The 72089-nt window shown below is 36.0% G+C and overlaps 1 protein-coding gene and 1 long non-coding RNA gene across 31 annotated transcripts; one reads left to right on the top strand and one right to left on the bottom strand.

Annotated features, from left to right (window-relative positions):
• The first annotated feature begins 18417 nt into the window (after positions 1-18417).
• Positions 18418-26144, top strand: LOC132623177 (uncharacterized). Of its 2 annotated transcripts, XR_009576113.1 has the most exons (6): positions 18418-18584; positions 19038-19235; positions 21295-21329; positions 21618-21678; positions 25186-25305; positions 25916-26144. It is a non-coding gene; the product is annotated as an uncharacterized LOC132623177 (long non-coding RNA). The 2 variants fall into 2 exon arrangements; XR_009576114.1 differs by lacking the exon at positions 25186-25305 and having other exon boundaries at positions 18434-18584; positions 25916-26133.
• A 15675-nt stretch (positions 26145-41819) lies between these two features.
• LOC132621622 (uncharacterized) lies at positions 41820-52349 on the bottom strand. 29 transcript variants are annotated; one of them, XR_009575606.1, is made up of 13 exons: positions 51986-52349; positions 51840-51907; positions 50552-51777; positions 50148-50217; positions 44482-47721; positions 44222-44404; positions 44002-44081; positions 43780-43841; positions 43417-43626; positions 42818-42999; positions 42679-42741; positions 42354-42585; positions 41820-42105 (listed from the first exon to the last, which is right to left on the bottom strand). XR_009575606.1 is itself a non-coding variant. In XM_060335959.1 (3 exons), the coding sequence occupies exons 1-3, from the start codon at positions 52074-52076 to the stop codon at positions 50956-50958; spliced, it is 981 nt and encodes a 326-aa protein (XP_060191942.1). In that variant the 5' UTR covers positions 52077-52349; the 3' UTR covers positions 50276-50955. The 29 variants fall into 29 exon arrangements, 1 of the variants encoding a protein (XP_060191942.1); XR_009575601.1 differs by having other exon boundaries at positions 44222-44682; positions 46944-47721; XR_009575595.1 differs by having other exon boundaries at positions 44222-44673; positions 46944-47721.
• Positions 52350-72089: the final 19740 nt, after the last annotated feature.

Raw genomic sequence — 72089 nt, 5'->3', positions numbered from 1 at the left:
GGTGAGAAGGTTACGTACCAAAAACTCGACTTCTATTAAGGTATTGTGACGAAACAATAACAGAGAGAAGATGACCTAGGAAGCCGAGGATGAGGTGAAGAAGAAGCATCCCTATTTATTTCCTATGTCTACAGGTAATCTAAATTTCTAAAGCGGATATGCTGATTCATGAATGAACTGTATGTGATAGCTATAAAAGAGATCCCCCCGAAGTGTTATAAAACCCTGTGAGACTAAAGAGGGGGGGGGGGGGGGGGGGGGGAGGATGTTATACCCCGCATTTTCAGAGCCTGAGCGTGACACGTGCTCCCTCAAACATTGACAATCACGCTGATAGTATTATATTTCGTATTCTTGCACGTCGGTTATTCGTAAGCGGAGGTGGGGCCCACACATCGAGATTTTTTTTTAAACACGTGACAATTTATATGAATCACATATGTGAAGTTAAACACAACTCAAGAAGGACCCTTGAGCCAAATCAAAGTGGGAGCCCTCCAAACAAATATTTTTAAGTTACGTTTTTGGGTGATCTGACTTCGGGAGGCCATAACCCCATCAGTGTTTGGGAATTTGGGAAAACTCCCAGAATGAAAGTTGTATAGAATTGAATTATATTTCCAACCATAGGTCGTGGGCCCATAGGTGATATCGGGATAAGGAGATACGGACGTTTTAAGGCAGAAAGGTCAGTGGGGTAAGCCCAATCCGGGCCCAACCGGGTTAGGCTCATGACCCATGTCTATTTAAGTGAAATATCAGCCCTTTTCTCCTCAATTTTCATACCAAAACACCAGAAAATTCTGGAGAGAGAGAGAGAAGAGCCTTGGAGAGAATAAAAACCAATTCTGATCAAAATCTGAGTCCCGAATCCCGAAGCCCATGAAGAGAAAAGTGTTGTACACTGCGTTGTCTTCAATCTGAGCTAAAAATCAACCAAGGAGAAGAGTTATAACGTGGTGGCTGCATGCTTAAGGTATGATTAAGGTTCCTTTTCATTGTTAACGAGTTTATTTAGAGTTTTAACGGATTAGCACGGAGAGAATAGCCCGATAAATTCGTTTGTTGGCGTTGTAAATCATGGAACGAGATCTGAAGGTAATTTTGGATGAAAATAAATGTATTTAACTTGTAAAATGTGGAGGATGTTGTTATTGATGTTGTTAGTGTTAATTCTGGCTTCTTTACGGAAATAAAATTATTAAACAGCTATATCGCAAATTTGGTAGGTTGAGAAATCTAGAAAGCAGTGTGCGGGCTATTTTATGGCAGACGTTGGTGTTGGAAATGGTATTACTACTATTGGCATTGTTGTTGACGTTGTTGCCTATTGAATTGGAATCTCGGGCTAGGCATATAAACAGGGGAAATGCTGCCCGAATTTTGGTAGAATTTAAAAGGGTTTTAATTAAAGTTTCGAGACGAACGTACGACGATGATCCTAATGATATTATGAATAATTCCATATGTAGATTACGAGGCTACGAATAATTCTTAATCGAGTTGCAAGACGGGAAGTAAGTCGAAAGTCGAGAATCATCTTCCAGGTATGTAAGGCTTACCCTTTCTTTCTTGTGGCATGTCCTAGAGCTGAGTAAGTATGATATGTACCTTGGGGTAATTCTATTCCTAAATTTCGAGCTTATTTATGATTCTTATCCACTTCTTGTCATAAGCATGCTTAGTATGGTCAAGTTTAGTGTATGATGGAATAACGAACAAGGCACAAAGAGATTCTGTTCCTAAGAGGATTCTATAAGGATTAATGTACTTAACTTTCATCGTCGGTCTCGGATTGTTTGAAACGTTCATAGAAGTTTCTATGATGAATATTGTCCATAACTTTCATACGCTCACTTGGATTGCTTTGAACGTTCATAAAGGTTTCTGTAATGAATAGCGTCCATGACTTTCTGATGCTAACTCGGATTGACTCGAAACGTGTTTATGACCCTTCAAGTGTCGATTAGTGTACTTATCTATCGAGTCTTGAAAATTGATTTTATGCATATAGTCTCTCACTACTCTGCTCGTGCATGCCTCAATATGTCTTTCACTGAGTCCCGGACCAGGACATGTTCTCGTGCGCACTCCACTGCATTGTTCACCGAGTCCCTCACTAAAGGGCCGGGACACGTTATATGTATATGTATATGTATATGATGACATGATGATATGATGATATGGGGATGGAGGCCAGGATGGCATATGATGATTCTCTTCACCGAGTCCCTCACTAGAGGGCCGAGACACGTTATATGTATATGATATATGATGGTGACATGCATGACTTTATCCATCGAGTCCCTCACTAGAGGGCCGGGACACGTTATATGTATATGATATATGATGATTACATGCATGACTTTATCCACCGAGTCCCTCATTACAGGGCCGGGACACGTTATATGTATATATGATGTATGATGTGGATATACATGATTTCCAGTTCATAAGGCAAATGTACTGAAGTTTCAACAGTGATACTGGATTCTGGTAAAGCTCCATTTTAGATATGATCCTGTTTACTGTATTCCATGCCTTACATGCTCAGTACATATTCCGTACTGACCCCCCTTTCTTCGGGGGGCTGCGTTTCATGCCACGCAGGTGCACACAGATGATTAGAGGATATTGCTAGGAGATGTATCAGCTGGATTGGCGAGCTCCATTTCCTTCCGGAGTGTTGCCGAGTCAGAGTATCCATGTTATGGTAACTTGATTGATGTTAGAGACTTTGCAGACAGAGTCACGTATGTGGGTCGTCAGTCTTGTAAGCGGCTCTGCAAGCCGATGTACCATTCTGCGTTATGTTACAAATTCCATATGATTACAGATTTTACTTGACTTGAGAACGACGAAAAGAATGTTTCTGAAAGCCTTTACTATGAATTTCATTTTTATTTGATTTAAGAGTCCAAAGAGATTATGTGTGTAATAAGAGTCAGCGGGTTCGCTCGGCCCTAAATAAGAGTCGGGTGCCCATCATGCCCTATCAAGGTTAGGGTGTGACAGGTATGCTGTTGTTGTTGTTGTTGTTTTTGCTATGTTTTTTGTGTAATCCACATTTTTTTAATGTAATGTGTATTTTGTATTGTTTGAAAACTTGTTATCTTTATGTTTAAATATTATATTTGAATGTACAAATATAAATATATTATTTAACAATAACTCATCCAATACGAGAGGTTTATACTAATTCAAAAATAATTCCCTGAAATTATCATGGGTGGTGTGTTGTCAAATCAACACTTACATTGCGCGTTAAAATGGTGCACAATACAAGTTAGAGTCATATTAAAATGGTCAACTATTGAAGTACTATATATAACATGATTGATAATTTCGGGAAGCATTCACATTAAAACGAGTTATCATGTCATTCCACACCCAATTTGGTAATCTTGATTATACTACATGTTTTACCCCAGGAAACATATTCGAAGCAATGGGTAGGACATGAGAACTTGATGATGATTTTCAATACTCAAATAACCCTAACAATAGATTCAATTGAGAACAATAATAAAATGAGAGAGGAGTGAGATTGACGTGTTAGGGAGGCTGCAGCACTGGAGCAAAAGTTAGTATCAATAGGGCTTAAACGCCTAAAAAAGTGCTATGTCAATGTCTTGTCTCCACAAGAGTTTAATTTTTCTCTTAACTGTTTTCGCGAAAACAAGAATCGGATGCAAATACGTTACCTTAGGGTAGAATTGGTGTACATAGTAGCATAAGATTTAGATTTAAGTGGGATTCGAACTGTGAGATGTCTGATGAAGATTAATATTTTTTTATATAAAGTAAGTAGGTAGGATCATAAAGACCCCCCCCCCCCCCCCCCCCCCCCGCCTTTCCCTCCTCCCAACTAGGGGTACATGGGAGTTCGCAAACTATATAAGTAGCCATTTCATTTGTTATTAGACTACAACATATTCAATGTCGAGTAGTAGAAACACAACTTGGTCTTTACTCCTTCCAAAAGACCCAAATAGCAGTGATGATGAGAGTCCAAATCATAGCAGTTTTTTGAGTGATAACAGTGATTTCAAATTAGACAAGCTAAATCCCCCTTCTTATAGAGCATAATGATGATTTCTGCAGTGTGAAATATTCAGATCGACGAGAATATTATTGTGGTTTACTCCGAGAATGGTCACATCGGCTTGCCGAATTAGAATATCTTGTTCGTGACTTGAAAAATTTTAACGCTCCAATCCCAACAAGATACTCAATTACCATGCCCCGGGTAGGTGTAGAAACATGTAAGCTTGCCATACAAAGGATTGGAAAAGAAAACAACAGAATGCTGGCAAAACATTGTAGATTTTACATGCTAAAGTTGGCCGAAGAATAAGCATCATCAACCGGTAGAGAACTAACATCTACTGAAAAAAGATGTGTCTTAAGTAACTGCCAATATTTTTCCGAGGACGATATTGAGGGCTTCTATTCTGATGAATATTAGGGGTTATTTAAGTTCTGTTAAATTTCTGACTCATGCGGTTAATTAGTATTGTTAATTTATGATAAAGTCATCAATAAGAAAAAGATTAATAAGTTTTTAATTTGCTTTGATTGTTTAATTCTATTATTAATTTATAGAGTTAATAATAACTGCATTCACAAACATTGGTTTTTATAGCAAAGTTTGAGGTTTGGGGGCTTTGAGACATGTTTTTGAGGGTGCACAAGTGTGTTGAAGGGATGAAAATGGAGGGGGTTTTTATGGAGCCCTATTATGCATGAATTTTGTGCGCGAAACGACTTAAGTGTAAAGCTACACTTTGGTCCTATCGCGCACACAATCTGTGCGCGAAGCTTACTTATGTATTTATTTTTTTTGTGTTAGTTTTTTTTTTTTTTTGAACTAAAACATTCGCAGGCTCCATATATTCTGTATCACTTTATCTGACACGGGATTTTTCCTTCTTAGAAAAGTTTTTCTAACATCTCAAATTCTTAGCAGGGATTAGAGGTGATGTGACAACAAGTAGAATAGTCTGGGTTGATGTGAATAGTTGGTTTTAAATTGCAGCAGAAAACATATACTTTTGGTCCAATGATAGAAATTATAGCCTTTGCTGGGCTGGTACTTACTAGTCTATCTATATCTTTGTATATTTTATATTATTTTGAAACACTTCATGATGAATGGATATGTGAATCTTGAAACTTTTTACGTTTCAATGAGCTTGGTGTGATTAAAAGAGAAGATAAAGTTGTTTTATATTATCTGTTAGACAGAGTTGTTTTATATTATCTGTTAGTTATTAACAATCAAAAAGAATATATGTTGGTTATTTAAAAAATGCTTATAATTGTCCTGATTCAATTAGTGCTTTTTTCTTCTTGGAATGATAATGCAAAACATTATTTTTCCTTTTAGATGAGTTTTCGCTTTTAATAGCTTATGTATATACCAATGAGCCATTTCATATGTGATTTCTGTGGCACTAATTCGTATAGTAGATATTGTCGACTAAAAGGTACAGAAGAAAAAGAAGAAAAAGGCATAAGAAGAATGATTAACCCAAAATAGAATTAGACTGACTCAAAATTCTATTAGCACTGTGAGATGAGTGCTATTGGAAGGAGTAGGTGGTTTTTGTGGTTTCAGGGATATTTGTGGCTAGCATCCCACAGTGAGTTAAGGCTTGATTTTTCGAAACTGAGTATTTCCATGTTCAACTTAAAGTTTATCTGGAAGATAAGGTTGTGATACTCATTAATCTTTACTTCTACGCTTGATTTTTCTTTTTCTAATGCGAAATATATTCTGTTGAGAAGATATGCATAATTAGAAACCTGAAGCTTTGGTGGAATGGAGAAATGCCCAACTTTGATGGGATGGAAAAGGAATAAGCGGAGTGGAATTTCTAGCTTTATGGAATGAGGCTTTGACTTCTCAGTTGTCAATTAAATTCCATGTTCTTTGTTGGTAAAAAGGCATATACCATTCAAGATTAACTGTATGCCATGGGAGGGAATGATGATTGTCCTGCTATTACTGCTTTTGCTGCTTTTGGGCTATACTCCACACTGCCAATATGCTAAAAGCTCTAGAGCTATGACCTACAGTCGAGGTGAAAGCAAAGCAGTTACAAAAACGAGATACAGGGACCGAGTGGAAGAGTTAAAATCTATAGGCCTGTCCGACAACATCTATGTAGTTGAAGTGCAGGTACCACCAAGCTTAATTTTATTTTTTCTTCAATATAGCTTTAATTAGCCATGTGACTAGGAGGTCACGAATTCGAGCCGTGAAAATAGCCTCTTGCAGAAATGCAAGGTAAGGCTGCGTACAATAGACCCTTGTGATCTGGCCTTTTTCCGGACCCTGCGCATAGCGCGAGCTTATCGCACCGGGCTGCCCCCATTTTTTTTTAAATAGCTTTAAGTAGCCGGCATTTACTGTGTTTTAGAATATTATTATCACTTAATTTTATGTTTCATTCTGCCAAACGAGTAAGCTCTACGTAAACAACGATCCATGTACATTCTTATGATAATGCTTTATATGACATCTAATTGCAATAGGAATATATAATCTGGGAAGAAAAGTATTTATAATCTCCAGGTCATTATTAGTAGATGAATAAGGATGAGTAAGATGGAATAAGATTCATCAAACATTCCAACTAGAAATAAATGCCAATCAACTTTACAATGATGGAACCATCTACTCACATATATGTGTCCTATAAAATATGGTGTAGACTAGAGAGAGGATCACGACTAAAAGAATTTGATCTCATAATTGGTATCTGCTTATTAATTTATCCATGAAAAGCCCTGTGAAATTGAAATGAGGAATACACTTTTTTTGTAAATTGTGGTACACTGTAGCAACATGGCTTTCTCCATCAAGGAGTTATATACATGAAGGTGTTCTTAGGAGCCTTTAGAAACTAATTGGTCCTGTATGATACCATTGACAGACATAATTTAAGTAAAGAGGATTCTAAAGACTCAAACCATTTAAATATGACTTGTGTGGACTGAGTCAACAGTGGTAAATAAGCCTGCAATATTGAAAGTTCATGAAAGCAAAAGAAAGACATAATTACTCTGAGCTGGAAATGATTTACTTTTGGAACGATTTTGCTCGATATTAATTGGCAGTTGAAGTTTATCGATGGAAGTCGGATGTGCCGGAGACATTAGCATGGAGGATAGCGCAATATGCACTGGACAATTCCAAGAGCACAGAGCATTACACCCTTTCTAGAGTGTTCACAATGGTGGAAAGTATGATCATATTACTGTCAATTGTAGCCAATAATTGGCATTTATAGTGCTGTGCTTTTTTATGTCAGATAACTTACTGCGAGAAATTAGAATTTAACAATTCTTAGTAGTTGTAAACAATGATCTTCATAGGTTAGATATTAGTTGAGAAACAAGCAACAAATATGTATGTAATTTGATTCTTTATGTTTGGTCTTGTTTGATCATTCATACATTATGAAGCTATATTGTTTTCCCTTTCTGTTCTTTTATCTTTAGTCGTTTCTGCTTTCTTGATTTGGCCAGTGTTTGGCCTTTGTAATGCCCTGCTTTTATTGTCTTTTCTGAAATCCATGAAGAAATTAACATGTACCAATTGTTGATAGTTGTAAAAAATTAGTTCTTTGGTTATAAAGTTTCTATGGTTACTTAAGGTTGCTTATGAAGATTTTGGAATGTAAGTATAGACAATTGACATTAACAGCAACATAAATATGACGCCTACACAGTGTAATCAACATAACTTTGAAATTACGCTGGATATGTTATTGTAGTAGTAGTATCAACATAAGTATATTTAACAGTGATGTATCAACTGTATTGCTACACCACCCTGGCGTCTCTCTGTAATTTCTTGCTCAAAGATATGACAATGTTGAAGAGCTTAATTTTTTGAACCAACAAATGACAAGCTAAATTGGAATCTCTCAAACAGACTGTCAACAATGGAATCTCCAAATTGGAAATGGCTAACTCCCTTGTATGTGTTTGAGCTACTCTGTAATCTAATACTATAATTGTTCACAAATTCTTTACTAAGATACTTTAACTAAACTAGAAAACCACGTTGTTGGGCCCCATATCAAACAAGCCCATAATAAAAAAAAATTGTAAAATAAAATAAAATTGTGGGCCCCATATATATTAAACAACAACTAATAAAATTTGTTAAAAAAAATTGTGGGCCCCATATTAAACACCAACCAAAACTGGAACTCACCACATCCAAACTCACGGGAAAAAAATGGACCCCATATTAACAAAATTAAGCAATATTAAAAAAAAAGTGAATCCCATATTAAAAAAACAAACAATGTTAAAAAAAATGTGGGCCCATATTAAACATCATGCGTATTCGTAGCAAACACTAATATAATAAAGTTTTAAATACGGAGCACAAACTACAATGTTATATTAATTGTGTTTTGAACATAGTTTCCCATATTGACAAAATCAAGCAATATATATATAAAAAAAAAAGTGGATCCCATATTAAAAAAATAAACAATGTCAAAAAAAAAAGTGCATACTTTGTATTCTTAGCAAACACTAATATAATGAAGTTTTAGATACGGAGCACAAATTACAATGTTATATCAATCGTGTTTTGAACATAGTATATATATTATATGCATAAAAATAGTGCAAACTAATAATGTCCAAAAGGGTGGGCCCCATACTAAACAACACCAAGCAATATCAAAAATAAAAATCAAAATAAAAAGAAACTATACAAAGCATGGGTTTACACCCATGCTTCATCGTCCGTTGTCCCTTGAAAAAAAAAAGGGTGGGCCCCATACTAAATAACACCGAGCAATAAAAAAAAAGGAAGAAAACAAAATGGAACTCACCACATCCAAACTCACGGGAAAAAAAAAGTGGACCCCATATTAACAGAATCAAGAAATATTAAAAAAAAAGTGAATCCCATATTAATAAAACAAACAATGTTAAAAAACAAATGCTTAGAAAATCAAACAATTAAATCAACAATGATGGACTCATTGCCACATGCGTATCAACCCATTAGTGGGAGCAAATGAAATTATTGTACAGCAACATACTTAAAATACTTATATATTAAAATAAGATAGAATTTAATTACTTTTTCATTTTTTCCTTACTCTAATAAATGTGAAAAGAGATTAATGTCATAAAAGAAAAAATAATATTAAATGGAGATCAAATAATTAATAAGCTAAATTAGTTAAATTCTAATTCTAATTGACGTTTCTTTAAAAAAACCGTGTAAAAAACAACATGACAAGTAAAATGAGTTAAACAAAAAATATTTACTAAAAATTAAAAAATAGAAGTTCTTCATGGCCCCATATTAAACACCAACCAGTATCCAAACTCACGGGAAAAAAAAGTGGACCCCATATTAATAAAATCAAGCAATATTAAAAACAATGAATCGCATATTAAAAAAACAAACAATGTTAAAAAAAAAGTGCTTAGAAAATCAAACAATTAAATCAATAATGATGGATTCATTGCCACATACGTATCAACCCATTCGTGGGAGCAAATGAAATTATTGTACAGCAACATAATTAAAATACTTATATATTAAAATAAGATAGAATTTAATTACTTTTTCATTTTTTCCTTACTCTAATAAATGTGAAAAGAGATTAATGTCATAAAATAAAAAATAATATTAAATGGAGATCAAATAATTAATAAGGTAAATTATTGAAATTATAATTCTAATTGACGTTTCCTTAAAAAACCATGTAAAAAACAACATGACAAGTAAAATGAGTTAAACAAAAAATATTTACTATTTAAAAATTATTTACTCCGACTTTTTTATTATGCCGCCATGTCATTTATTTATTATATTTACTAAAATAAATATACTTAAAATATATATATTTAAAAAATAAGATACAATTTAATTACTTTTTATTTTTATTCTTACTCTAATAAATGTGAAAAGAGATTAATATCAAATGAAGATCAAATAATGAATAAGATAAATTAGTCAAATTCTAATTCTAATTCACGTTTCCTTAAAAAATCATGCAAAAGACAATATGACAAGTAAAATGAGTTAAACCGAAAATATTTACTAAAAATTAAAAAATAGCATTTCTTTGTTTAAATAGAAAATTAATTTCTACTTTGTTTCGTTTCAAACATGTAAAATTAATTTAATAATGTGAATTAGAATTATCCAAATCAAAATTTGATAAAAAATAATAAGTATTTTACACTTTTAAATTAATCGAATTAAAATTGAAAATATCAACTGATGCTTAAATACTGCTATTATTTTATCTCAAAGAGAGAAAAATAGTTTTCTTTTAAACAAGTTTTCTCTTTTAAAAAGTATTAATAAATTTTCGTAGCAAACAAGAATAAAATAAAGTTTTAGATACGGAGCACAAACTACAATGTTATATTAATCGTATTTTGAACATAGTATATATATATATATATATATATATATATATATATATATATATATATATATATATATTATTTAAACACAACTACATATACATAAATACACTATAATCCGAAGTATTGGGCGGGCACAGGCGATCTAGTTTTTTAGAAACGACAGTTCCAAGGATGAACACAAGGACGAACACATGCTATATCCTGTTGTATAAACAGCAACATGAGTTGTACTCTCATTGCAAAACGTGTGCGGCTACTTTCTAGAACACGTACACTTCTGTCCTTCACCACGTGTGCTGCCCTTTAGATACCCAGATTTCACACCCTATTGTGAGGACCCACCATGTCATCATGCCACATAGGTGCCACTTGGCACATATATTTTCCATGTGGAATGATTACATAAGAGGAAGAGTAGATATTATAGGAAGATTCTAGAGATATGGGGAGGTTTCCCTTGGAAGACCCTAGAATTTCATGGATTTGCATAGAAAGTCCTTGGAATACTCTAGTTGTGTAGAGATTTCTAGAATAGGGGCTTATTAGTAAATATGTAGGGACTTGTATAATAATTATTATTTACATATTAGTCCCTAGGTGAGTAGTATAAATAGGAGGGTAATTCATTTGTAAAAACCATCAAGCAAAAATCAATCAACTCTTCTATAATAAAAAGCTTCCTTCTAGCAAATTTCTCTTGTCTTATTCACCTACTATTCCCTTAATGATCTTAAGTGTAGTAATCTAGGCTGACTTGGCATAGCAAGATCGTGAGCAAGTTGTGCAAGAACGTGAGCGAGTTGTCAAGTGCCGCACGTGCGCTTAGTTGAAGACTAAGGACGTGACAACGTGGTATCAGAGCGAAGGTTACGACTAAGGGAATGACAAACGACGGAGAAATCAACGCTGCTAAAACCCAAGCCAGCGTCATCCAGGATGATGCTGGTAAGAAAGGCCATAACAAAAAGAGGAATGTCGCCAACAAGAGCCAGGAGGTGCCGCCAAAGGTTGTGCCAAATGAAGGGCTTACATCCCAAGAACCATCTACCACTGAGGCGAGTGAGGATGACGTGGAGGTCTTGTCCGAGGACGTCTCACTCGGTAAAGAGTGGGTTATGAAGGTTAACGTGGGGATGGACGCCATCGATATATTTGGCCAACATTTGGGCAAGGTGGAGGGCACTCTTAGCGTTCTTGAGGGGCATACTCTTGAAGAGATTGAAAGCATCCAAAATGACTTGGAAGGGCACATGCAGGCTGAGATTGAGGTAAAGCAAACCATTACTGCCTTAGAGTGCAAACTCATGGCGGCGCTGAGTACTATCGATGCCATGAAGGCAAAGATAGTGGCACTCGAAAAGGAGGTCAATGTTGGTGTGACTGAGGTAGCCAACAATGTTGTCGTGATGAGGGAGGCTAAGATCGAGGCTCCTAAGCCATCAGTGTTCAAAGGAGTTCGTGATGCACAAGAGGTGGAGAACTTTCTTTGGCACTTGGAGAACTATTTCAAGCATGGCAAAGTAAGGGACGATGAGGCCAAGATCAATACCGCTGTGTTGTACTTAACAGAGACTGTCTTGCTATGGTGGAGAAGAAAGGTCGCTGATACTGACAGAGGTCTATGCACAATCAACACGTGGGATCAGTTCAAGAATGAGTTCAAGCGACAGTTCTACCCAAATAATGTCTTGTACAAGGCAAGGCGCAAACTTAGAGAGTTGAAGCAGGCAGGGAGCATCCGCGACTATGTCAAGGAGTTCACCACCCTTATTCTTCAAATTCCCAACCTTACTAGCGATGACTTGTTGTTTCACTTTATAGACGGGTTGCAAAATTGGGTTAAGCAAGAGTTGCAATGCCGTCAAGTCGCAGACATAGACCAAGCCATAGTGGAGGCCGAGTCTTTGATGGACTTCAGGCATGACAAGCACGGCAAAGGCCAAGGCAATGAGTTAAGGGGTAGCGATGCCAAAGATGGGGGAGATCGTGGCGAGAGCAAGGAGTCGCAACAACAATACTCCAAGACTCAAAATGCAAATAAGTTCGACAGCAAGAAGTCAGGTGGTCGTCAGGGCTATGCTGAAAAGAAGGCGCAGAACGAGAAGAAGGGATGCTACTTATGCGGAGGGCCGCACAGCTTCAAAAATTGCCCTGACCTGAAGAGCATTAGCGCTATGGTACGTGCAAGTCACGAGCAGACGCAAACACATAGTACGATAATCGCATAGTTGGGGACGATTAGACTATGTGGCGCTATCGCGAAACAAGATAGTCAAACCAACGATAATAAAAACCAGTTCGTGGATCTCACCAGATATGGCTCGTTCGACTTCCTGGTCATGCCGTTCGGCTTGACCAATGCTCCGGCCACGTTTTGCACCCTAATGAACCAGGTCTTTCGAGAATACATTGATGAATTTGTGGTAGTATACCTGGACGACATTGTGGTGTACAGCAAAACGTTAGGCGAACACCTGGAGCACCTGAGGAAAGTCCTAACTCGGTTGCGAGAGCATGAATTGTACGTAAAGCTGTCCAAATGCTCTTTTGCCCAAAAACAGATTGACTTCCTCGGGCATGTTGTTGAAGAAGGTCGCATCAAGATGGACCAACAAAAGATCAGGGCTATCACAGATTGGCCACCACCCAAGGATATCCATGCCGTGAGGGCTTTCCTTGGCCTATGCAACTTTTATCGGCGGTTCGTCAAGGACTACTCCCTCATTGCATTACCACTGACGGAACTCCTCAAGAAGATCACACCTTGGGATTGGTCGCCAAAGAGAGCAGACGCTTTCAATTCACTAAAAGCGGCTATGTCTAGTAGCCCTGTCTTGGCCTTGCCTGATTTGACCAAACCTTTCGAGGTGGAAACGGATGCCTCGGACTACGCCTTGGGCGGAGTCTTGCTACAAGAGGGGCACCCGGTGGCCTACGAGAGTAGAAAGTTGAAGGATGCAGAACGGCGCTATGCGGCTCACGAGAAAGAATTATTGGCTGTTGTCCACTGCTTGCGCCTTTGGAGGCACTATCTTCTGGGATCCCCATTTGTGGTGAAGACGGATAACACGGCTGTCAGTCACTTCATGACCCAGCCAAGTCTAAATGGTCGCCAGGCTAGATGGCAGGAGCTCCTAGCGGAATTTCACTTCAATCTGGAATACCGAAGTGGGAAGACCAACCATGTTGCGGATGCACTTAGCCGAAGGGCCGATCTAGCATCGGTATGCTTGCTCGCCACCCTCAGGGGGAGCGAAGTAGCTACCACCATAAAAGATCAAATCCAGGATCTTCTCACCAAAGACCCTTCGGCACAGTACTTGGTCGACCTAGCAGGTCAAGGGAAAACTCTCCAGTTCTACATGGAGGACGGGTTCTTGAAGGCAAAAGGAAACCGTCTTTATGTTCCTAAAGGAGGAGATTTGCGGAGAACTCTCCTAATGGAATGTCACGATACTCTATGGGCAGGCCACCCAGGAGAAGAGCGTACCATGGCACTGCTACGCCGTGCATATTATTGGCCCCAGATGGCAGATGATGTCGCTCAGTATGTGAAGACTTGCCTAGTATGCCAGAAAGACAAGTCCGATCGCTTGACACAAGCGGGCCTGTTGGAGCCATTACCTGTCCCAAAGAGGCCTTGGGAAAGCGTCTCATTGGATTTCATCACCGGCTTGCCCAAGGTTGGAGATCTCACGACTATCTTGTTCGTGGTTGATCGGTTTTCCAAATATGCTACTTTCATTGCAGCACCCAAGTATATATCAGCAGAGGAGACAGCTCGACTCTTCTTCACCCATGTTGTCAAATATTGGGGTCTGCCCAAGGATATTGTTAGCGATCGTGACTCTCGCTTCACTAGCAACTTTTGGACCCAGCTCTTTAAGTGCTTGGGGTCTAAATTGAGTCACAGCTCGAGTTTTCACCCACAATCCGATGGCCAGACGGAGCGGTTCAATGGCATGTTGGAGGAATACTTGCGGCACTTTGTTACCGGCTCGCAGAAGAATTGGGTGAAGCTATTGGATGCGGCCCAACTGTGTTTCAACTCACAAAAGAGCTCTAGCACAAACAGGAGCGCTTTTGAAATTGTTACCGGGCAGCAACCGCTACTCCCACACACTGTGAATGCCCCAAACATGGCCAAATCTCCACGAGCAGCTAGCTTCTCGAAAGAATGGAAGCAGAATTTAGAGATAGTGCGGAGCTATCTAGTGAAGGCACAAAAGCGGATGAAGAGGCATGCAGATCAAAATCGCCGCTTTGTGGAATATCAGGTTGGGGACAAGGTGATGGTGAAGATCCCAAAGAGATACCTATTTGCAGGGGTCCATGACCCCCGCCTGTTGCAAAAATACATTGGCCCTCTGTCCATTGAGAGGCGCATTGGGAAGGTAGCATACCGGGTGGATACCCCAGCTTGGTGGAAGATTCATCCTGTGTTCCATGTCAGTCTTCTAAAGCCTTTTCGAGAAGACAAAGAAGATCCTTCACGCAGCCAGCTCACAATACCCAGTATCCGAGGCCCACAAGCAACGGGAAAAAAGATAGTAGAAGCCATCCTCAACGATCGAGTCATACATGCCTCAAGAAAAGATCACCAAGAGTTCCTGGTGAAATGGTTGGGATGTGATGCCGAAGAGAATACATGGGAGAGAGGCACCAGCCTCAAAGCCTACAAGCACCTGATCGATGACTATCTTGCAAACAAGGCGCCGAGGACGTCGCCAACTCAGGTGGGGGAGAATGTCATGGGCGGCTTTCCAGCCATGCCCCATGACCCCTTGGGCGCGCCCCATGGCGCCATGGCAAGCCTCTCAGCGCCTAGCGCCATGGACGGCCCCGTGGTCTCGGACGCCCCAAGTGACAAGGTTGCTTCTGCCTATGTCGCCCCATCAATTTCCCTCGCGCGCGCCCCTGTGCTGGCCGTGCCCCAACGCGTGCCCAGCGCCCAATGTCAGTGCAGCCCAGCTACAGTGCCAGCGCCCAGCACCTAGCGCCCGCGCCCCAGTGCGCGCGCGCACCGTGCCCTGCGCGCATGACAGTGCCCCGACCGAGGGTGCATATGGACCTGCTCTAGTTAGGTCTCTTTTGTTGTAATTATAGAGTAGTTTACTTTATGTAATTTTGGTTGTGTTTCTCTAGCAAAACCATGTCTAGCTCTATGACTTGGGTTTTTATTTTTAAAGCATTATCAGGGGGGATCAAACAATCAAAACTTTCAAGCAAGCAATCAATTCTCTGTACTGGTGTCTCTCCCCCTCGACACCGCTTGCTCTCATTGTAATCAATTTTCATTAATGCAAACAAGCTCTCTTTCTTTCTCATTCTCAATTCACTTTTCTGTTCTCTCAATTGTTCCTGACATTGGTTTTCCCGCACGGCACTGACAGTCTCGTCTAGCGTGCGGAGGGGACCCCGGTTGGCGGATAGCAACTTTGGAATCTTCGGTTGCTTAGCCTTACGTCGCCCTTCCAAGAAGTCTCAGGAAGGCGCCGCGTAACAGGATGGACGCCATCGATATATTTGGCCAACATTTGGGCAAGGTGGAGGGCACTCTTAGCGTTCTTGAGGGGCATACTCTTGAAGAGATTGAAAGCATCCAAAATGACTTGGAAGGGCACATGCAGGCTGAGATTGAGGTAAAGCAAACCATTACTGCCTTAGAGTGCAAACTCATGGCGGCGCTGAGTACTATCGATGCCATGAAGGCAAAGATAGTGGCACTCGAAAAGGAGGTCAATGTTGGTGTGACTGAGGTAGCCAACAATGTTGTCGTGATGAGGGAGGCTAAGATCGAGGCTCCTAAGCCATCAGTGTTCAAAGGAGTTCGTGATGCACAAGAGGTGGAGAACTTTCTTTGGCACTTGGAGAACTATTTCAAGCATGGCAAAGTAAGGGACGATGAGGCCAAGATCAATACCGCTGTGTTGTACTTAACAGAGACTGTCTTGCTATGGTGGAGAAGAAAGGTCGCTGATACTGACAGAGGTCTATGCACAATCAACACGTGGGATCAGTTCAAGAATGAGTTCAAGCGACAGTTCTACCCAAATAATGTCTTGTACAAGGCAAGGCGCAAACTTAGAGAGTTGAAGCAGGCAGGGAGCATCCGCGACTATGTCAAGGAGTTCACCACCCTTATTCTTCAAATTCCCAACCTTACTAGCGATGACTTGTTGTTTCACTTTATAGACGGGTTGCAAAATTGGGTTAAGCAAGAGTTGCAATGCCGTCAAGTCGCAGACATAGACCAAGCCATAGTGGAGGCCGAGTCTTTGATGGACTTCAGGCATGACAAGCACGGCAAAGGCCAAGGCAATGAGTCAAGGGGTAGCGATGCCAAAGATGGGGGAGATCGTGGCGAGAGCAAGGAGTCGCAACAACAATACTCCAAGACTCAAAATGCAAATAAGTTCGACAGCAAGAAGTCAGGTGGTCGTCAGGGCTATGCTGAAAAGAAGGCGCAGAACGAGAAGAAGGGATGCTACTTATGCGGAGGGCCGCACAGCTTCAAAAATTGCCCTGACCTGAAGAGCATTAGCGCTATGGTACATGCAAGTCACGAGCAGACGCAAACACATAGTACGATAATCGCATAGTTGGGGACGATTAGACTATGTGGCGCTATCGCGAAACAAGATAGTCAAACCAACGATAATAAAAACCAGTACGTGGATCTCACCATCAATAACAAGCCCGTTCGTGCATTGGTGGACACTGGAGCGACTCATAATTTTGTGACCGAGGCCGCAGCAAAGAGACTAGAGTTGAAGCTCACTCCAACTAACGCCCTCGTCAAGACCGTGAATGCTAAGCTAGAAAATGCTCGTGGTGTAGCTAATGGCGTTAGTGTCAAATTGGGCGATTGGAAAGGTATGACAAATTTTACCGCCACTACTATGGATATTTTTGACATTGTTTTGGGGCAAGAATTCTTTACACATTGCCACGCGATGATCGATCCCTACCTCCAACTTCTCTTGGTCATGGATCAAGAAGGCGCTTGCATGGTACCTACAGTGACTATGTCGCATGGACAGGGCCATGCACAACTTTCAGCTATGCAGCTTGTCAAGGGGCTCAAGAAAGAAGAACCAACATTTATGGCAACCATTACAAGTTTGAAGGAAGATAATGGTACCCAAGAGACACCGTCGCCTTGGATAGATAATTTGCTCGAAGAAAATAAAGATGGTATTTCCGAAGAGCTACCTAAGAGCTTGCATAAGAGCTTGCCTCTTAGGCGTGAGCTGGATCACAAGATTGAGTTGGAGCATAAACCGAGAAAGGGTCAAGTCATGCATCGATTACTATCACCGCCTCACACGATAGGGAGATTGAAGCTATCATTAACTACTAGGCCAGGCGGAAACAAGGGCAAAAAGGCACTGCCATGTTCCTCATATATTGGAAGGGGAAATCACTGGAGGAGGCCGCATGGGGGCGGTATGAAGACTTGTGGCAATTTAAAGACAAGATTCAAGAGTTTACACAGCAGCAGTGCGCCGCGGTCGTCGCACCCTCAGGTGGGGGAGAGTGTGAGGACCCACCATGTCATCATGCCACATAGGTGCCACTTGGCACATATATTTGCCATGTGGAATGATTACATAAGAGGAAGAGTAGATATTATAGGAAGATTCTAGAGATATGGGGAGGTTTCCCTTGGAAGACCCTAGAATTTCATGGATTTGCATAGAAAGTCCTTGGAATACTCTAGTTGTGTAGAGATTTCTAGAATAGGGGCTTATTAGTAAATATGTAGGGACTTGTATAATTATTATTATTTACATATTAGTCCCTAGGTGAGTAGTATAAATAGGAGGGTAATTCATTTGAAAAAACCATCAAGCAAAAATCAATCAACTCTTCTATAATAAAAAGCTTCCTTCTAGCAAATTTCTCTTGTCTTATTCACCTACTATTCCCTTAGTGATCTTAAGTGTAGTAATCTAGGCTGACTTGGCATAGCAAGATCGTGAGCAAGTTGTGCAAGAACGTAAGCGAGTTGTCAAGTGCCGCACGTGCGCTTAGTTGAAGACTAAGGACGTGACTCTATTCTTGATTTTACGTTGTATTGCTCAAGTTCAGAGTATCTCAACTTTGTGGTGGGTTCTCTCTTCTTCACTTTTTCAAAGTGCCATCTATCTATTTTGGTGAGTTTTTTTTTTTCCTTCAAATTTCTCAACTTCAATTTCCAGTTGTCCCTGCTTTAATTTGTACTACTCTGATGAGTTTTTCTCTGTTCTAGCCTTGATTTAATGCACTGGATTGTAGCTAGTGGTAATTTCTATGTTCTTTTGGATAGTTTCATATGACTGTATCCAATTTGCACACTGATGCACTAAGGGTGTTTAATAAAATACATAAATTAATTTATTTTTTCTTGCTTTCCCCTTTTTACAGGTTTTCTGCAGTTGAGTATAACTCAGCTCTTTTAGCATAGGCATGTCCAAAATCATTTAACAGATGAATCAAATAGGGAAATAAAATGCCTAAATTAACTTATTTTTCCCTTGCTTTCCTCTTTCTGCCGTTAGCATTATCTTGAAGCTCGAATTTTTGTTCATTCTTGATGTATTCCTTTCACCTGCGGGGTAATTTTCCAGTTTTGGGGATAAGCAAGGCGTAGTAACATGTACCTAGAGCAAAAACATTACAACTTCAGATAGGTTTATGGACAGTTAGATGGGATTGAAGTGCTTCTTCGGAGATTTTACTGTGATAGACGATCTGCAATTTACATCCTGGTGGTGTTAAAGTGTCTTCAGTGATCAGAATTGTTTTTGATATGGCGTTTTCCTCGGGTAAGTTTTGTAATTCCTATTCTTGGTCTCAATTATTGAAAAACATTAGCTTACATTCTTTTCCTATGCTTTGTTTATTCTAAGTTGATTATGTGAGTGAATTTTATTTTCTTGCAATTTCATGAAGGATGTCCTAAAAATACATCCCGGTGCACTAAGTAGCTCCCGCTATGCGCGGTGTCATTAAGATACTGTGTCCGGGATAAAATGATCTTCTCTAGGAAGTTTCTTTCAGTGGTATATTGTGCTATTACTGTGTAATTTTACTTAAGATTTGTTCTTTAATGAGTATGTTTTATGGTTAAAGCATGAGAAATTTCACTTTAGCGAAGTAAAATCATTAGTTCTATTGTTGTTCTCCAAACAGGCAGGATAACTAATTTAAGCTCTCTCACTGTTCAAGACATGTGGTTTTCTTTTTATTTTTGTTTTTCCCTTCCGAAAGCTTTTAATTGAATGTCAAAAATATCCTAATATGACTTTCAATTCTCCTTCTCCTTCCACGTCCTGCATTCACCTCTCACATTAAAACAGTAACATTAAACATAGATGCACCAGAAAACTTCAGGATTCCATGTAAACGTTTCTTATATTTGCCTTTGGCTCTTTATGCTCGCTTTGACGTGCAAGATATGTAATGCATTATTATATAGCCATTCGGAAAGATGCGTTTTCAATGGCCCGTGCTTGATGAATAAAAACGTGAGATATTAGTAGTTTTTTATATGATCGCGCTGAAATGAATCCTCAATTATCACCCATGAGTCTGTTATTTCATTATTTCTGAATTCTGAATTCGCATCCGGGACTGCTTTGGCAATCTAAAAAATGAAGATACCATGCTTTTGGAATTCGTAATTCTTTTTTTTTTTTTTTTGACCTTTTAGAGTGAGAATACCACTTTAAATCAATACTAATTAACACTTTCTTGCAGAGATTGCAGATTATATCTAATCAAAATAAATGTAATAAATAATCTAGGATTGTCAAGAAATTACCATTGATTCTGAGAATTCCGTTGAAATTCATATGAGCTACACTATTTTTGTTGTCGAGCACTTGACTTTTAGCTTGACTGCACTATACTGGATACAACAAATCAATTAAGTATGTGTGGGGAGGAAAGTAGGATCCAGCAGTGCCCAATTCATAAATTTTACCCTTTCCAAGGGCTACCAGAAAGACTAATGGGAATTTGGTGTAGTTTCTAACATATTTCTATTCCTTGCAACTTATTTTTGCCTAATCATGCTTTTCGCAGTTTTACAGGAAAATGATTTGAGTTGTAAGGAGAAGGTGCAAGTGTTGATCCTGTACAATATGCAAGAATTGCTACCCATTCAAGAGAACATATTGCAAGTCAGATACCCACAGGAGTTTTTGGAGTTATTGTAAAGCAAAAGCTGCTTGTTATTTTCTATCCAAATTATTTGATCTTCTTCACATGAGCTGAATATACTTAAGCTGCAGTGTAAGCATTGTTAATTGAACTCAATTTAAGTTCTTAATTTTGCCCCTTTCAACTTTGACTTATATTGAGGTCAACCGTTTCTAGAAGCTACCTTTGCATTCACTAATCTTCCACAGAGGAACCAAGCTCTGATTTAATTTTGCCTGCAATCACTCTCTCTTCTTTTTTCATTGAGCCTTTACAATTTCCTGAAGCTACAAAATCCAGAAACCCATAGCCTATTAAAGGAAAAAAGGTTGTCTTCTTGAGAAAGAACGCCACTCAGGCCCGTTCTGTTTCTTCTGATTTTGCATGCAATCGTTTGTACCTATGTTCTAGGACTCTGATTTGGTTGCTTCGACTGCTCTTTCTCGTGAGCTCCTTTAAAAAAAAATGTCCTCTCGATTGGGTTGTTGGAAAATGTCGGATATGGATGTATCTGTAGTTGAAGATTTATTTTCAAACTTCTAAATTTCTCAATTTCACATATTTTTTCTAGCTTTAGATAATATAATATTCATGTTATTGACTTGGCACAATAACATCATTATGCATCTAAGGTATTTCATTATATGACAACTGAAGTGTTTTTGGACTCTTCTTTTACAGGCCCTACAACAGAGCTCTCATCAGGAATCTAAGAGGTATATTTTTCACTTCTAATGGACGATATTGGTATGTGTATGTGCGACATTTATGGTCACATATTCTACTTGCTTGCATTTGTATTTTTATTGCACTATTCCTTTACATTAGATATATAAATTATTGAGTACTCTTGAAATCATTTTCTTGAGACTTTTTGATATGTTTAACCAAGCCATTGTAAGTGAATTATGTGTCTCTGGCTTCAAAATAGCACATTGTTGTTGTTGATTTCTGTGCCAATATGTGATTCATTTAGTTGGAACTTAACGATCACAATTTAACAGGTTTTTGGAAGTGAAAGTTGTTTGAGATGGGAAGAACAGTGCATTGCCTCGACTGTAAGAGGTAATTTAGGCACTCTTTTGTTTTAATGTTCTTGTCACGCCCCGAACCACGGCCTGGACGTAACACGGCACTTGGTGCCTGACTGCATGTGACCGAGCGAACCACATGGCCTGCTGAATCATCATGATACATAACATAAGCGGAATATAACGTGAATGCATGATGAGCCTTTATAAAACATGGTAAGTCATAATACTTAATAGAATACTTGTTTAAACATGAGTGAGCCAAATTGGCTATACGACTCCAAATGTCTGACATGACATAACTGACTTGTCTAGTCTATGAAACCTCTATCATGAGTCTGACTGGAAAACATACTTACTGGGACAAGGCCCCCAGCATACCTTTAGATGCAAAACTAAATAAAGAAATACAATGTCTAAACCCCGAATGAGATGGGGCTCACCAATAAGTTGGTACGTGCAAATCCTAATGAGCAGAGGCGTCGTCCTGTAAATCCGTACCTACATCGTGAAATGCAGGCCCCTGGGCAATAAAAGGGGACGTCAGCACATTGAATGTACTGGTATGTAAAGTAACCGAAAGAAACAACATGGGACATAGAATAACATGATAAGAACTGAAACTGAAAACCTGGACATGAACATGAGCATGTGTACATACGTATATATATAACATAAGTAAAAACATGATAAGTAGGGAGAGCATTTCATAAACCGACACATGATATCACCACGTGGATACGTGGAGTCTGGTACCTCGTCGGACCAGCAGAGCCCCTATACCTTGCCAGGGTATAAGGTGGTAACGTGCCTGATGGATTCATTCAGTGTAAAATTAAGGTATCGTCCTAACTGGGCGGAGCGATCCTTGTCCTATGGTGGCTACATAGTTTCAGGCTATCTGAGCCTTCTCGGTAATTCGTGCAACTCCCAAAACATGAACATAATATAGTTGGCTAAGAAGCCCATGACTTTCGTGAATTTACTTGTACTTGTCTTGTAATCATGATTTCACGAAATAACTTGTAAACATGGTTTCATGAAATAGCTTGTAAACATGTTCTTGATTTATGAGTAATACAATAGTTTATAATCATATATTTGTAATTGACTTGAAAACATGTTTGTAACTTGCAAAATAAAATCATACAGTTTCATATGAACATAATGAGAACACATGAGGAAGAATTCATGATTCATGGATTAAGCTAGGATTCCTACTATCCGTAATGGAAGATTAGGAATACAATAACGAACATAGATACAAAATTCATGTACATACATACATAATTACGGGCTACCAATATGTTGGGTTTTATGCCCTAGGATTTGAACTTCATAGATTTTACGAAACGGATCATGGGGAAAAACGTAGAGATTCCCACATGTGGGTGGAAGTTCTACATACCTTAACTTCCTGCTTTTGAGCGTATCACAATGTCCTCCAATCCCTTCAACTTTAATCTATAGCAATACAGGTCATAGGGATTCTATATTAGCAACAATATCCATGTTTTGTTCATCTAAGCATTTTATCAAACACTTGGTGGACATGAAGCTCCACAACCCTCATTAATGGTGTTTTCTTCACCAAATCCCCATGCTATTACTTCTAGCTAATTCTACAATCTCAATTAGATGTAATTAATATCATTCTTCATCACCCATATGAATACAACAATCTCAAGTCAACAATCCAACAACTCTAGCATAGTTCATATAATTCTCTTCATCAAACCCAATTATTATTCTCCCAAGAATTCATCAATTCACAACTATAAATGATTAGGGAGTAGAAACCTTACCTTTTATGAGTAGTCACCACGAAATCAACATCCCCAAGTTCGATTTTTAGCTTAGAATGACGGCAACAACTTGTACTACATTTTATCCTTCACGAGCCTCGGGATTCGGGGCCTTCAACTTGGTTGATTCTCTACTTTCTCTCTCTAACTCTCCCCTCTCTCTCTCTCTAAAATTTTAAAATGTGATGAAATGTGGCTGCGAGGGTTAACATTTCCTTTAAATACCAAGGGGAAATGGGTTTGACCCAACTTGAAATCGGGTTGGGACCTTTCTGTCTTAAAACGTCCATATATCCCTATCCCGATGTCACCTGTGAGCCCACGACCTATGGTTGGAAAGGTATTTCAATTATCTACAACTTTCGTTCTTTGAGTTTTCCCAAATTCCCAATTTATGATAGGGTTATGTCCTCTCGAAGTCAGGTGGCCCGAAACGTACTTACGGACCAAAATACGCTCCATGTTACGGTCCCGTAACACGAAGTACGGACCGTAACTTGGTACCGTACCTTGGTGCAAATTTCCAGTGAGGTTCTGGAAATTTTTGGTGTGTTACGGCTCACTGTTACGGCCCGTAACGTCACCGTAACGCAGCCAAAATTTTCAAGCGAACAGGCTTCAGTAAAAATGGGCATAACTCTTTGCACAGATGTCCGTTGGACCCCCATAATATACCGTTGGAAAGCTATTTCAAAGGGATACAACTTTCATCAAGGAAGTTTTCTCAAATTCCCAACGGATTTTCACGAAATTTGACTGGAAGGCAGACGTATCAAAAACTTAGCCGATTCTATAGGACTTCAAGTGTCTTACTATTAGCCATATTGAGACGATCATATCTCCTTGCTCCGATCTCTGATTGGCTTGGTCCTTATATCGTTAGAAAGGTATTTCTACATACTACAACTTCATTGAGGGTACTTTCCCAAATTCCAAACCGATCAAGGAGTTATCGCTGCCCGAAATAGATCTATCAACCATTTTCGCAAAACGTTCAAACCTTCAGTGTTTCCACTAGAACTCTAATGATATGAGCTTAAACTTAGTTTCAAGATGCGGGGTGTTACAGTTCTATGCTACGTTATAGTGTTAAATGATTGTTCTCTATATTTCATGTTATACGGTATAGATGTGTGTAGTTTAGCAATAGTTAAATGTTAAGATTATCAAATTTTGATTTTCATAAATAAACTCCCTAAAATGCTTGCGAAACACGTGCCTAACAATAAAAGCAAGAGATTGAACTACAAGAGTAGGCATTACACATTTCTTATCTTACTGTATGAGATCGACATATTAAAGGATAACTTATAGATGAAAACAATGTAAATGATTGAACTAATTGAATTTTATCAATATTGGGAGTTGTATGATTGTTGTCTAAAAAAATCAAGAAGAAAGCTTGTTTGGATATCTTGGGAAGTTAAAAGTGTAACAAATTTTTCTTCTAATGTGAACATTTTTCTTTTATGCTTGGTTAGGAACAAGGTCATGAGGATTGAAGATTTGTGATCATGTCCATATCCTTATTGCTTGGACTTTAAATATTCTACGTGAAAAAATATAAAGTTACGTCCAGGGGAAATACTTTAATGGTGTTAGTAAGGGCTGGTAATGAATGAAGTATAAATCCATTGCTCTCCACATGTAACATGTCAATCATGTTATAACGTAAATATCAAACTACATTCAACTTCCTATTAAGTCTTCTCATTTTTAATTTAACTGTTTGCAAGAGAATTATTTGAAAGGAGATAGAAGAAATTTAAATCGTAACCAGATTATTGCTGCATCAAGTGATCGAGTCAAAAGGAAAATACAAGCTTCGTGTAATATTCCTCCTTTTTATCTTTCAGGTAGGCAATTTTTCCTTTTTCCAATGTCTAAAGAACTCTATATTTTGCATTTGTCCCTTTTACTTTTGTTTTATGCTGTTTAGTAGTATTTGCAGTTTGTTTAAGTTCACAGTAATGTAGTTTATTTGCAGTTTGTTTAAGTTCACAGTAATGTAGTTTATGAGCAATAGTAGCTTGGTGAAAGACATTTAGTCCTTATAACTTTTTCCCTGTAAAAACATGAAATATAAGACCGTAACTCAAAGGCGGACTAGGATTTGAGAATAGTGGGGGTACTACTATTCTGTGGCTACAACATGTCGGGAAAAACATTTTGTCCGGTTACTGAAGTGGAGAATCGACTTCTAGCATTGGTAAATCAAACTTGAGTTGATTGTGGGGCAAGGGAAGATTAATTGTTACAGTGTTTCTCTTATCTTTAACAGGCTGGAGAGGTCTCTCATGCATGTTAGTTTTGCAGTTTTGGACCTAAAATGCACTTTTTCATTCTAATTTTGTGCAAATACTTTATAATATTGTGTAACACATCAAACTCTCTCTTTATTTAGCACCAAAGTCATTGTAATGATTAGGCAAGGTATCTTGCTTGGGTTCGTCCTGTAATTGGCAGGTTCTAATACCTTTCTCAAGGAGTCTATCTCATGGAAGATGAGATTATTTGCTTCCCTTGATGGCTGGTCAAGTAACAATAATGTTCTGAAGATGCCCGATAATTGGCTACTCTTTGGTCTAGAACCTTTCTAGTAGTGTTACCATAAATTTACTCTCTTTAAGAAGAGATGTGAAAACTGCTTTTGGTGGAAACACACTTAATTGATGGAAATATTGATTTTTTTACTCTCTTCAACAATGTTCTTCCTCATTTGGCGTTAGTTTTTTTTTTTTTTTTTTTTTTTATGTGACTGCGCGAAGTGTGAACAAATTTACCATAATCTATTTATATATAATAGGAGAGCCAAAAGCATGGTAGGATGACAAGTGTCATCACCACAAAAATCAGAATTTAAAAATACAAAATAAGAAGAAAAAAAAACTGTAAGGAGCCAATTTCAATTTAAAAATAAAAAATAAAATGCAAATTCACAAAGAGTACAAAAACTAACTGAGAAACCAACTACCCTATACGCACGATGTGTGTTGGTTCCATGTTAGATATCTACTATTCTTACAACTATTTTGTTTTCCAAACTACGGCCGCGGTTTTTTTTTTTTAACCCAGGAACATATATACTGAATTTGTAATATATCAATATTAGAATTTTTTATGTATTAACTTTTAATTTAAATTGATAACGAAACTCCATTCTAAAATCAGCATTTAGAATTTAAAATATGTCACGTGTGATACAAAAGTCTTTATGAGGAGCTTGACTTGATTCAAATCAACTTAAACCTTATCTTAGAGTTTGAATTTATAATTAAATTTTCACGTTTTGATCGTGTGGTTAAATTCTTTTATTGGAAAATAAATCTTCAAGCATTCTAGAATTTAAAATATCTACTTTTCTGTTATATATAATAAGAGAGGCAAAACATGTTAGGATTGTTAGGTCCAAGGTTTCACCTACTAATTTTGATGATAACAAACCAACACAATTATTTAATAAAAGAACATTTACTTGTGGTAAATTTATTTTTGTACAGGTTTATTTGATGATTAAAGATTTGGTGAAGATCTAAACAAATATGAAGAAGAAGATATTACGAGATGGAATTACGGGAGAAGATATGAAGAAAAAGATTTCTCAAATCAAATTACAAGAATCATGAAAAGGATATTTACTACAGTGAAGATTTATTACAATATTAATTTTATGGAAGGAAAATATCTCTATGGCTACACTACAATCTAGAGGTTGGAAAGTCTATGAAATCAAGAAAAAAGAGGTTGAGACTATTTGCTGGAAATTATCCTACGAGGACATTTACAAAGAAAGACCATGTCCTAAGGGATTCAGAATATTAGAGGGTCTCAAATGCAATGCCAATAAAGAAAGGAATTAATTGGTTCTCGATGCTTTAGGAAAAGATCAAGACCAATTTGTTACTTAAAGAAGGCTCAAAATTTATGGAGCATCAAGATATGCAAGAAGTCTCAAGTTCATAAAAGAGTCTACATTCAGAGTGATCAAGATCCAAGTTCAAGAAGAATTGGGGAAGGAAATATTTACTACAAAATAAGATGATTTGCTTATTATGGAAGAAAGAATATTTCCACTACAGCCTATTTTGGGAAGCATTTGATTTGAGGAACGTAGCAAGAGTTATGAAAATATGGGGTGCTGAGTAATATATTTTACGGCTAAATGTGAAGGAAGGAAAGCACACAAAGATGCAGCAGTAATTAAATATATTAAGCCATATTCATGGAAAGAGAATAAATCAAGATTTAGATTGAAGGAAGGGATCAAGGTAATTAAGGAATTGATTTTAATTACAATGCCTTACAAGGAAAATTACTTCTGCTCAATTCATTAAAGAATTGGAAGGAAGGATCTTTAATACCTCAAGTACCAAAAATCTGCAACAAGAAGGAAAGATTACCAATGAAATTATACAACGAATACTGTGTAAACAAAAAAGAGAGGAGAGATATAGTATAGTTGGTGAGGCTTTGTATTGAGAGGTTGTGTCATTGTTCGTTTATTTGGTGAGCGAGTGAAAACCAAAGAGTCGTTGTTGGTGAGCGAGTGAAAAACCAACTTTGTACGTTGTTGGTGAGCGTTTCAAAACCAAACCTTGTTCGTTGTTGGTGAGCGAGTGAAAACCAACCTTGTAAATGTTGGTGGTGAACAAGGAAAACCACAAAGGTTGTACTCAACTCAAACTACAAAGAGCTTAAAGAGATAACCTCCTTGTAACCCAAGGGGACTGGATTAGGATACCACAGTGTTTCCGAACCAGTATAAAAATTTCGGGTGTCATTTATTTTATTGCTCTCATATTATATTCTGCACCCTTACTATTTATTGTGGTTTATACTTGTGCAAATCGAAGGACTGATAATTTTGTGCAGGCTGTCTCGCTATCAGTTGACTGGCACCAAACAGTAGTCGACTAGATTTTTTAACAGGCTTACAATTCACCCCCCCCCCCCCCCTTGTACTTTCAATTGGTATCAGAGCCTCGTCTCACATTTGTGTTTTTTTTTTTTTTTTGCTTAACAGCACGTGAGGAAAGATCCATTACAGGGCATCAAATTACTAAAGCCATATTTCAAGAGGGACTCTCAACAAGCAGGCCACCCTACTTCAATGGTTTATACTACAATCAGTGGAAGGCCAGAATGAAGATCTATGTTCAATCGACAGATTATAGAGCCTGGCTAGTTATTCAGAATGGGCCACGACCTATTCCAAATAATAGTGATGGAAAGAAGATTGAAAAAGAGACATCTATGTTTGACTACATAAAAGAATATTTGGACATTATGGAAACAAATGCTAGAGCAATGTACCTACTCTATTGTGCTCTTGGTGAAGAAGAATATGAGAAAATATCCGCTTGTAAAACTGCTAAAGCAATATGGGACATATTGGAAGCTATCCATGAGGGCACCGTAAAAAATAAGGAATATCAAGAAAACTTGGATAAGGCATCCAACAACGTCAAAAGGAAAAGAAGAAAGAAACAGAAAGCTCAATCCATCCAGAATCAAGAGGTCCAACAAAGAGAGAACATACACTGCTATGAATGTGGTAAACTTGGACATATTAAATCAAAGTGTCCTAACAGCAACAAGAAGAAGAATTCTAGAACTTCAACTTGGAGCGACGAGGATGAATATGATAAAGAGAGTAATCACGGAGAAATGGCGCTCATGTGCTTCCTGGAAGGAAAACAAAGCGACAAAAATCACAGAACCTCTTCTTCGAGTGACGAGGAAGAAACCGACGACGTATGTCATACTTGTAATAATTGTGATGATTTACAAGAAACTATAGATCTAGCTTTGAAAGATTTGCAAAGAATTCTTGGTGCATTCAAGAAAGTTCAACGAGAAAAGAAAGACTTGGATATTCGACTTAAGGAATGTCAGACTAAATATGACTTACTTCAAGAAGAAAATTCTGAGTTGCACAAGCAAATGAAGACTTTGTACAAATCTTCTAGTCACCACTTTGATCAATGGAAGTCGACTCATCTCCTTAAGAACTACCAGTTGACTGAAAAGGGATCCACTAGTAGATGCCCTACTTCAACCAAGTCAACTCAGGTAAGGTTCAAGTCGACTAATAAGGAAACTGCAGGTGAACACTCTTATTCTCATATTACATGTCATTACTGTGGTAATTCTGGACATAAAGCATTTACGTGCAATTATGCTAGAAATCATGTAAGATCTAAATATGTTTGGAGACCCAAACACTTACATGCATCTCCAACTACACAATTTACTAACCATGAAGGACCCAAAAACACTTGGGTACCAAAAGCAAACTAATTTGTTTTGCAGGAATTCCTTGAGTCTAGCCATAAACAGAATGATTCATATTTGCATAGAGGTTGATCAAGGAACAACATATGCTCCAAAGGTCATATGTATTCTACAATAATGAAGGAGCTAGAACATATGATGGTAAAGCTGAAATGATTGGTATTACTGAAGTTTATTCAAGTTTTTCTACTGCATTAGGTGATGTATATTGAGCCATTAATTTAAGCTTAGTCTGATAGTAGTCAACTGTAGATGGTTTGAGTCGACTAATTGCATCATGCTACTATTTTGTTGATACTGGTTATAACCTTGAACTAGAGTCTTTGAATGACTAGAATACATGGCTTGCACTTTTTTAATATATATATGTTACAAGTTATTAGGACAAGCAAGCATGCAATCGTTATTGATATCATACAAATTAAATCATATATATGTGGGTATGAGATTATTCTTGAATGAATCACATGTATGATATTCTCTCTCTTGGTAAGAATAATAACTCCTCATTCAAAGTGTTACATCCGACATTTTCGCTTATTCGAAAAATTCAAGATAAGTTGACTTGTAATGAATGAGGCCACAATTGGGCATTACTTGGTATGAATGTGTAGGTTGTGAATTCAATGGTATGAAATTACGAAAGGAGGCCAAGGGCAAAATTGGAATTTTGGAAACTTGTTCCATAAATCACAAAATTAGCCAAGTGGGCTCAAAAAAAAATAATAAGAAGAAAACTAAGGCCCAAGTGGGAGCCCAACCGGCCATGTAAGGCCTTGGCCCATGGGATTTATTAAATTACCATGTGATAATTATCACATGGATTTTATTATATATGAAAATGCATCATTATCCAAAGAAGCTTCAAGAAAAAGAATTGAAAGGAAAAGAAAGAAGAGAATTCGGGTGGAAGGGAGAAAAAGAAAGAAAAGAAAGAAAAAAATTTTGGAGCCAATTCCTTGGTTTAAAAGTCCATCTCTTGTGAAATTATTACCAAGTGCAAAGCCCTCTACAAGTTGATATAAGTATTGTGGCAAGAAAACAATTTTATCCTCCAAGTGAAGGACTTGAAGAAAGGTGAGGATGTCATGCTCTTGTTATGTTATAAATGGTATATGTATGATGTAGTATGTGTGAATGAATGAAAAACATGGAAATTTTGTGTGTTGGAACTAAGTGTGTGTTGGCCGAATATATATATGTATATTGCATGATTTGGATGATTTGAATTCATGTTGTAATTTAGTTGTAGTATGATGGAAATTGTATTAGAAATGAAAGTGGAATGAATTAGTGAAAATTGGAAAATATTGTAGGTGGCCGTGTGGTTATGTGATGTTGGAAGGAGAACCAAATCTTGTTAGCATGTTAATTGTGTTGTTATGGATTTGTGAAGTAGATGGGAGGATAATGGTTAAGCTAACACGAAGTATTTGTTGGTAAAGTTGTTGTCGGAAAGTATGTTGTTTTAGCATGGTTTCTTGAAATTATGATTAAGGATAATGAACTTGGAATATGGAAATGTGTTTATGAACTTGTATGTTGAAGGTTGGGAAGATTGGATAAGTAGTAGCTTAATGGAAAGTTTGAATGTTTGCATATCTTATGTATATCGTGTGAAAATGGTATGGATGCCTCCGATGTATGTCGTAATGATTTTGATGGATAATGAATATGAAAATAATAAGTTTGGTTTGGAAATGTAAGTTTGAAACGAAAGATGTTTCGTTGTGTCGAAAGATGGCTAGTGATGCCATAGTGTATGTCTTAATGTTTATTGTTGTTTTAATGTCATTTCTGGGTTGTTGTGTTGATGAATTGAGCCGAGCTAAGTCTCGGGGATGTCGTATATACAGAGGAAATGCTGCCGAAATTTCGGTAGGCAAGCATGTGTTAAGTTGGAATATTGAAAGTTTGAAACTAACAAATGGTAAACTTGACCATTTCCAGATTTTGGACGAAATTTGGATTGACGCCAAGCGAGCGTAAGGTGCTACCAAGGTATGTGAAGCATTTCCCTTTGTTCCTAGGCATGTTCTGGATGTGATAGGCTCGGCCGCGAGCCTTAAGTATGACTCCGTCCCCCGGAATTCGAGACGGAAAACCGCTCCAATTCCTTCAATCCAATTGAAGCTATTTTCTTACAAATTGCCTTTAAAGTGAATTTTTGTACAAAACTTCCCTAAACGGAGTCGGAACACTTCCAGATGATTATGGATGACCTTATAAGGTCTACTATCGGTAATTTACCTATGTCGCCTCGAGTTGATCCGAGGTGAGCCCACGAGGCCCGATACCTTCTGTATGATCTTAATTACTTTAGTTTTGCCCGATTTTCTCAGAAAACACCTGGACTACTATTCTGATCACGATACGACTGTTTTTATACAAATCTTACAAAATAATTTTGGACATTTGGAAATCTGGTTCTGGTTATAATCTGTCGTGCCTCCCTAAGTGACGTGTAGGCACGTACCTTGAAAACTATCCGAATACTTGGTTCGATCGGCCAGTTGGCCTACTTCTGTTCTGTTGAGTCTGTATGACGATCTGTATGTATGTGGTTCCTCATTAATCAGTTCGTGCACATGCTATGATTCCTTTCACCGGATCCCGGGCCGGTACGTATGTCGTGCGGTGGGCCGCCGAGCCCCATATGTGAATTCTGAAGTATGATGTGTCCGGTTCCGGGGTACTGTGTTATATGTCCGTCCCCGGTTACCGAGGATATATTACGAAGTATGATGAGTCCGGGCTCGGGGTGCTGTGTTATCTGTCCGCCCCCGGGTACCGTGGTTATGTTATGATGTGTGACGGAGATCGGAGAAGAATTTCTAATATCTGACGTGTTGTGGTGCCAATGGCAGGAGTGGCGACCACGTTCTTGTACCCTATGTGTGATTTTGTCTGTCTGTATGACTTATGATTCTGTCTGTCCGTTCGGCTTATCTGTCCGACTGGTTATGATTCTGTATGTCCGTCCGGCTTATCTGTCCGACTGGTTATGATTCTGTATGTCCGTCTGGCTTATCTGTCCGACTGGTTATGATTATGTATGTCCATCTGGCTTATCTGTCCGACTGGTTATGATTCTGTATGTCCGTCTGGCTTATCTGTCCGACTGGTTGTGATTCTGTCTGTCCGTCCGGATTATCTGCCCGACTGGTTACGATTCCATCTGTCCGTCTGGATTATCTGACCGACGGGTTTCGATTCCGTATGTCCGTATGGATCCCGATTCTGTATGTCCGCATGGATTCTGATTCTGTCTGTCTGGACCACGATTATGTCCGTCTGTCGGGACTATGTCTCTGTCTGTCCGGCCTATGAGCCTGTCTATTATATCTCTGTGCTTCCGGCCCAGATCATGATTATGTTTGATATATTTCTGCTTTACATACTCGGTACATTTTTGTACTGACCCCCGTTTCCTCGGGGGCTGCGTTACATGCCCGCAGGTACAGGCGCACTCGGTGACACGCCGCCAGCGTAGGGTTCTGATTCAGCTATTTTGAAGAGCTCCTTTGATCCGGAGCGTACACTTTTGGTATACATCTTCTGTTTTCCGTATGTTCTGTATGTATGGAAATTCTGGGTACGGCGGGGCCCTGTCCCGTCATATGATTCTGTATGTCTGTAGAGGCATGTAGATAGATGTGTGGGTTACGGGTTTCGTCTGTATGTTAGCCCTATCGGCTTATTTGTAAAGTGCTGCATGTTCAGGTATATATATATATATATGTTGCGCGCGTGCCGTATCTGCATCGGCCTACTTCTGTAACATCTGTTTGAAAAAAAAAATCTGTATGATACGAAATTCGGCCAGGTAGGTATGTACGGGTACCCAGTTAGGGTACCAGTCGCGGCCCACGGGGTTGGGTTGTGACACAAAGCCCAAGAACGGTGTATAACTCGAGGCCTTTATAACCTCCTCATATGGACATATTCAAAATCTTGAAGGCGAAAGGTATGTATTCACAAGTTACATGAGGTATGATTTTGATCTATCTTAACAAACTCTTCATATGAGATATGAAAAGGAAGAAAAATCATTTCTTGATTATTCTCATCCTTTTGGTTGCAAATGTCTATCGTCATGGTAAGGACCAAGTGGTAAAATTCATGGCATATTCTGTAATCTTTATTACTGATAATTCTTATGGCTTTTAAACAATTAGTTATAAAGATCTTTATGCACATTATCTTTAGACTAATGTTTGTTGAAGTGAAATTGAGCATGAAGATGAAGAGCGTACTCTGGACAACAAGCAATCGATTGATATGAATATGTATGTACAAGATTAACCAGAGATGAAGCATTGAAATAAATGAAAGATTCCAGCAATGCAAAAATAGTTGAATGCAAATGAAGGAAATAACATATGAGAACTTATTGCCAAGACAGACGAGTTGAAATTATGGATATTCAGATGAACCTGATCGAAATGGTAAGGTTGTAAGAACTAAGGGTAAACTTGTAGCCCAAGGTTTCACAACAAGAAGGTTTGTTTCATTCTTAAGATTTTTATTAGTATGTTAGTTCTCATGAGCATATTATAAAGCCTTTTTCAGAATGCATGTCAAAAGTATTTCTCTAGATGATGTTACAACTGAAAAATATTTTGTCAAGCATCTCCCAATAGTTTTATTTTTTTTAAAGAGTACTTATGCTACCAGAATTTTATTTTTGATTTGAAACCATCCCAAGAGAACAATAAGGGAAGTTAATTTTTCTTAGTTCCAAAAATGATTTTCAAAAATCATGATTGTCATTTTATAGTTGCATATATTTATATCACGTGGTACTAACAAGAAGGTTTACAAAGAATTTCATAAGATTTTACGAGGTATTCGAACTTGAGATGACTACGAGGGTGAGTTAACATTCTTCTTCAAATTTCAAATAATGCAAAGGTAGATGAAAGGTTCTTCAGCAAAGCCAAGTATTCAAAAGGATTACTCAGGAGATTGTGTAAGGAAAATTTATTGTACATGAATACTCTAGTAAGTTCATCCTATCTCTCTCGCAAAGAAGAACATCAGTATGTACACAAATCAAATGAAGTGTCAAGGTATGATTAACTCCTTATTGTATTTCAATAATTATTAGATCAAACTTTTGTGAGATACTTTTCAAGTCTCTCTATCAATAAAAAGATTATTGAAATTCCTGGTTGGCACTCAAAAATTTGACTTATGTATTCAAGAACTAACAGTTTTGATCTAGTGAGATACTCTCAGATACAAACCTTGCAGGAGACAAAGTTGACTGGCATATCATGAAAATTCAAGAGCAAAGATTCACAATCTTATCTATAGCTGATAAAAGATTACATGGAAGTCTGCCTTGAGGACATTGAATATCAAATGGAGATATTTTCTCACTTTAAAGAAAGGAATTAGTATGATAATATATGGTGGATAATTTTGTATCCTTTTCTGGTGAGAAGGATTCATTTTTCTCTTGACCCATATGCTTTTATTATTTGTGAGTTTGGAAGTACATGATAGTCTATTTGTGGTTCTTTTCTTATAACATATCTTAAAATTGGCTCAAATATTTTCACACTATTTTACATTCTGAAAACCTTCCTCATATTTTTTGATTGATTGTCTTTTAGCTAACATGTGTGATTTCTTCAATTGGTACTTACAAACGCTCTCAGTTGACTCAAAATGTTTTCATTATTTGGTTATTCTGCTTTATGTGGCTACCTACTCTTGTGATATATGTCTAATAGTTATTTTTCTAAAACTAGAGCGAAATTCCTTCTTATCAAATTGAATATTTAAAGGTATTTTTTTACATTACCATTGAATACTTATGGATTATGGTTCCTAGTTGACTTGTATTGATCACTATATTAGCTAGATCTATTATGTGCTAATTGCTACATCCTGTGTAATATGTTGGTATTTTCTATTTCACCCTTTTGATGATGCCAAAAGGGGGAGAAGTTTCAAGTACAAAACGTTTGCCATGTTAGTATTTTCAAACAGGAAATACATAAGGAAAAGGGAGAAAGCATGAAGTGAGGGGGAGCCTTTCATTTCATGTCGTGCTCCAAGAACCAAAGAACTACATTCAGGGGGTTCACTAATTCAGGGAAGTTTACATCCTTCTTATCATCTTTGATAAAGTCTTTTATTAAAAATTGAAAGTTTTGTACGCAATGGTTTGCCATCATCAAAAAGGGGGAGATTGTTAGGTCCAAGGTTTCACCTACTAATTTTGATGATAACAAACCAACACAATTATTTAATAAAAGAACTTTTACTTGTGGTAAATATATTTTTGTACAGGTTTATTTGATGATTAAAGATTTGGTGAAGATCTAAACAAATATGAAGAAGAAGAAGAAGAAGAAGAAGAAGAAGAAGAAGAAGAAGAAGAAGAAGAAGAAGAAGAAGAAGAAGAAGAAGATATTACGAGATGGAATTACGGGAGAAGATATGAAGAAAAAGATTTCCCAAATCAAATTACAAGAATCATGGAAAGGATATTTACTACAGTGAAGATTTATTACAATATTAATTTTATGGAAGGAAAATATCTCTATGGCTACACTACAATCTAGAGGTTGGAAAGTCTATGAAATCAAGAAAAAAGAGGTTGAGACTATTTGCTGGAAATTATCCTACGAGGACATTTACAAAGAAAGACCATGTCCTAAGGGATTCAGAATATTAGAGGGTCTCAAATACAATGCCAATAAAGAAAGGAATTAATTGGTTCTCGATGCTTTAGGAAAAGATCAAGACCAATTTGTTACTTAAAAAAGGCTCAAAATTTATGGAGCATCAAGATATGCAAGAAGTCTCGAGTTCATAAAAGAGTCTACATTCAGAGTGATCAAGATCCAAGTTCAAGAAGAATTGGGGAAGGAAATATTTACTACAAAATAAGATGATTTGCTTATTATGGAAGAAAGAATATTTCCACTACAGCCTATTTTGGGAAGCATTTGATTTGAGGAACGTAGCAAGAGTTATGAAAATATGGGGTGCTGAGTAATATATTTTACGGCTAAATGTGAAGGAAGGAAAGCACACAAAGATGCAGCAGTAATTAAATATATCAAGCCATATTCAAGGAAAGAGAATAAATCAAGATTTAGATTGAAGGAAGGGATCAAGGTAATTAAGGAATTGATTTTAATTACAATGCCCTACAAGGAAAATTACTTCTGTTCAATTCATTAAAGAATTGGAAGGAAGGATCTTTAATACCTCAAGTACCAAAAATCTGCAACAAGAAGGAAAGACTACCAATGAAATTATACAACGAATATTAGGAAGCTCTACTCGGTCAAGGAATCAAGGAGAAGATATCACTCCAAGATTTAAGGAAGCAATCAACAAGTAATCATAAAAAAGATTGAGGAACAACCTGTGAAATTCCCTTGGGTTATGCAATAGCCAGAGCAAGTTGAAAGGCTATAAATACGAGCTCTTAAAAGAAGAAAAGTATGCAGCCACTTATACTTTCGTCTCAACCTTCTCAAGTTCTTTGCTCTACTTTTCATATGCATTGTAATCCTGAGTGACTTACTGTGTAAACAAAAAAGAGAGGAGAGATATAGTATAGTTGGTGAGGCTTTGTATTGAGAGGTTGTATCATTGTTCGTTTATTTGGTGAGCGAGTGAAAACCAAAGAGTCGTTGTTGGTGAGCGAGTGAAAAACCAACTTTGTACGTTGTTGGTGAGCGTGTCAAAACCAAACCTTGTTCGTTGTTGGTGAGCGAGTAAAAACCAACCTTGTAAACGTTGGTGGTGAACAAGGAAAACCACAAAGGTTGTACTCAACTCAAACTACAAAGAGCTTGAAGAGATAACCTCCTTGCAACCCAAGGGGACTGGATTAGGATACCACATTGGTTCCGAACCAGTATAAAAATTTCCGGTGTCATTTATTTTATTGCTCTCATATTATATTCTGCACCCTTACTATTTATTGTGGTTTATACTTGTGCAAATCGAAGGACTGATAATTTTGTGCAGGCTGTCTCGCTATCAGTTGACTGGCACCAAACAGTAGTCGACTAGATTTTTTAACAGGCTTACAATTCACCCCCCCCCCCCCCCCCTCTTGTACTTTCAAGGATTACAAGTGTCATCACCATAAAAACAACAAAATTTAGATTTTTTTTAATATTACAAAATTACTTAAATTTTGAATTTAGAGTGGTTAATTAATTTTTAAAAGATAAAGATTTAAAATTTAAATTTAATTCTTACAGTTCTGGAGACGGTTATAACTTCCCCCACTTTATCCCACTTTAGTTTTCAAAATTGAAACTTTATTCGGGTTCAATTATTCTCCCATTGTTGTCCTTTATTTAACTTGCTTTAAGATCATACCTCTGGTACGGTTGAAAGGCGAAAGATTAGGAACACTGCTAGAAGTACTGTTACGTTTGCTTATTCTTTAATAGATCATGAAATGTAATTTTTTTATTGTGCCTGCTGGTCTGCAATGCATTAGTTAAATAAAATATTATTTTATTTAACTAATGCTCATATTATTCTGATCTTTTGGTTTATCTATTTGATCCAGTTTTGAGAGAGATTTCGATTGGATTACCCAGAGGAAAGAAGATCGAGGAGGGGTAACTCAATAGTTTTATTGTTTTTTTTTTTATAAATTATAAATACAGATGATTTACTTTAATTGTTTTTAATTCCATAGAGTACGAAATTGCCACAACGGACTATTGTTTTACTTAAATTCAAAATGTATGTTTGAAAATATATAAGAAAAGAATATTGCCCTTATAATTTCAGTTGTATATAGAAGAAACTGTGTTAGCCCAAAGTTATATTTACGGAATTTTGTTCTATTGAAGGCCTCTTCAAGTTTATCAAGTCTTTTCTGCCTCAGATTAAAAAAAGTTTAAAACTCTTCATACTTTAAATTAACATCTTATTGAATTATTTCATGTTTACTTTGCGGTTTTAAGTGAATAACCTATATCAAATGAGTTAATCAACTGGACAAGGATAAATCAAGTAGCATGCTTATGAAATTTTAATATGATACTATTCGGATTATATGTAAAACACCAATTGACAAAAAATAATTGACTTTTATAACAATTACTAAATAATTTATAAAATAATGATATTAAAAACGGAACCAAAAGATGAAATAAATAAACAAATCAAAATTCTCAGTGTACAAATATAGATGGTTAAGACTTACTTGAATTTGAGATTAATTGTTTTAAGAAAAGTCATATTATATTATAAAATTCGTAACTGAAATTTTACTAAATAATGTTAAAAATTTGAACAATGAAAGGATCCTAAGCAACAAATTGGCGATAAAATAAAATTTATGTTCTCATGTTTTGAAATTTCAATGATTAAAATTCAAAATTTTATATTGAAAACAAAAATGATGGATATTAATCCAGTGACAAGTTACTAAGAAATTATATTATTAATGTAATAATAATACTAATTGGTAAATAATGTAATTATGAAAAATAAGGAATATAAAGTTATTTAGGGATTGATATCTAATCGTCCCTTTTGTTTACGTGGCTTTTCCATTATTCAGTTTAAGGTGTTTGAAGATGGATGTTGAACAATTGATGGGAAGACTGCAAGGATAATATTGATTTGCTTGCATCAACATCTAAACAACATATCCTTTAATTGAGTTCAAAGTATAATCATTCTGTTATACTCATTCTTGATAAATATTTTTGTCTTTATTTGAAACATACAAAGAGTGCCTATTACGTACATAAATATTATGAAGAGCGAAAAGACTACAAAATATATAACGAGTCAATGACTATAACAAAATCAGAATTTTTTCATGCCCTTTGTGACTTACCGTAGTTTTAAGACTTTCTTATGTTAAATTATATTTAATATTCTCCGCGCAACACGCGGGTACGAAAACTAGTTACTAATTAAAGGTAGAAGTTATGAATATGAAAGGCGTGCGTGTGGAGATGACTTTTTAAAATAAAATAATTTAAAAAAATAAGAGAAGAAGTCAAAAAAGGAGAAAAAAATAAATGAAAATTCTAGCTTTAGAGAGTGCCACATCATCTCTCTCAATTCCCTCAGTTATATAGTATATATATTTCAGTGGTTTAAAAATAAAAATAATTGAGATAGGCTGCATAAAATTATTTTAATTACGAGTAAGAAAATTGCCTAAAATCACCAGGTAAACTTTTATCTAGGTTTACACGGTTTGACTATAAAAAATCAAGCACTAAAAAGGACCAAATATAACACTATGGTATCATAATTTAACTTTTTTGAACAATTAAAAGAAATATCTTCTTAATATATGTTACGATTCTTTGAAATAACTGAATTACAAATTGAACATATGTTAGAAGAAATATTTTCACTCCAACAATATATGCATTGTGAATGTTAGTTTCAATTAAACTATTTGTGTTTGAAGATATTAGTTTGTTCTTTATATCGCTCAACGACAATGAAACTCATTCATGCCACTAAACTAATTAGGCCAAATCCATCGATAGACACGTGTCGTTCGATTCTTTCACTTGAACATTTCAACTAAACTTTGTATCTATTGAGCACTCAGACTACATTGAATTTGTTCCAATTAGACTTTTTTTTGACAATCAACTAAAATCACAAAGTGTGTGTAGCACACTGGCGATGATATGGCATAATTACTAATTAAAAGAGGACATGTGACATTTGGGTGCAAAGTAAAAAATTTAAAATAAATTATAAAATAAAAAAACTATTTTTCAGCCGAAAATAAATTAAAAAACCTATTATCTAAATCCCACCCCACCTACCCCACCCCTACTGGACCGCCGGTGAACCACCACGTATCACCAACGCCACCTGCTCCGATGAACTCTAAGCAATGAGCCACTGCTCATTTACCCTCTCCCCGTTGCTCCCTTGTCACTCTCATGCAAAAAATAAACCATATCCATCGGAGTCAAGTTCGACACCGGCGAACTCTGTCCGGCCCCTTTCTTGTACATCAAATTGAAGACTATAATTTCAATTCCAAAGTCAAGCTCTATAACAAGTTGACAATAAAAGTTCCGGAAATTTTTTGTCCAAAGCTTCAAATGAATTTTTAAAGGAGTCTTCAAATTTCCATATGAACTTTCTTCATCCAAAGTGACAAACCAATGCTTTAATCAAGAATTTTAGCACAAGTACACAACTACTGTTCATTTCAATTAAAATCTAGCCAAAAAAATTGAATTCCAAGTCTGGAATTTCACACCAATCTTCAAAGTGTTTGAATTGTGATTTTCCGGTGAAGTTCCGACAAAGATAGCCGGGTTTTTCTCTCCCTTTTCTTTCAATTTTTCCTGTTTTGTTATTCCATATTCTTGTAAGGTTTTCCAAATTTAGTGTGGTGATGGTCGGGTGGATGCTGGTGGAAGGAAGAAAGAGTGAGGTAGGAGGAGGAAAAAAAAAATTATTCACCAAAAAAACTCCTCAAACGCTCAGTATTGGTGTAGCACACACAATGTGCCAAGTCCGCAAAAAGTGTTTAAATGACACAATCAAGTCCTACCTCAGGTGTCTAAATGAAATAAAATTTAGTTAAGGTGTTCAAGTGAAAGAACCGAACAACCACATGTGTCTATCAATGGATTTGGCCAACTAATTAAGATGGTTACTCCCTCCTTCCCATATTACTAGACCACTTTCCCTTTTGTACGTCCCTTAAGAAATCATAAATAAAATATGTATTTTGTTACCTTACCCTATCTCTCTTCAATAAATACACTCTAATCAATATTGACTATTTTCAAGAACATTTAATACTAAGAATAAGATGGAAAAGACTTAATTAATTTTATTTTGATTTTGTAAATGAATAAGTAAATTGAAACATATATTTTTAACAATGTGGCCAAGTAATATGGGACAGAGGGAGTAACACTTTAAGTAAAACATGATCCGCACTATTCCATTTTAGATTATCTGATCTATAGTTAAATGTACTATATTTCAAATATAAACAAAACAGCTGATCAATCAGAGCAGCACACCCGCCTATTATTTCTATAACCTCTTAGGCGAAAGAGAGAGAATTCTATGATGATGCAAGGTTTCTCCCTTAATTTATAACGCGTACACAGATTAAAACAGCATGATTGGAAATGTAGCGAGGTCCTTAAAACCATCAAATATGGTCTAAATGGGAAATCGCACAATCACATAATGAGAAACAAAATTGATGCTAAGATGACGAACACCAAAATCACCAACGCGTTAATGGTTAAAGAGAACTTAATTAAAACACAACACAGTTTGTTTTAGTGAAAACAACATTCATCCACAGCGAAAGCTTAATGTTGGCTGGATCATTTTGCCTTGTACTGACCCTAGAAGATGTGTAAGAAACATCAGGTTAAAGATGTAATTTGCCGATATATATAACTCCTGTGCATTATAGATGAAAAGATTTCTAAAAGCGTAGGAGATAACAAGGACATCTATTGACAAGAGTAGCATTTAGGGCGACTAGTAAAAGTGAATAATCAAATATATTGCACCGGGTAAAAAGTTGCACCAATTTAATTTGGCTAATGTCTTGTATTATAATTTTCCTTAAATTATCTGTTTGACTTACCAACTGATATCCCGGCATTGCTTCAAGTTGCAGACAAATGACAACTGCAATATATAAATAGGTCTCGCTATATATGTGCATAAAGCTGCAGCCCTTAAATGTGTGCATCTCAATCGCCTTCTTTAGCTGGAGTGACAAATTGTTAGCAGCCTTTCCCTGCTTAAGTTCCACGACTAGTTCCAAAAAATGTTCTAGAAAAGAGCTCACAGCATTATTTAAGTAGGATACCCGCCTGCAGCAATATGAGCAAATTAATTCCTATGGTTTTAGATTTTTAGCATAGACTCCAGTCTAAAGGAAAAAGAAGAATTGGAAAATTTCTTACTGAACTTCAAATTTCAGAGCAGCTAATTATAGATAGAACTTTTCCCCTAAGCTTTTCAAGTCTCTGCATAGAGGAAGAATACAAGTTTGAATAAATGCAGCTAACATGTAATACCATGACTGGATGCCAGGACACATACCAAGCCAGATATCTTTGCCCATCTTTCAGCAGAAGCACCGGCGTCTTTTAGATGAGAACAACGTGAATGATCATAATTTAAATAATAGGTTGAATTTTCGGTTGCTTCAGCTACCCTGAGGTTATTAATGTTATCTCTTGCCCTCTTGATGAGATTGCAGAAACAAACCTGCAGAAACTTCACTGTTTCGGCCGGGTACAAATTAGAGAAACACCAGACTTCATCAACATTTGAGTTCTACTCTACAGTATAACCCTTTAAATCATTAATCAGGAATAATGTGAGGTGCATCAGTGACATAATGTTCTGAATGGGATACATGAAAAGACCGTATGAGAAAAGTTGTCCGCTTATAAAATTTGCATTACTAAGAACCCGGCCCCAGATGCCTTTAAGCAACAAACCCAGTTCTTAGAGTTGAAGTTAATAGTATACCACCATATCCTGTAGATATGAGGATTTTTTTCTGAAGGTTTTCTAAATAATTGTCATCAGAAGAAAGGAGGATGATAAGTTGTTCCAGGAAATCAGAGGTTCAAGTTCAATACTGGTGGCTATGAGGAAAATCACATACTGCAAGTAGTTTACTCCGTACTCACCGTAGATCCTACAAGGTTAGAGTTTATTGGTGCAAATGAATCAGTTCTTATGCGTGGTGAGGTGAAACTGATGGCCATCAAGGTTTCTGATTGATCATTGGAATCTAACGTAGCTGTGGATCCATCAGCTATAAATACCCACTGCTTCTTTTGATGAGCTTCTGTATACAGCTGCCCCACAAAAACAACCACCGCAGTTGACTAAAATCCCTTATCAAGAGAGGGAAAAAAAAAAAAAAAAAAAACACCGCAGCAATATCAAACTCCCTGAGAAGAAACCAAGTAAAAAAACTAATTGAACAAAGAAGTTTCTTGCTTCGAGAGCACAAGTATTGATTCTAAGATATTACCACCAAGGCCGACCTGGACATACGAACTTCACCCAATTAATTCAGTGGAATTGATTGGCGAGGACAAAAAAGACCCTGCAGGAACAAGTATCAGATGTATAAATTCGTACGGTAAAACTGTAAAAGCATAAACAGAACAGATACTTACGAAAAATGCTCAATTGCCAGAGGAGACAAAGGCAGCCATTTGGCTGTGGATCCTTTTGCTTGCAAGTAAAGGGTGCTAGAGTCTCACCTTATAGGTGTAAGCCCTGAAACAGCAAAAGCTTGAGGCCCTGAAACAGCAAAAGCTTGACCCTCTGCAAGCTCACTTTGCTGTAAACAAATCATTTAGAGATGGAATTAGTACAGAATTGAGAAACCCATTAGCACAAATAAAAGGATACAAGGTTAAAGAAAAATATTTCAGTGCAAAATCAGATAACCAAGAGGACGTTAAAGTCCAATATCAATACCAGTTTCTCAGTTGGATTCCATATTGTGATAAAGCCTTCCTTGGGACAGCACTTCAATGGAGTACTTTTGCTAGTCAATCCAACAACTCTAACTTGCATAAACGGAATGACGTCTCTTTCAGCAAGCCCAGCATCTTGCAAAGCTCTTTCAAGAGATTTCTGCAGGTCAGACTGCCGCAATGCCTGAAAATGACAAAAAGGGAATCATGACTAACCAACCTCCTATGGCTAAAGTAGGTGGAAATGAACATAGCTCCAACTTTGCTTGATAGGATGAAAATAAGTTCAACTGCTCTGAAGTCATCTCTGCCATCAGAAGTTCGGGTTCTGCAGCTTTCTCGAGTATCCTCAAAATTCTTGCCCCTTCTTCACTTTCATAGTCGCTTCCAATGTAGGGATCTCTCTTTCCTCTTTGAGATGCTGAGACTATTCCCTTCACAATGCTACCGCCTCTAGATTGACTACTCACAAACATAGGTCTTGTCAGTACATATCACAGATAAAACCCATCAAATGGTATTGAGGCTGCATTGCGTGAAAGTTGGGGCTGTATCCAAGATATAGGCATGCTCTAACAGAAAGGATCCATCCTAGAATGTCGGTTTCTTGATATGACAGTCGGAAAAAGATTGACAGGGAAAACTCTGAAATAGCTTGCAAAACCTTTTGGCTTCTTTATTGGAAAACTCACAAGCTTGATTATTGTTAACAGTAATTATTAAGATTTATGAAGACATTTTTTCATCTTAATTTGGAAAAATCACCTCAAGTGCTCGCACTATGTTCCAGAGAAGGACACCAGCTTTTTGTTTACTGTCACAGTCTTGTCATTCTTTATTTTCAACCCAACAGACTTATAGATTCGAACCAAGCCCAACTGCTAAAACCACCAGCCCTTACCATCTAGCCATTGCACGAGCCACATACATATATACAAACATATTTATGTGTTATGCATAACTGATTTAAAGAAACATCATCATTGCCAATAGATTGGATTTAGCAGACGTCGGGGATTTAACAGAGTGATACAGGTTTGCTGGAGTCCAGACTAAAGCAATTTCAAGTTGTGACAAAAAATTGAAAGGCAACTAATTATGCTATTTATAAATGTTTCTTTCTTATACAATATAGGAATAATTTTTAAATTAATTATTAGCATGTCAATTCTTTGATAATTAATTTATATTTTTAATCGCAAAAAGCACGGACATATTTACTAGTTGAACATAATAAAATTGACCCCTTTGTACAATGGATTATTCTTGAAAGTATTTTTTCATATGCCTTTTATATTTTTTCATATTTACAGCCGAATCCCCGCACCCGTATACATAACTGGATACTCACCCCCGAATCTTAAAATTTAGATTTTGCCGAATCCGATACTTGAATTCGTACCCGTATCAGATACCCGCACCCGAGTCCGTGTAACTTAGATTTCAACTGCTAAGATTAGACTTCTTTAGATCATGCATCGAGAAACTTAAAACTTTGATTATAACATCACAATGTTGACGTTAAGTATAACCCGAAACTAGAAAAATTATTAGATTTAATGACAAAAGGTGCATTCAGTTGTAACAGAGAAGGGTAATAACATAGATTGCTAAATTCAGTATTCTTTTGTCTAGAATGACGAAATGCAAAAGCATTTTATCGCTTAGTCGTGTTAGTCTAAAATGGGTTTTGTGTTCGGTTTGGTTATGGATAGGTCGAGTCCTTTCGGGTTGGGTTAGAATTTTATATGGACCAATAAATAAAGTCACATGTTTAATTAAAATTTAATTAAATGTCATTTAATGCCGTCGATGAAGGGACAATTTTAAGCCTGAAAATAACGTCAAGGGAAAATTTGATCCAATAGGTGGAAGGAGGCTATTTTTGAGCCATTTCTAATACGTTAAGGGTTTTTCTAACCTAAATAGGTGGAAGAAGGGGCAAATTTGATCAAACAGATGGAAGGAGGGCGGTTTTGTCCCATTTCTAATACGTTAAGGGTTTTTTGACCCTTTTCCGTTGAATAAATCAAATGTCGACTTGAGAGTAATCCATAAGATTATTGCCATGAATATTATTAAAACTAGCATCAGACGCCCAATGGTCTATGGTGAAGGAGTTGGGGCATATTTCTTGATGTACCACGGGATACAGATGACGGAATCACGGAAAAGCAAGAAGCTGGCAGGAGAATAAAAAGGTCAGGATCCAAGTTTATTACTCAAAGCAGCAGGGTGATGGAGGACAAATATGCATTTTGGGTGGATATATTTTGCAGTCGAAAAAGCAAACAGTGGTGCATTTAGTATCACTTTTCATTAAAATAATGCATCTCTTTATCCATCCATTCAGATCTTACAACGAACCGCCAAAACATAACCAGAATGCTATAGATTTCCATCATAATCAAAACTACCTAACAATTTTCAATTACATTTCCCTGTAGAAAACATGATATGTCCTTGAAATTAACCAATGTAATTGGAACAGGACCTCTAACAATACTTACATGGAGCAAGACGGGAAAAGGAGAGATAGGAATATTATAATTGCATGGTCAGGATAAAAATGCAAGTAATGAGTTGTTGGTATTACTAATGCTTCAGAACCCCAAACGAGATGCCTCTATATGTCCCATTTATATGCAGCACCAAACTAGTCGCCTGAAATTAATAGAAACTGGAAAAGCCCTTGAAAGCAAAAATATTTAGAAGCTGCTAACCTCAAGAGGTGATACAGGACCTGTCCAGCCACACAATCCAGCTCCCCAGATGTGTAAATGACAAGATAAGCTGTGAGCAATGTGACAATCGGATAGACTGTAACCTATAATATAGTGTGGTTACCCTAAGAAGCTTTTAGCCAACAAACAGCTTTCCAGCAGCCAACAGTACACAAAATATCCCATATGGCCAGCATCAGCTTTCACAGCATCCTGTAAGGTCAGAGGGTTTACTTGACTAAACAAATTCCCAACAGTTGGCTTCAACAAGAGGAGGCTTATCAATTGGCCTCTAGATTCCCAACAGAAATTGCTTGACACCTAAATTTTGGCTCATTCAGCTACAGGACAGCAATAATAGAATACCAGTGAAACAAACAAATCCAATTTATAATACAGTGATAGACATAAATAATTTTCATACTACCCATCCGTGAGTTCGATCCCGCTCAAGTTCCATTTGTGGTTCAACTGGAAAGTCGCAAAGTGAATAGACATTGGAAACGCAGCGTACCATCATATAAGAAGGTGGGACATCTCCTTCTAAAGTTCTCTTAATTGCAGATCAACGACCATATTTTACTTCTCTTTCATATATGTCCAAAGGATGTTTTTATTGTACCTCTGCAACCCAAGAGGGAATGCACAAATTAGCTGAACTAGGGATACCTGTATGGTAATTCTTCAAGTACATTGCAGACGCAGGAAATTTGGCACAGTAACACCTTTCATAAGATGAAATGATTTGCAACCCACCCATTGGAATGATGAAGAATATCTGTAAGCATATCACATTGAAGAACAATTTAAAAGGAGTATTAGAGATACAACTATAATAAGCAATAGAATTGTCTTGATCTGCTCAACTGAATGCTGAGAACCCAATAGACACCCATGATTATAGCTCTATAGATCAATCTGCGGATCCAAGAAAAAGTAGCACATATAGGTGCATGTAACTCTCAACAATGAGAGAAACTGTATGTGAAAGTTGTAACCAAACCAACAGACACACAGATGCATAGGTCAATGGGTAATATTTACCAACATCGATTCATGCAGCTACAAAAGGTCAACAATCATTTAATGTAACACTTGAAACTAATTGGTCTCTTCTGATAATTGTAGCTATTTTAATAGCCAACAAATTTTCCAAAATGTTCTTGCAAATAAATATAGAAAATTACTTTTTAGAAACATATTGCACGGAAGCTCCTGATCAAAACAGCATTGATCACATAATTTCAACAGAACATAACAAGTATCAGCTGCCAACACTTGACTTGGCATTAAATATGTTCAACACTCGCTAGGCTAACTAACTCTGAAGTTTGCTTATGAGATCATAAACATGATAGAGAAATGGTGAAAGGCCAATAGGACTAGCCACCAACTCAATCAAAACATAGTATCATTTTATATAAAAGAGGTATCCAGCCAGCTGGCGCGCATATCGACAATCCATATGCAGTCTACTATATCCTGCTAGAATACATATCGGGTAATCTACCCACCAAGACTAAAGAAGATAGTCAAAAATCCTTTAGTGTTTTTTGGTCTCTACTAGAATTTGAACCCTCCTCGCACAAGACTTTTTTTTCCGCTTTACTCACCCTCAAGTGCGAATAAAAGAAGAAAAAGAAAACAGTTACCAGTTTCAAAAAAAAAAAAAAAAGAAACAAGTTTAGTATCATCTCAATTAGTTGTATTCTGTCTGCCATGGGAAGAACAAAATTATAAGACCAAAAATAATGCTAGTCCTTTCTTGGAAGATCAACTACATGTCCAATGAAAAGGAGCGACAGATTTGACTTCCATCCAATGTCTCTCAACCATTCAACTCCATTGGATCAGAGAGTCGAAGGGGGCAAGAGGAAGCGTCCACAGAAGAATTTTTTAAAAGAACCTTAATAAAATTACACAACAGAGAGTGTGCAACTGGGAAGATACCAATTACCTCGACATGAGAGAACAAATGAATTTAGAGCCTTAAACGTTGCAGGCTTAAAGAGAGTGGTGATAACTGATAACTACTCTTCTCGAACAGGATAACTACACATTATATGATTTTGGCATCTAAAACTAATACACAAGTAGCATATAATGGAAAATAAAGGGGATAAAAATAGCACATATGAAGAATAAAGGGGTCATTTTTGTACATTAATACAATTAAGACTTTTAAGAGTCCTAATTCAGCTTGTACACGACCACATGTCTCCTCCAGCTGTAAGCAGTCGTCTTCTTCATATTCCCCAAATTTCCTTTTCAAGCTTTTACAAAGCAAAGTTTTCAAGCCTCTAGGTCGGCTCTTTCACAGTCTTTCATTCTTTCCTCAAGATAGAAAGAGAAAGCCATTCAAGGCCAAAAACAAACCCTCCATCTATATCACTGCTTCTCTCTGCCATCCGAACTCAACACAACCTTGTATTCTTGGTTTATCTTAAACATGAAGTAGCAAACATGAGATAAAAGTACTATAATATTGAAGGTATGTCATTTTCCTTATCTTAAATCTGTTTTATTTTTAATTTTGAGAAATCAAAATCTCAAATTTTCCCCCCAAATTTGTCGACGGACTCCGGTCAAAGTATCCGTATGTAATTGACTGTATCCCGAACGTTTGCCGTCCCCGCACCCGAGCGTATCCCGGACGGGAACGGCACCCAAAATGGCGAGTCCGTGTAACTTAGCTAATACCTCAATGAGCGCACATTTACATAAAAACTAGCTATACAAACTAGTCCTAGTTAACTTCAGTAAAGTATGATCTGAATAGGCAACCCACACGCAAAAAGAACCTCAATTTGTAGAATTCCTGGTGTAAAAAAAAAAACCTACGAGAACTACAAAGTATTCATTTATCACTAAGGAAAGAACATGTTAAGTCTAACTCCAGAGTCAGCAATGGCTGGAGCAGCTCCAAAAAAAAAAAAAAGAACTTTAGTAATTGATATTCTATTATGAATAGGAAGGGATACTCTGTTGGTACATTGTAATAATTTTTTACAACACCTCCTTGGTGATATACTAATAATAAAGTGATTATTTGTAATAAATTAGATGACAGTGATTAGAAAACGTGACCTTGCGGAAAAAAAACAAGTTTATGCAGGACAAGATTTTTTAATAAACTTCTCTTTTTCTGGATTAGTAGTTGTGAGTTATGAATTAATGTTAGGCAACTCAATAGTTACAGTTTACCTAGATTTATGTCCAAACGGGAAGGAACTAAAGTCTCTTCAAACTGTTTGGAATTCCATTGTTTGACTACCTGCAAATGCAAACCAAGTCTGTAAATCATCATTTTGACTGCAGTTCCAGAAAGGAAAGAATCTTTCCAAGATTAAAGATGTATCCAGTCAGCCCATTCAGAAGATTTTCTCATGATCGACAAAATCAACTACTTGATTAGTCTATGGAGAAAATTCACTGTAAAAGCTCTCAATCTCTCATCTAACTTTTTAATTGAAGAGTTTGATCATGTTAATATATTAGATCAATGATCCTACAAAGTACAAAATAAGTGCAGCCTCTAATAGTTCCTGCATGGAAAATAACCAGCCAGATAATGCAAAAATGCAAAATTACAAGGATGGATAGATCACCCCTTGCTTCCTTTGCTGCACAAGACGCGCATGGGATGAAATCGAATGAACCAAATATGTCTAGCATGCCATCAACCTTGTAGAAACACTACTTAATTCTTTACATCTATACATCAAGAGGCTAAAAAGGATTCGCAGCAACCGACTCTTCAGATCAGAAATGCAACAGTTTGAAGTAGGCCACAAATCTTTACAGCAACCTTTCGAATCCACGATTGAAGATACTCTCCACCAGCATTCAAACTACCTTTAGAATTGCATTCGCCTACTCACCCAAGAAAGCCTAAAAGCTGAAGATTGTAAACGGAAAGGAGAAGTTCGGTACAAAGATGAAGTTCATCTCTTAAGCAACATTTTGCTACTACTTCTACCAGAAATGGCATGTAATTTTTTATGGTGGTACATCATAAGTTCCACTCAAATGCTAGATTTTGAATATGAGAAGCAGATCTAGGCAGCAATCTCGTACTGCGGAGACTAGAGAGACTTTTGGATGCGGAAACAATACGACTTCCAATTTCAATCCCTTTAGACTTATTGTTTGAGGCTCTGCTAACGCTTTCATTTGAAATTTGCCGAGGTGTTTTGACTGAACAAGGAGACAGCAAAGCACATTCTACATTAAGATCACGAAGATTTGTTCCAACCCTTGTATGATCCCCTTTTAGAGTTTGAGCTCCTTGATGAGAAAATCTTGAGCTTGAGTTCACCTCATCATAACTTGAGAAATATTTCCTGATAATTCCCGAAACCGAAATTGCTTCGGATGAATCTTCACAATGTGACTCTGCTGCTGGACAGAAACTTTGTTCCTTACCTTCACATCCATATGTGGAAACAACTATAGGCTCCGCAGGTCCTTCTAAGCAGTTAAATGTGTTCATTTCCCTAGCTCTGTTCCTTTCCTTTTTCTTTTTCTTTTTCTTTTTTTTCTTTGATAAATGAGCTATTGTTAAAACATCTAACAGTCTACTTCTAAGCCAGGCAAATCTTTTCAGCTTTTTCACTTTTCCTTGGCATTTTAACTTGTCAGATTTTGTGCTTGTCGTAGAAGTTCTGAGTTTTGTGGGACTAGAAGGAACATTATCATCATGATCCAGTTCAGATGAACCCAACCCATATTGATGAACTTGGACATGCAGTGACCTAAATCCCCCTTGATGCTGGAAAACATGCTTTAGAGGAAAATTTCCAGAAAGGTGGTAAAAGCAGGAGTTCCTTTCGACCTGTCGAAAAGATAAATCAATACATTTGGGAAAACAAGTATGAGCAGTTTGTTAAAGCATACCATCACAGCATCCACTTTGATCTGCCCCATCTCTGAGAAACAATTCAAGTGAGTCCTTTCAACTTGTCCTACAAATAGCAGTAAGAGTCGTTAAAAAAGTCCTAAACCAAAGAGAAAAAAGAAAAAGGTATTCCAAAGTGAGAGACTTTTGAAGTGGTAGGGGGTAGCGTGGGGAGAAAGAGGGACGACAATGCGAGTGCCAAGATTGGTGTCAGTAAACACCGGAATTTCACCCATTCCGACCCAACCCAAAGTGTGTGTTAGGGTTGGCTATTAATTGGAGGGAAAATGGAAACACATTGGCGGCAACAATCACTTTCCTTATGACAAAACATCCCACTTTCAGTCGCCCATTAAAGTTTAACTATTTTCAAATATAATTATAAACTGGTCATTTTTCAGCCAAAAATAATAGGGAAAATGACCTAATATTACAAAGTATTTTTTATTATTGACATGTGTATTAATTATATATAAAAATTGATTTGTATCGTTTTGAAATATGTGTGATTATCGTGTGTTTGAAACCTTTATATATTATATAAACTGCAGTTTTCAAAAACGTTGAAAACTAATATACGTATAAAATTTGTATGAAATTTGCTATATATCATTTAGATATATGCGGTACTATGAAATCTGCTATATATCATTTAGATATATGCGGTACAATGTATATAAAATGCGAATAAATTCGATATGAATTAATAAATGAAATGTGTATGGAATCTGGTTTGTATCAATCAGAAAATTTATTATACATATATACTTTCTCATAATCTATACATACTTTGATCAGATTTTATACAATTTATATATATTTTATCATAATCAAAATATACATACAACTTTTACACATATTTCCTACATAAAAATTATAACGAATTTATACAGTTATACATATTGCATACAAAAATTTATACATATTTATTTTCTGGTGTATGAACTTTGTATGAAATCTGGTTTGTATCAATTACAAATTTATTATACATATTTTCTCAAAATTCATACATATTTCGATTATATTTTATGCAATTTAAATGTACTTTATCATAATCAAAATACACAATATGATTTTTATACATGTTTCATATATAAAAGTTATAACGAATTTATACAGTTAGACATATTGCATACAAAAATTATACATATATGTTTTTTGGTGTATGAACTTTGTACATAAAAATTATCGATTAGAATGGAGTTTTTCAATAAAAGTTGGATAAAATTAGGAACAATATCTCTTAATTTTGAATGGTGAGAGAAAAGTGGATGAAATAAAAGAGCAAAAGTTGGAGAAAATCAGGGAACAATATCTCTTAATTTTGAATGGAGAGAGAAAAGTGGATAAAATAAAGAAAACAGTTTATTTAATGTGTTTTATTTACTTCTTTTTAGTTTACCTGATTCGTATAGTTTTTGTAACAAATCTATTGATATATTTTATAAACTGAAAAGTATCGTCATGTTATGTAGATATACTCTCTTACTATGTACATATATGTTTTTTGCCCAAAATAATATATACTATATATATTTATAACTTAAACACACCCTGCTGAAATTCCAAATTTACTCTAACGTTTTAATTTTTGGGCCTACAAATTATTTAAGGAAAATATCCGGATCTAACTCGCAAAGCATAAATTATGTAACATTTTAATCTTGAGAAACTAAACTTTTGTTTCGCTCGGCATAAATTCTGTAGGAATTAAGTTATGCAGCATAAGTTTTATAGTAGTATTTTTCAGATTATGTTGAGTGTTGAAAGTTTTGTCTTGTCCAACATAATTTGTGTGGATGTTATAATACATATACAAAAGTTAAATATAAACTATGCCTTGTAAAATTTAAATTATACTGCATCAAAATTAAAATTAAAGACTGCAAATTTGAGGGGCAAAAGGGCCATTTGTGCGAATGACCCAGGATTCTTTATAAGAGTTTAAACTCCAAAAATTTAGACCTTTGAGAATTGAAATAGGTACCATATATGAAAATAATGTAATAACTTTAAAAATAAATATCATGAATAAAATAATGATAAAATGGCCTTTTCGGAAGAGATCTCTTGATCTCGTCCTCTTACAATTTGAATATAAGAAGATAGTCTTTTCATATCGAGTCCGGAGCCTAAAGGGCACAAAAATACACGATATAAACCAAAAGGGGGGCTGCCTTCCACGATATACCAAAAGGGATATAACGTGGAGCAGTGGCGTACGCAGAATTTTTCGTAAGCAGTGTCACAATTTAAGATAAAAATAAATAAAACGCTATAACGTCATACTAAAAAAAAAAGGACATAATATAAATAAAGCACAACTATGCATATAACTCTCCTCGGTGAATTTTCATTTTTTAAAATGTATTCAAAGCACAGAACTAACTGGGAAGCACCAACACATACCATTCTAATAATTCAAATAGTTTTTTTATCATTCTACTAATTCAAATAGTTTATGTATCATACTTTAGACTGATTGGTCAAGTGTTTTGCTAACTTATGGTTGGTCAAGTGTTTTGCTAACTTATGAAGAAGTCCACCGTTCGAACCTTAACAAGATCTCCTTTTGTATTTGTGTATATGATAAGGGTGAAAATGTTTTGGAAGAAAAAAATGAAGCTATTGGGTTTCAATCTCACAACATCAATCCATCTATCCGGAAATTGAGGCGCTTAACCACCTGAGCTGCGCCATTGGTTGTGACAAAGAGTGTCACTTTATTTTATTTATCCATTATTTTGATGCTGCTCTCCAATTATTTATACATATTTAATAAAAATTTCCGGCGAAGCCGTGTCAGGTGACACCTCTCAGCCTAAGGTATATCCGCCCCTGACGTGGAGGAGCCAACGTTATACCCCAATTTTTGTTTCCAATTGTCAGACTAAAGCAAAAAAATAAAAATAAAATAAATAATCGTATAACGTGGACTGATCCACGTTATACAAATAATATTGTATAACGTGGATCAGTCCACGTTATACAATATATATATATATATATATATATATATATTGTAAATCGTGGGGCTGTCCACGACTCATACAACAAATACCCAAAATTTTTGCCCTAATTTTTCTCATCTTTCTCCTTCGCTTCTTCCTCCATTCTTTTCAACTTACAGAATTTCTTATCCTTCTCCTTCTCCTCCATTTATTTTCTTTTTAAACCCTGCATTACAGTCTAATTTTTTGAGTAACTTCTTCATCAAAAACCTTTTGTTGCTATCTAAATTAAGGTATTTTTTCTAACTCATATAATATTGTATATTTATAGTAGATGTAGGATATCTGTTTGTCTTATATATCTTGATTACACGGATTCTTTAATTTTTTATTTGTGTTATTTTTATTTGAACTTTAGACATGATTGTTAGAAGCATTGTTATATAAAAGGTCTGATTTGTTTAGTAGCATTTTTGAAGAAATGTGTTCTTATGTTACTGTTATTTTTGTGGATTGTTATATAAAAGGTCAGATTTGTTAAGTTTTTCATTGTACCTTTAATGTGATATTTATATAGCCGGAAAAGTGAAACTTAATTGATGTCTTACTGTGCAAGTTCCTCATCGTCAACGTCCTAATGTACCAAGACCTGCGAGTAGAGGACGCCAAGCAGGTAACAGACGGGGTCGAGGTCCCGTGGACCACAAGTTGGTTGATGAGGATGAGGTTTGTTTTGATCAAGATATGCCCAGTTCATCGATGCCTGCAGCTGATGATGCACATTACCCAATAATAGATTTTGGTATGCCCAGCTCATCGACGTCTGCTCCCGAGGTCCAATCACAGGCCGTAATCACACGTGATGGGCCTTTTCAGTCATTCGCATCGTCTGAGCCTATTAGCCTCGCAGTTATGGCCCAACACTATGGTGTTCAGACAGGCACCTCTTATGGGATGATAGATGATTTTCCTGCATTCACTGGACCTAGCTCTTCAATTGGGAGGAGACTGAGTTTTACCGACGTAAGTATTCTAACCACTCAAATAGCTTGTATCTTGTTTAATTTCATTAATTTAATGGCTACCTTATGTGTCTATATTATTTATTTTTCATAGTCTCCCGTGGCATTTGATGTTGGATCCTGACACATTCATGTGCCAGATCTACAGACCTTAGAGCCACAGGTTCGCTTTTTATTCAAAGTATTTATCTTTTAAATTAGATTAAGAAGTCTTTAAGGAGTGATATGGTGACTTGTGGTTGTTATGCGGTGTTTTGTTAGCGATGTTCATTGTTGTTGGATTGCTTTGGTTGTTTGTGTTGGTATATGGTATTGGAGGAAGTCCTTGTTACAGGAGAGATGCTGTCCGATTTTACGTAGACAAGTAAAACAATTGCTAAGAAAATTTAACTAAGGAATCCAATCGTACAATAATAACTTCTATTTTTTATGGCATTTACAGGATGAGGGTGTGATACAAGAGGAGGTTCACCAACGTAGTTCAAAACAAGAGTCCTGGCAAACTACGTGTGGCACGGGGGGGAAAAGGGACAATGTAAAAATTGAATTTTTATTAATTATTGAATTTATCTCAAAACTCAATTGTTATGTAATCTTTCAAGAATACATAGTATGTTTTGTGCTTTTTCTACTTAATTATTATATGACTTGTGTAAAAACTACATTATAAGATGCCTCAACTTGGAAATAAAGGTCACATTTGACTGCATGCTTGATTTGATGACTGCATGGCAGATTTAACGAATGCATGGATTCTCAGCTATAACGTGCATAAAAAAAAAATCAAGAATCAATTATTGCAAAACGGCCAACGTTTTGCAACAAAATCAATTGTTGCAAAACGTTGGCTAGGAGCGGTAGCAATAATTGATTCCTATTTTTTTTTATGCAGAGAATTCATGCACTCGTCAAATCAAGCATGCAGTTGTAAAAGCAAAACATTTCAATCCGGGGACCATTGTTGAGTGGGAGCACCAATCAACTACAATGCAAGGTGAACACATCTTCAAGTTTCTTTTCTGGGCTTATAAACCAAGCATAGATGGATTCAAAAATTGCAGGCCTGTCATCTCAATAGACGGCACTCATTTGTACGGTAAATATGAGATGAAATTGTTAATTGCTGTTGGAATTGATGCGAACAATAACATTTTCCCACTTGCATATGCTATTGTTGCACGCGAGAGCTTTGAGTCTTAGACGTGGTTCTTTGTGTTGTTGTGGAGACATATTGTTTGTGGGATACAAGGAATTTGACTTATTTCTGACCGTCATCAGGGCATCTTGCCATGTGTCCAAACACATGATTGGTTACAACCACCATCCACACACTATAGCTTTTGCGTTCGGCATTTGCAAAGTAACTTTAATAAAAAGTTCCTTAACAGTGACCTTGAGAAGCTAAATGTGGTTGGAGACTACAGAGCACCAGAAGAAGAAGTATAAAATGAGGATGGAGCAAATCAAAATATTATCACTTCCAGCGCATATGTGGTTAAAAGATCTTCCGGAGGAGAAATAGACATTAAATAAGGACAACGGTCATAGGTGGGGGGGGGGGGGGGGGGGGGTTATGACAACGGATGTATCCGAGTCTTATAACGGTTTATTGAAGAAAGCTCGTGGATTGCCCGTTACTGCCATGGTCCGTTATACGTTTAAAAATCTTGTTGATCGGTTTGTTGAGAGAAGCACCTTTGCTGATTTGTTGATTGCGGATAAAATATTTTGGCCGCGTGCTGTTGAAAAGAAGTTTGATGAATACTGGGAGAAGTCCCTAAAGCACAATGTCATGAAGCAATACAATACAGCTGAAGGGGTCTTTGAGATTCTGACATTTGCACACGAAGTTAAGGGCATGAATATCCATAAAGTCTATTCCGAAGGGAAAAAGTGTTCGTGTGGGAAATGGAGAAACTACCATATGCCATGTTCACATGCCATTAAATTTTGTGATATCCACGGAATTCAACCAAAGACCTATGTTAGCAAGTACTACAGTTGCAGGTATTACAAGCAAACGTACAGTGGAAATTTTTCACCGTTGGGTGATGAGGCATATTGGCCACCTTCTCCCTTCAGTTTAATTGCAAACACTGAATACGAGCAAACTTCAGGAGTGCGGAGTACAACTAGAAGGTGGAATGAAATGGATATAGCTCCTGCTCCCATGGCTAGAAAGTGTAGTACGTTCAAGCAAACAGGTCATAACAAGAATCGCTGCCCCGACAGAAATCAGTAGTTGTTGTTGCTTGTTGGTTTTTATGTTTTTTCTTAAGTTGTACGATCGTTGTTTCCTTATGTAATCTTCCAAGAATATAGCGCGTGTCTTGTGCCATTTAATAACGTATGTAATTTAACATTTACTATTCAGTTAATGTGTAACGTTTATTTAACTTATATTTTAGTAGTTTTATTTTTGTTCGCATATATAACACATATTTAATTATTGCATGTGTTAAAATATTTGTTGGAGTTAATCACTGAAATTAACTAACTGTATGCGTTAAAATTAAAAAAAAATCACTAAATTTTTTTTTATTAAAAAAACAGCCGGATATGATTTAAATCTGGGTAACGTCTTACAAACTATTTTTGTAAAACGTTGGATGGGGAAAAATATATATGTTGTATAACATGGACTGATCCACGTTATACAAATAATTTTGTATAACGTGGATCAGTCCACGTTATACTATTATTATTATTATTATTATTATTATTTTTTTTTTTTTTTTTTTTTTTTTTTTGCTTTGGTTTGACAATTGAAAATTCTTTCGGGGTATAACATTGGCCCCTCCACGTTATACCCCTTTTAGTATATCGTGGAAGGCAGCCCCCATTTTGGTTTATATCATGTATTTTGTGCCATTTAGGCTTCAGACTCTTTTCATATCTCTTATGTATTTTTTTAGTTTTCGTATGTGTAAAAATGAACATCTCTAGTAATAAAACTAAAAAAAATGTTTGTAAAGAGCTACAAAATTATTTCTCTCGTTTTAAAGTTGTATAGTATCATCATTGAAATTGAATTTAAGGACAATGTCACTCGAATTGACCACATTATGAAATTCAAAAAGGTATCATGAGTGAAACAATGTAAAAGAGAATTATTTCATCATGGTATCTCTTTCCCGGAGTTCACACTTGTTACGCCCTATTTTGAATGGGTCCAAGGTAGTTTGCAACTTTCCGGTTCTTCTATTGGTTTAAAAAGGGTTAGAGTCGCCACCTTATTTTTTAGGAAAATCAGGAAACCTATATGTACTTGTATGTCTACTCCATTTAAGTCCACGAAACCCATAAGATTCTAGATAAGGGTTTTATTTACCCTGAGGGGAAGGTATTAAGCATCCCTCAGAGCGTGTTCGAAGACAGTCCTTAAACTTAGTTTAACTGAACACTAGAGGAGGATTATCTATCTATTAGTTTAACTGAACACTAGAGGGAGATTATCTATCTGTTTATCATTATTATTATATGTTTTCAAAATGTTATGACTTCATAAAAAGCTACACTAGGTGATAATATCCTAAGTATATACAGTGTATAAAAATGTATTTATATCAAGTATTCATAAAGAATGTATAGTAAAAAAGAATATATAAAAGAGTATAAAGAGAATGTACCTCGTAAGTATAAAAGTATATCTGTTAGTACAAAGAGTGTATATATATGTTAGTGTAAAGAATGTGTAACTATATTAAGAATATAAAAAAAATGTAAGACTATGTAAAAACAAATATATCAAGGATATAAAGAATGTGTGTCTATGTATATTAAAAGAATGTATGTATATTAAACATATAAAGAACATATTTCAAGTATAAAAGAGTGTACGTCAAACCTAAAATGTATAAAGAATTGTATAACTATGTATATTAGTGCATAAAGAATGTAAAAATAATTTACGAATATTCATTGGTGTAAAGATTTTATATAACGAAATTATTCAGAAACGTGAAGTTTATTTGACTTGTTTCTACCGTTTAGTTAAAAAGAGTTTTTGTTTAATGAATATCCTATCAAAAGAATAAAGAACAAACTAATTGTAAAAAGTATTGGTAAAAAATAAGTATAAGGAATTGTGGATAAAAAATGAGTGAAAATGTGTAATGCCTCTAAAGAATAAAAAAATTGTAAATGGACGACTTAATATTTGCCTAGTGTCAAAAGGTGGATTTAACTTAATTAAAATATGTATTAGTGTACACAAAATAATATAAAATGTAAGTTGTATTAAGAGTGTATAAAGAATATAAAATAAAGGATGGACTAGTATGTTTGCTTAATCGTCAAAAGTGTGAATTTATTTAACAAAGTATTTATACCAAGTCAATTTAATCTAGATATGAAAGTATTGACGGCCTAAGTCTTGCCTAAAGCGAATGACAATTTTAAGTTTAACAAACAAGACGACAAGTAAATAAATATATCAACATGTCATTCAAAAAAATAAAGTTTCCACTATACTATGAGTTTATGTTTTGTACAGTTATAAAAAAAATGCAGAAAGTAAATACAAACAGTGATTCGATGAAGTCTTCGGATTCCTTCCGAGTGTCGTCTTCGGGATGTATCTCTGGATACCTGTATAAACACTTAGTAAAAATGTTAGTAAGAGAATAAATAACTATCGGATGAATTAAAGAAATAATGAATAAACTTAAAATTTAAAAAAATCGTCTTTTGTACATGGGAGGCCTTGGAAATCGACGAAAATTTCTTTATCGGCCAAGAGTGTAATATTTGTAATAAATTGTAAAATGAAAGAAAAATATGTTAGTTAAAGAAGTTTGAAAAAGTCAAAAAATAAGGGATGTGACATAAAACTTTTAAAAGGTGATTTGACATAAAGCCTTTGAAAAGTGATATGACATAAAGTCTTTGAAAAGTGATTTGACATAAAGCCCTTTAAAAAAACAATTTGACATAAAGTTTATTAAACTTGATAAAAGGGAGATAAAACTTATTTTGACCCTATAATTGGTGTAGTATACACGGTGTAAGAATATATATGTATATGATATATGTAAAACATATAAGAATAAAAAAAATGAAAATATATATAAATGTAAAAATAATGTATGGACAATGTAGAGAAAATATAAAGGACAAAATGTGTAAAAAATAATAAAATAAAAATGAGCATGTAATGTGATGATATTGACAAAAAGGTTAAAGAAAATGCTTGCAAATGTATGCAAAATATTTATAGGGGAGTAAAAAAATGTATGCAAATTTAAAGAAAAAGTAGAGAAAATGTATGAAGAAAATGTAGAGACAATGTATGAATAAATATAAACAAAATGCATGAACAAATATAAAGACAATGCATGAATAAATGTAAAGATAAATGCATGAATAAATATAAAGACAATGTATGTAATGTATATAAAAATATAAAGGCTATGCATATAATGAATGTAAAGACAAGGCATATAAAAGCGTAAAGACAATGTATGAAAAAAAGAAGAGAAAAAAATAAAATAAAAGAGAGGAAGAAGATGCTAGTCTTGCTAGTCTTCCTATGAAAAGAAAATATGGAGAGTGTAGAGAGAAGAAAAATATATGTGAGGTAGTGTGAAGTGATGAGAAAAATGAGAGGGGAAGTCCTCCTTTATATAGGCAAAGGTAAACCACTTTTTATCTAAACCCATGTGCCAAAACCATGAGCTTCACAAAACCATGGCTTCTCAAAACCATGTGCTAAATCTTATCTGTGTTTAAAATTAGTTCCTCCGACTTCCATGTAATAATAGACTGTAACTAAAAATAATAAAGTATAAAAATATATTTAAGGTAATTTCGTGAATAAAGTAAAAAATGTGATTTGAATTAAGGAGACTTGCTAATTAATTGAAGTAAAATTGTATTAGCATGTTGTTTATATACAAACGACTGTAACAAAATAATTATTTAAAATAAAAATAAATTGATAAAGATTCCTATTATTTAAAAATAAGGACAATCATCAATAAATTATATTAAAGTTAAAAAATATATAAAACAGTATATTGTGCTATTTAATAACTAGGAAGCCTAAAGAAGTTAATTTTTAAATACAGAGGGCTAAAATTGAGTGTCAACAATACTTATAAAAATGTCCGCGTAACACCATAAGAAGTTCATTTTTGAGTTTTTTTCCCTTCAAATTAAATTGCTGTCCGAAGACAAAATCCAATACTTTAATTTAGTAGTTTCTACTTTTTCTTCATCAGACTTTAAAGGTTAGTATTATTTAGGAAGTAATTTGCAAGTTAAAACTTTAAAGGTAGTAAGCCATTTGTAGCTTGAAGCTGATGAGGTGTCCCAAGTTACATGCTGAAAGTGATATGAGTGGCAAAGAGATCTTTGGAATCTTAAAAGCTACTTCTGTTCTGCGAGAGATGTAAAATGGTTTTAAAAAAACTGACTTAACCGATCGAATCGTATCGTACCGAACTAATTTGTAGGTTTATTTTAATAAAATTGATGGGTTTATATATAAATTTATACTCGTAGCGAATAAGTAGGTTGGTTTTTAATTTTATAAAAATGAACCGAAAAAATAACGAACCGTGCCGAATAGTGGCGAATCCATGATTTTCACTCAGAGTGTTCGAAAAAATAACTGGACCTAAATATACATTGTAATATGTGCTCAGGGTGTTCAAAAGTTAATATATGTACATGAACGCAGAAAATTTACCCTAAATATACATGATAACGTCTAAATCCACTCCTCAAAGAGAAAGTGTACACCGTCGTATGCAATATATTTTACCCAACTATGAGTCGGGGTCGATCCCACAGGGAACAATATGCTAGGCGATCAAGCAAGTAAGGAATTTTCACTTTCTACGCTAAGCCAAACACTTGATAATATTTTGGTTTTTGGAGAAAATTATAATTAATGCAAAAATGTAAACTAACCTAGAAAGCAAGTAAAATGATCAATGATCACAAGTTTGGATACAAAGGAAATTACACTCAAGTAACGATCCAATGTGTTTCACGATTTTACAACTAAGAACGGGTTTATGTTAATAGATAATGATTTCTAAAATCTCATTGAAAGTCTTCCAACCAAATCAATAAATTTCACTCTAAGCTTTTCCAAGCCTTAGAGTGTGATATTAGGCACAATCAATTTAACCTCAAGTAACTATCCTCTTCCGAGCTCAAGTTATTAGATGGATTTAATGACCCAAATCCTTGTTAACTAATCTTTCCCAACCTAGATTTCCTCTTCCAAGCTCAATCTAAGTAAATAGGTGAGTCCTAGGGTTAGCTAATCCCTTTGAAAACATTCAAGAACGAGATTAATTAAAGAAACAATAACCCACTTCATTAGGAATAAAAATCATTCAATACATAAGCATAACAAGAGTTTCAAACCAAACTTTAATCAAGAATATTTTCATAAACAAGATTCAAGTATAGAAATGAAATACTACACACTTAAATATTCAATACAAAACAAGGAATTGAAGAAAGGTTTAAGAATTATCTCATTAAAGTGCTCCAATCTTCTCCTCCAATGGTGTAGGTGAAACCCTAGCCTCCAAACTTGTAAGAAAAATGGCCAAAGATCTCTGTTTCCCCCCCAAGTCTTCCTTTTATGTTTCCCAATTTTTTCAAGTCCAAACAATGACAAAATAAACCCCAAAGTTTCAGTTTTGCAAATCTGTCCCGTTTTTGCAAAACTGTCCAGTTTTGACAGTTTTGCAAAAATGTCCAGTTTGGCCTCTTTTTGATTTTCTTTTCACTTGGTTTCTTCCGGTCACTTCTAAATCACGTAGAACTGGATAGAGCACCAATATCTCATAAATTAGCCGAGGTGCAGCATCTGCGACACAGGATGCGACTCGCGGGTTCCACATGCGAGTCGCATGTGGTGTCGCATGTGTTGCGTCATTGTCTTATTTTATTTGGCCATTCTCTGTCAACAGATGCTGCACCACCTGCGACTTGCATGCAGTACCTGCGATTCGCAGGTGGTGCTCTGGTTCATTTCAGCTATCTTGGCTTGTTTTGCTCTATTTTGTTCCATTTTGGTCCATTTTGATCCATTTTGCTCTTTTATGCTCTCCGGGCATCTTTTCCTACAAAACAACAAAAATACACATAAAGTAACAACAAAAGTGCTTAAAGAGTCACAAAAACTTAAGGAATTAGCATCGAATATCGCGTAATTTCACGACTCATCAATACACTGTAATTTTTTGTCCAGGGTGTTCGGGTGAACACCTTGACCTCTTACTGCATCCGCCCCTGGTGCCGAATAAGTTTATATGTGTAAAATATATTCTATATATTAAATTTAAATATAAAATTTTCGCCTTATGTTTAGGATGAAGAAAACGACTACAAGCCGGCAACATAATTAACACCTAAAGTTCCAACTTTGAAATCTATTATACTACTTCTATTGAAATTAAGTTAGTTCTACCATCTCGAGTAGTAACTAGCTTGTAAACTACAAGGTATTCCAACGATTTTGGATAGAAAGCTACAAAGTATTAGATATCTTTCCTCTTGTATGATTTTATATTTTTCTTATTTTGGATACTTAATCTCAGTAGACTCAGTTCTTGAGTCTCACCTTGATTGGTTTTTGTTCCATCGTGCGATTTAAATTATACTTTTTGTCTTTGCTTAACATTGTTTTACACTATCATAAAATAGTGAGATTAATCTTTATTCTTTCGTCTTTCATATTTTGTTGATTCATCATCTTTTAAACAGTAAAAATGTCTCGAGAGTTTTTGCCAAAGTCCTATAGAAGCATGCATGATATCGTGTCTTTAACTTTTACTAGTGAATATAACATGATGTTCTTTTTTTAAAACCGAAAATTAACCGAACTGTACCGATACCGAAGACAAGAGAAACCGAGATGATGGGACAGTTTCGAAAAGTTTAATTTTGATTCTACAAAATGAAATAACCAAAAACTTGATATGCTATAAATTTTATAAAATAACCGTCCGAACCGTACCATTGAACGCTACGCAAGACGGTCTCGCTGACGCATCATTGCTACAGTTTATCAACTGAAAAATTCTTTAGTCAGGATATACAACTGGCCAACCATCTTACCAAAGAAAACGAAAAAAATTGACCAACCTTATTAAATTAAAATGCTAGTCAACTGAGCTAGTAAAATTTATTATTTTCATAACGTCTTTCTTTACTCTTTTTTTTTTCTTTATTCTATTTCATTACCTTTTATATATTTTTTTCTTACTCAAATTCAATACAAATATTCTGAAATCTATTTTAGTACAAACAAAGATTAAACTTTTTGTAAATTGAATGTTGGTACTATCTTTCATAGTTCTCTACTACAACATGCAACCATATTTGTTGAACCTATATATAGTTTGTTAGTTTATTCTAGTTTAGTTAATTAATTTATATTATTTTTGTATTGTCTAATTAGTTAATTAATTTATATTATTTGGTCAAATTTTTTTTGGTATTGTCTTTTGTTCGTAAATAACATTGATAATTATAAATGATTCAATTAATTACATAGAGCTAATAATTTTTGAAATTCTTGTTGAAGTATATTTTTAAAATTAGATAGATTTTTTTAATTATAAATTTAAATTTTTATGTGATTTTTTTAAAAAATATGCTCGACTTTGTTAAATAAAAAAGAGTGGAGTTTGAAATAACTCTATTTCAAGGTTACATTATTAACGAAAAAGAACAAATAAGAGAGCAGCAGGCAAATCTATCTTGTTAGCGGGCAAATCTATCTTGTCATGCCCTGCGTTGCATATATATCATCGATTACTATTCATTGATTGAACCCGCTTGCATAAAATTCTGGGCCCCACTAGTTTAATACACACATGAACAGGAAGAATGAGCATAACTAATGAAATGAACAGACATAGACATGTATATGTATTAAATGTTCAATTAAATTAACGAATAAAAGTGATTGTTGCTTTTTAATATAAGATAAACTAATAGGATGAATGAGGACAAAATTGCAAAAAAAAAAAGGAGATAAAAGATAAATAGATTTTTAGGCGATAGAGAGATGCCCGTCCATTATATCTCGGGTTATGAAGTCATAATATGTGTGTGTGTATGTAGAGAGAGAGAGAGAGAGAGAGAGAGATATGGAGGATTAGTGAGGCTAAAGTTGTCATATTATAAACTTTGTACATGAATATAATAAACAAAGGAAGAATTGTTACAAAGAAATCCAAATAAGGAAGGTGTCTGTAATATTGTAAATCATAGAGAAAGTTAGTGTTACGGAACAAAATATAAGGGGATGTCTTTGAAATTATTCCTAATTTTTAACATAAACGAATGCATTTAATGGCCCAATGTCTGAATTAGAGTGTCAACGGTTATTCAAAAACCTATTGAACCAACTAAACTGAACCTATTTTTAGGTTCTTTTTAAGAAAAGCGAAGGTTACTATGAATCTATAATAATACCGAATAATTAAGATATATTTTTTTATTTTATAAAAACTACCGAACCAAACAAACATAATATATAGCGCATTAGATTTTTTGACCTTGGGCGTTGCCTTGGGATGTAAATGGAGAAGACTTGTTTCTTCCTCTTCTCCTTTTTCTTCTCTTTGTATTTTTTTCTCGCTTTAAAAGTTCTTATCCTAATTAGCAATCTTAACATCTACGCTCTTCGTTCCATTTTATACTAAGATGATTGACTTGATACAAAGTTTAAGAAATAAATAAAGACTTTTAAAATTTATAATCTAATACAAATCACATAAATTTGTGTGACAAAATCATTTCATAAAGTTAATTTTTTTACTAAATATAGGAAGGTCTGATAACGTCCAAATCCACTCCTCAAAGAGAAAGTGTACACGGTCGTATGTAATATAATTTACCCAACTATAAGTTGGGGTCGATCCCACAGGGAACAATATACTCGGCGATTTAAACAAGTAAGGAATTATCACTTTCTACGCTAAGCCAAATGATGTGCCGTGAAATTACGGGATATTCGATGCTGATTCCTTAAGCTTTTGTGACTCTTCAAGCACTTTTGTTGTTACTTTTCGTGTATTTATGTCGTTTTGTAGGATAAGATGTCCGGAGAGCATAACAGAGCAAAATGGAGCAAAAATGGAGCAAAAATGGTGGCACATGCTAGCAGCACATGCGAGTAGCATGTTGTGCATGCGAGCAGCACTTGCTGCAGCATGTGCTGACAGAGATATTTGCACAACATGCTACAGTTTGGTGTAACATGCGACTGGCATGTTGCACATGCGACACAAGATGCAAGTAGCATGTTGTGCACGCAGGGTATTTTTGTCCAGATTTTGTTCCCATTTTGGCACTTCTATAAATAGAATGCTAGGGTTTGTAAAACTCATCTTTGGCCATTTTACAAGCTTTGGAGCTAGGGTTTTTACACCACACCTTTGGAGGAGAAGATTAGAGCTCTTTAATGATAAATTTCTTAACCCTTTATTCAATTCCTTGCTTTGTATTGCATATTTAAGTGTGTTGTATTTTATCCCATTGCTTGAAACTTATTTATGGAAATATAAATTGTTAAAGTTTTGGATCAAACTCTTGTTTTGCTTATGTATTGAATGATTTTTATTTCTAATGAAGTGGGTCTTTGTTGCTTTAATTAATCTTGTTCATTAATGTTTCTTAAGGGATTAGTTAACCCTATGACTCGCCCATTTACTTTGATTGAGCTCGGAAGAGGAAATCTAGGTTGGGAAAGATTAATTAACAAGAATTTGGGTCATTAAACCCATCTAATAACTTGAGCTAGGAATAGGATAGTTACTTGAGGTTAAATTGATTGTGCTTAATATCACACTCTAAGGCTTGGAAAAGCTTAGAGTGAAATTCATTGATTTGGTTGGAAGACTTTCGATGAGATTTTAGAAATCATTATCTATCAACATAAACCTGCTCTTAGTTGTAAAATCATAAAATATATTGGATCGTTACTTGAGAGTTCCTTGTATCTATGCTTGTGGCCACTGATCATTGTGCTTGCTTTCTAGGTTAGTTTATCTTTGGTAGTTTCAAAATCAAAAAACCAAAATTATTATCAAGTGTGTTTGGCTTAGTGTAGAAAGTGATAATTCCTAACTTGTTTAAATCTCCTAGCATATTGTTCCCTGTGGGATCGACCCCGACTCACAGTTGGGTAAATTATATTGCATACGACCATGTACACTTTCTCTTTGAGGAGTGGATTTGGATGTTATCAATTTTGGCGCCGTTGTCGGGGAACAATTTGGCGTGTTTGGGTTAGTTTGAGATTTAAGCTTACTTGCTTTTGTCCAAACTTGTGAATATTTGTGTAGTTGTTTTCTTTGCTTGATTTTATTTTTATAAAAATAAAAAAATAAAAAAAATGGCATCATTCCATGAAAATGGGTCGGATGGAAGTTGTTCATACTTTGATGACCCTTGTCCTTATTGTGGAGGACCCCACTATTGGCAAAATTGTTTAAAGTCTCCCGGGGGAGGATTGTGCGCACAATCTCGAACCCATGAGTGGAGCATATGTGATAGATGTGGTGGTCAAAATGGCCATTGGGCTAATTGTGCTTATGTGTCCTTCCCTTCCCCGAACCCCCACTATGACGATTCTACTTTTTGTTGTGACAATGATAGGGAAATGGAAGTGGAAGAAGTTGAGAATGGTCAAAATGGAGAGTTCAAGCTCATGATGGAATGCCTACTTGAAGGAAGAAATGAAAAGCAAAAAGCCTTGGAGGAGTACTTGGAAACTAGTCTCCAAAATGGCTTGATGAATGAACACAAAAATCTTCCATGGGCATTTGAACAATATCAAGATAAACTCTCAAATGCTCAATATGAGAAGATAATGCCTATGTTGGAGGTCAATCATGAAATTGAGGAATCAAGAATTGAACACCCTCCAACCGAATCCATGCTTATTGGAGATGCCAAAGAAAAAAGGGAATTAGAGTCAATCGGTGTCATGGAAAATGTTGAAATTGACTCTTGTTCATTTGGCGGTGAGGATGTCCAAGATAGAGCAAATTTAAAAATGGAGCGTCTTAGACCGCATTCAAACCATTTTTCGACATTGTGCTTAGTGGATGATATGGAAATTGAACTAACCAAGCCTATGGATAATTTTGGAGGTGAAGAACAAGAAGTTTTTATTTTGAAGTTTGCTATGCCAAGAAGACAAAATGACATCCCTCACTTAAAGGCCAAAAAGTGCAAGATGCGACACCCGAGAGTTGGCCTCTTTGCTTTTCTACCACCGCCCCATGAGTGTCATCATAATCTTGATTCAAAGTTGGAGCGAAAATTCATATCCTCTAAGCGGAGGGAAAAGTGGTAAAGGTAACCGTCGTGTCGCGACGTTAAATCAAGCGCTTGGTGGGAGGCAACCCATTGTTTTAAAAAAAACATTTTAAGTCGTTTTTCAAAATTTTAAATGTAGGTGCTTCTTTGAGGAAAAATGTGGAAATTCTTGGCTTGTTTGGTACTAATAGAGTTCGTCTCTTGCATGTGAAATTGAAATGCGAATACCCCTCCAAATTGTTTTATGAAAGTTAAAAAGCAAGGTGCACAGGAAAGAATGATCTTTGTGACAACTTTTTGGCTCATTTGTGACTCTTTACCTACTAGTTGTGTTTACTTTGGATTATGAGATATTGCACTAGTTGTTTGACTTGTTGTTGCTACATGGTATCTTGTTATTGATGTATACACTTGCTGAATTGTTTTGGTTGTTGTTGTTGGTATATGAAGTTTGGGGGAATGAGAAGAACAAGGGAGATGTTGCTAATTTTGTTTTAGGATAAATTAAATTTTTGTTATACGATTAAGAGAATCATTGTATAATTAACGATAGTGTTATTATTGTTATCATATAGATCGTGGAGCAAATACGAGTTGAGTTCTTGAGTCGTTGAGCTAAGACCAGGTATGTTAAGGCTATTCCCCTTTCTTCTTTTGGCATGATCTTTACGATATGAACGAACGACAAACATATAAACCCAAAAGTGACTTCCACTCTTAGACACACTAGGGTAATTATGACTTGATCCCAAATGCTGCCTTGTTATGTATTATTCATGTCTATGATTCTGACAGCTTCACTTATTGAACATTACTGCTCTATAATGACACTTGAAATCCTTATGTCCGTACATCCTATCAAAAGGTTCTATAATGATTCTATGAGTCTCATATGCATTCATTTATATATATACATACATATATATGTATTCATTATGTTACTGACATCGAGCCGCGCTATAGTTGGCCGGGTACGACACGTAGATGTGCAACCACTGATCAATTGGCTATTCACACCGAGTCCTGATACAGGCCGGGTATGTTGTACACACCGAGTCCTACTAGGGCCGGGTACGTTATATAGATATGATGGCGGTAAAGGCCCATGGATACAGGCCGGGTACGTTGTTTGTATCAGGACCCGATCTTGTTTCAGCTTACCTTCTTATGGCTTATTTATTGTTATTCATGCCCTGCATACCAGTACATTATCCGTACTGACTCCCCCATTGTTCGGAGGGGCTGCGTTTCATGCCTGCAGCTCTGCAGATACAGGTTGGTGATCCATCTATTAGGATGTCAGCTCAGCGGATGATGTTGATGCACTTCGTTGTTCCAGAGATGCCAGGAGTCAGCATGGTCGTGTGTATATATGGATATGTACACGTATGTGTTTATGGGTATAGCGGGACCCTGTCCCTGCCACGTATGTTATGTTTCCAGTAGAGGCTTGTAGACAGTAATGTACAGTCAGTTGAGGTCCAAACTTGAGATTTCATATGTCATTATAGATGGTCATGATAGTCTTACCGGCTCATACAATATGTTCAGTATTTTCGTAGATGAGTCTTCAGGACAGTTGATGCATGCATGTCCCTTACGAGTTTGTTGAGAGTCATATGACGGCCCTATTAGCCCACCTATGTTTATGAGATATAAGTCACTTGGTACTTGAATAGTACGGTCAGGTGCCCATCGTGGCCCTTCAGTTTGGATCGTGATAGAAGTGGTATCAGAGCAGTTCGACCCTAGGGTTGTCTACAAGCCGTGTCTAGTAGAATCTTGTTTATGGGTGTGTTGCGCGCCACACTTATAAACAGGAGGCTATAGGGCATTTAGGATGGTTACCTTCTTTTCAATTCTAGATCGTGCGATAGAGCTAAGTCATAGGATATGATATTTTCAATCCTAACTTTGATTATTTTGTAGTTATGAGATGGCTTCTATGGGGAAGAAGGCTGATAGCCTAGGGGCTTCCAGAGTCAGTCATTCTTATGATACAGACCCACCAGAGAATGCGCCCTCTATTGGAAGTTACGTCCTCCATAGAGATAGATCTTTCTAACATCCAGGGAAGCCCACTAAACAGGTAGGGGATAGACAAGTATTGGGCAATGACCATTTATGTAATTCCAGAGTGACGGTGTCCATAGAACAAGGGTCAAAGGAGAATAGTGGTAAGTCTGGGAGAGTCAGTATCGTTGGTACAATTGTAGAAGGTGTGGGTGCCCTAGAACAGCCTATGGAAGAGCACCCAGAAGGAGAACTTCCCTAACCACTGTTGGACCAATTTGTACTAGATCAGAGTTCTCGAGTAGGGCCAAGGTAAGGGTTTCCCTTGTTGGAATTTCAGGACGTCACTGCTTATATAAGGAAGTAAAGTTTATCGTTCAGTAATTTTGGAATATTATAGGTAAGTTATGTAATATGAGTATTAATTGTAGTAGTAAATCTAGATTCACTTATAAGGTGATAAAGAACAGCAAGATAAGGGGGAAAATATGATTTACGAGTACATAAACCTCCGTGAAGGGAGTCGATCTATGAAATGTTTAGAAGGAAAAAGATGGAATTCTAGAAAGAGTGTCTAGATACAATTATAAGACGAGCTGTACTACTTTACATTCTTTTATAGTAATCAACCAGGTGTGGTTGAGTTGTATATCATATGTGTTTCTTTATGTGGCCTTCTAAGGCATGAAATCTATTTTTTTGGCTGTGTGTAGGTTTGGGATTGTTATATTTATAGAGGAAACTCTGCCGAAATTTCCCGGGAATCTAAGAGAAATTATGGAAATCTTTAAATAGGATCATGACGGGCCTAGTAGCGAGTGATTAGAGATGAAGTTAGTAGTCAATTGCGGGATAAATGTAGCAAGTATGTATTAAGCTAGAAGGAACGATGTTTAGTTCAAGATAGAATGAGAAACATGCGAAGGGAAAACGATGTACTTGGGGTAGAGAAAGAAGTTTT

This window comes from Lycium barbarum, chromosome 12 (genome assembly GCF_019175385.1).
Source record: "Lycium barbarum isolate Lr01 chromosome 12, ASM1917538v2, whole genome shotgun sequence".
NCBI classification, from domain to species: domain Eukaryota; kingdom Viridiplantae; phylum Streptophyta; class Magnoliopsida; order Solanales; family Solanaceae; genus Lycium; species Lycium barbarum.
This window is presented reverse-complemented; position numbering and strand designations above follow the sequence as displayed.

Excerpts from the sequence above, each read along its gene's own strand:
- LOC132621622 (XM_060335959.1), bottom strand. The coding sequence starts at position 52,076 with ATGGGTGAAATTCCGGTGTTTACTGACACCAATCTTGGCACTCGCATT. Across the intron at positions 51,908-51,985 it reads TACCCCCTACCACTTCAAAA|GACAAGTTGAAAGGACTCAC; the intron begins GTCTCTCACTTT and ends TGCTATTTGTAG. Across the intron at positions 51,778-51,839 it reads TCAAAGTGGATGCTGTGATG|GTCGAAAGGAACTCCTGCTT; the intron begins GTATGCTTTAAC and ends TCTTTTCGACAG.